Genomic DNA, 72,089 nt, shown 5'->3' with positions numbered 1-72,089 from the left:
CGAGGCCTGGAAAGGAAGGACCCCACCAGGCCTGGTCGAGCACCAACGTTCAAACAGCTGCCAAGCCGTGTTGTACCGGCGTCTGGTGGAGACTGCTCTAGCACTCAGAATAGTCTCTATGACATTCTGTGGCAGATCTGCTACTGCGAGCGGCGCCCCCTCACAGGCCAAACCCAAAGGTCCAAGTCCTGGGGGCGCGGGTGGAAAATCTCGCCGTTGGCCTGCGTTAGCAGGTCGACCCTCAGAGGGAGTTGCCAAGGGTCGCGATAGAGGAGGGAAGCGATGTCCTGTCTCCAGGACCCCCAGGCCGGAGCCACCAGCAGTAGCTCCGAGCCCAGAACTCTCACCCTGGCTAGAACTTGTGGGATCAGTTCCAGCGGTGGGAAGGCGTAAAGTAGGCCCTGAGGCCACCGATGCGCGAAGGCATCCAGACCCAGAGGCGGCCTGCCTGTGAGGGAGAAGAACAGAGGGGACTTCGTGTTCTCCCCCGTGGCAAATAGGTCCGCCACCGGAACTCCAAATCTGCGCCACATTTGGCCCACCACCCATGGATGGAGGGACCATTCGCTGTAGCGGAGTGGGCCTCTCGACAGGAGGTCCGCAGCTGAGTTCTGGAGTCCTGGGACGTGACAGGCCGTGAGGGAGAGGAACCGGCTGTCGCACCAGACCAGCAGTCTGTGAGCCAGTGAGCACAGACGCAGGGATTTGATCCCCCCTTGTCTGTTGATGTAGGCCATCGTCGTGGTGTTGTCCGTACGGACCAACACGTGATGTCCCCCGAGGAACGGCTCGAACTCCTTCAAGGCGAGGAAAACCGCCAGAAGTTCTAGATAGTTGATGTGAGCGGATCCCTTCAGGGAACCGTCCCACACCCCTCTGGCCGTCCTGCCCTCGTGAGTGGCTCCCCAGCCCGAAAGACTGGCGTCCGTGGTGACCACTTTTCTGGACAGGGGCAACCCCAGCGGTACCCCTTCCGTCAGGTTGCGTCTGTCGGACCACCATTTCAAGGCCAATACACAGCCCGGGGAGACCCTCACCCGGCGTCGTGTGAACCTGGGAGGCAGGTGTAAAGACTTCAACCATCGTTGGAAAGGTCTCATGTACAGCCTGCCCAGGCGTGCCAGAGATATGGCTGAGGCCATGAGGCCTGCCATGCGCAGGCACACCCCGAGTTGAAGTGTGTGGCCTGTCCTGAACTGTGCGGTACATTTCAGTAGGTCGTCCACCCGGTCGGAGCTCAGTTTCGCGGTGTATGCGACTGAGTCCAACGTGATGCCTATGAAGTCCGTGGACTGCGTCGGCGTCAACATGCTCTTGGTATGGTTCACGTTGAAACCTAGGGAGGTCACGTGGGACAATACCCTGGCTGTGTTCTGTGCCGCTTCCTGCTCCGAGGCCGCGCTCAGAAGCCAGTCGTCGATGTAGCTCGCAACTCTGAGACCCTGTTGTCGTAACGGGGCGAGAGCAGTTTCCGTACATCGAACAAAAACCCTGGGACTCAGGGACATCCCAAAGGGGAGAACCGTATACTCGTACACTCTCCCCTGAAACCCGAACCTCAGGAACTTCCTGTGGGGTGGGTAGATAGGGATGTGAAAATAGGCGTCTTTTAGATCTATGGACGTGAACCAATCGCCTGGGCGTATGGACCGTGCCAGAGACTTGGCCGTCAGCATTTTGAACTTGAAAGTTTTGAGGTGTCTGTTGAGTGCTCGAAGGTCCAGGATAGGACGGAGCCCCCCCCCCTTTTTCTTGACCAGGAAGTAGCGGGAGTAGAAACCGCTGCGGCTCTGGCTGAGGGGCACCTCTCTGACGGCCTTCTTCTCCACTAGAGTCATTATCTCCTGTTGGAGTATATGGCCAGCCTGACCCCGCGCTTCGGTGAAGATGACCTCGCCGAACGTGGGGGGTCTCATAGCGAACTGGAGTCTGTAACCCTTCGCTAGTGTGCGCAGAACCCATGGTGACGCGCCGTGGCGTTCCCACTGTGCAATGCGCCTGGTCAAGGGGTGGTCCACCCCCAGACCAGAGAAATTTTCGGCATGACCCGTCTCCCCAGTGGCGTTTGAGCACGCCACCGGCTTCATGCCCCACCGCTCTGCAGTGGGCAGCCCGTGGGTTGCCCCTGACAGAGGGTTCATGGTCCCCCGACATTGGTATTTTTGTTGTTTTTTTGTTTTGGGCAGTGCCTTTATTACAGAACATACAAAAACATGTGCATTTAGTGCAAACTTGTGTGGCCTGGTCACGGGCCCGTCCGTGGCGGGAACCCGTGCCATGAGCCTCGACCTCTTGTGGGGCGGCCCGGGAGTGCAGTCCGGGACTACAACACCCAGTGCAAGCCCTGAGGTGGGGGGGATGGGGGAAGGCGTCAGGGCGCGTCTCCCCCGGGAGGCAGGAAGCGTCACTTCTTCTGCTGGGCCTTGCCGGCCTTGGGGTGGGGACCCTTCTTAGCGCCGGCTGCGGCTGCTGGAGGGCGGCGGCGTTGGTCAGCGGCGCGTGGGGGACGTCTGTCCCTTGCGTCCGCGGATGGAGCTCTTGGAGGAGCTCGTTGTCCGTCGTCCCTATCCTGGCGTGGGCGTTGAGGCTGGCGGCCGCCCCCGCCTGGGCGCTGGTTCTGGCGCTGGTTCTGACGTTGGCCCTGGCGCATAGGCTGGCGTTGAACCTGGCGCGGAACGAAGTCCTTGGACTGGGCGCGTGGAGGGCGGGTAGGGGCAAAGGTGACGAGTGCCTCGTGGCCTGGTCGTTGCTCCTCGACCGCTAGGGCCATTCTTTCCAAGGCTCCTTTAAAAAGGCCCCCTGGAAGGATGGGACCTTCCAGGAGATCTTTGCGTATGGTGACGTCCAGGGCTGGGTTGGTGTCAACCCACCTGGATCGTTCAGCCACGAGGACGGAGGTGGCGATGCGTCCTGCCAGCGCCGTGGTCGCCCAGACGAACTTAATCATCTCCTCGTGAATGCGTTTCATCTCCGCCACCTCATCGCGGGAGGGGACAGCCCCCATACCCGCGAAGATGGCTGTGAGAGATCCTTGGAGCAGTGAGGCGGCGTTGAGATGTTTGCCCTGTGCAGCTGCAAGGGCATACATCTTCTTGGCGGCCAGGCTGGCGTCCCTTTCCTCCTTCGATGGAAGGAGAGGCTCTCTGGCCAGTGGTCTTATGCGGGGGGCAGTGGGGTCGAGAAGATATGCGCCCACGGTGGGGCCCACGGTAGCCATAGCGTCGAGGCCGACCGATGGCATGAGGTCGGTGTCAAAGGTGGCCTTTGAGTGGGTGGGCGGGACTGTAGGCTTCATCCATGGAGCCGTGAAGGTCGCCTTAAACCCCTGCGCCAGCGGCAAGACAACCTTGCGCGCTTGCGCTGGTGCCGGTGCTCCAGGCCATTTGTCCTCCGGGTTTGGAGGAGGTGCGGTCTCAGGCCATGGCCTGTTGCACCGAATGGAGGCCTGCCTGAGCAGTTCGACGAGGTCCCACTCCTCCGCTGGGGGGTGGAGGGGAGGATCGTCGTCTTCTCCGTCGGGGGGAGGAAGCTCCGCCCCCCTGGCGAGTTGTGGCATGTCGTGGTCATCTCCGGCGGCCATGTTGTCGTCCACGTCCTCGTATCCGACCTGGTCCAGGACCCTGAACTCATCTGGAGCCTCCTGGTAGGAGGGCAGGTCATCGTCGAGGGGCTGCTCGCGGTCCATGACGTCGGCCCAGCTCCGATTCGGGCTGGGACGATAGGAACGGGCGTCCTCACCGTAGTCATTAGGGCTGTAGGTCAGGTCGTCTCGGGAGAAGGAGAGGAGGCTGCCCTCATTGTAGCTTCGTTCTGCTCTAAAAGAGGAGAAGGAGAAAGAGGCGGCTGGCTGGCGGCGTTGAGCCGCTGCTGGTGGCGCCCCCTGGGCTCCGAGCCCAAAACTCTGGTGGTACCCCGGTCCACCCCTGGGAGCCTTCCTGGTTGGGGAGGCGGGATCAGGCTCCCCGTCGCGTTGCTGGGACGTCGCTGTCGGGAAGCGAGGTCTAGCGCCTGAAGCAGAGTGATCAAAATCACTGCGCCCGGCTGGTGGGGGGAGGGGGGGCCATGGTTCGGCCGCCCTGGACAGACGGTCCCTGAGATCGAAATTATCAAGGAGAGCTCTATCTTCATAGGCCTTGACTCTGGCCAGTCTTCGACCCTTCTCTCTGTCTGTCAGCTTGGAACATGCTGGGCACCAACCTGGCTTCTCAAAGGCATCTCTGATGTGTGGAAGACCAAGACAAAACATGCACAGTGCATGTGTGTCTGTCGGGGAGAGGAGGTAGAGACAGCCACGTCTGAAGCAACTCTTTGGTTCCATGGGGGAGGGGTCGAAGTCACTGTCGTCACCGCCGGTGGCCATGGTGTGCTATGGAGTTGATTTAATAAAAATTAAAAAAAAAAAATAAACTCCAAAAACCAGGGTTACTAAACAGGACTTACGTAACTTACGTAACTTACGTTACTAACTTACGTGCCTACGCAACTCTCGTAACCAACGTACGCTCGGAGAACGCTAGTTGACGGCGCCGTTCGGCTGGACGTCAAGCTAGCGTTGTAATATACGATGGTGAAGCACAATCAACGCCTAACGGCTGAAGATAGCTCGGAGGTTAGCGAGGCTGTAGCTAATTAGCGCGACGCCGGAAGGCTGAAGGCTAAGAGCGGGACGTAGCGTAAGCTGCGGGCCGTAAACTACGTAACTTACGCAACTTACGCCCGGAGAATGCTAGTTGACGGCGCCGTTCGGCTGGACGTCAAGCTAGTGTTGTAAGATATGATGGTGACGCTAAATCAACGCCTAACGGCTGAAGATAGCTCGGAAGTTAGCGAGGCTGTGGCTAGTTAGCGCGACGCCGGAAGGCTGAAGGCTAAAAAGCGGGACGTAGCGTGTAGCTGCGGGCCGTGGGTCTGGCTAATAGCTGGTTAGCACCTCGCCGTTAGGCCCAGGGCTAACGGCTGGACGTAGCTAGTGTATAGCTACGCAGCTAGCGTAGACGAAGCGTGTAGCTATGGGCCGCGGGTCTAGCTAGTAGCTGGTTAGCACCACGCCGGTAGGCCGAGGGCTAACAGCGGGACGTAGTTAGCGTAGACGATGGGGAAAACGTGCCTGACGGCTACGATTCAAGCAGCGGGCTCGCTAGTGAGAAAACCGAAGGCTAGTAGCACTAAGGCAGCTAACTGTAGACCGAGGTCACCGAGAGAAGCAGTAAGCTAGCTGGGTGCTAAAGCGCGAAGCTAGTAAAGAGAAGGACTAAACAACAAGCCGCGTGACTGCCCACTTGTGTTTTATTGTCCGTGTAGAAGACTTACTGCTTGGAGAACTTTTCTGCAACGTTCGTGAGTGAAGAAAACACCTTGCAGGGGGCTGCGAATTTCCAGGTACAAGTGTGCAACTCGTCCGTTCTTAGGGAAAACAGTTTCAACAGCCGGTGGTGAATTCTTTGTCAGAGCGATGTGGCATCTGCGGCAGAAAGGTAGAGGAATGACGCTCACGGAACCAACCCCCGGTTTTATACCGAGTGGGTGGGGTTGGGAACGTCACCGTGAGCTTCACTTTCACGATCCAATGGAATTGTTCGTGAGTACATGCAGAGTTTCTGTGCTTTTGCGCCACCAGGTGGCGGCACCCCATATGACTCTCTTCGAGAGAGGAACTTAAGACAACGAGCGGTCTCTCTCTCAACGTGACGGACGGAGGCTGGTTAAGTGGGGACATCTAGTGGACACTACGGAGAAGACAGGCGGTTCCGTGGCAGAGATGTACGGGGCATCAGGGATCCCTGAGCTCATACCACCCAGTGGTCCGCGGCCCAGACTGGCCGGTCCGACCCACCCAGGACACCCTCAGGTCAACGGACAGCCCAACCCTCAAAGACTGGGGCAGAGGGCACCCAAACTCGGCCAGATTGGTCGGTCCAAGAAAGGTGAGCAAAGTGAACGAATGGTTGCTTTCGTTTGTTTTATGCATTTTTTTTAATTATTTATTTTAGCCTGCACGTAAACATTCCAGTGTCATATATAACTATAACTATAACTGTGGTTCTGAAACTTTCAAGCTAAAATTGAGTGTACGACTGGTTCCATTCGTACATCCTTGCAGACAGTATGCTTTGTAAACAAGCCAAGGCATACAAACATAACTGACAGACCAATTTCTAAATATGATTGGTTTCTTTTTTCTTTTTTCTACTTTTTACTAAACGGTAAAGGGGGTGTAATTTATATTTTATTAAAATAGGTATTATATTCTGAGAGTAATCATGGCTGGATGTTTGTTCGATATCATCTCTCCAGGTCTTTAGTAAAAAGATAGGAGAGAGACCTCATACAGGTCAGGATAGAGCACTGGTATTCCCTCATCTACAAAGCCATCCTTGGAAACCTGCCCTCTTTTATCTGCTATGAGTTTGTTTTGACTCTTTGACTGTCTGGAACGCTAAATTGAAGCTTACAAGAGGATCTTAACCCATTCTGACCGGGCACCCATTTTGGTGTTAGCATCATGTTATGCTTTAGCTATTGAAAAATAGCAGATCTACAAGCTCATATCGCGCCACCGAGTGGCGCGATACGAGCTTGTAGGTCTGCTATTTTTGAATAATCGAAGAACGACTGACATTTTTAGAATCTGATCTCAGGTCAGAATGGGTTCATCAGACCAGTGTGTGTCCAGTGGAAACCTTGTATGAATCTGATCTCAGGTCAGAATGGGTTTTGGGCTGAATTACCATTGGCGTCCCAACCTGAAAATGTGTTGCGTTTTCTTTCTCTAAAGAGTTGGAGAGATTGATCATGCCTCCGTTACCTCTGTTACTGTACAAACACTCTATAGCAATGATTACGCTATATTATTGGAATATACAGCTTTAACCCATTCTGACCTGAGATCAGATTCATACGAGGTTTCCGCCGGACACACACTGGTCCTGATGAACCCATTCTGACCTGAGATCAGATTCTAAAAATGTCAGTCGTTCTTCGATTTTTTTCAAAAATAGCAGACCTACAAGCTCGTATCGCGCCACTCGGTGGCGCGATATGAGCTTGTAGATCTGCTATTTTTCAATAGCTAAAGCACAACATGATGCTGACACCAAAATGGGTGCCCGGTCAGAATGGGTTAACCTTTGACAAAAGCATATCACTTACACCCACTTTTAATTAAAGGCCTACTCTATCAGTAAAACAACCCACATATGATTAGGCCTTCAGAGAGGTACTGTTTTCACCATGGTGCTAGAGACATGATTTTTGTTCCTATTATCAGAAGCACTGACAACCCCTTGCCCTTTTCCCCTCCGCAGTGGATTTGGAGGACGAGGACTTGGAGGACATCATGAACAACAATGGACAATGTCAAGTATCCCTCGCACCCTGCTCCTAAAGATCACCAAGAAGTGCCAAGAAAAAACAAAAAGTCTCCCGGGTCGCCAAACTCCATATCAGATCAGATATATGGCCTTGATCGTTTCAAGTGACCTACTGCAGCTTTCTACATGGCTGAACATGGCACAAATATGGCAAGTCTGTTGCCATGAGAAAAGCCCAGACCTTGCGTGTATATAGTGTTTATTTAACCTAACTTTGGTCAGAGACTGTGAATGAATTGTATCGTGTTGCTCTCTACTGTACTGTATACCTCGGTAGGCGCTCGGCATCGGGGATGATACTACAGAGTGTGTATGTTCTTCTGAGCTTCTGAAATAAGGGCTACCTTTCTTAAAAGTTGCACTGAGTAGATTATAAGATGAAAAGCACCCCTCCCCCATCACCAGCCTTCTGCCCCCTCCTCCCTCCCTCCCTATTTTTGGTGAAAGTTACTGATTTTACGAGGGACGGGACGCGTCCGGTCAAAACGACAGCCTGTAAATGTGTGACATGCAGGTGAAACCTTAAGCTTTGTGCCGTGACTATCGTTCTTTCCTCTCTCTCACTTTACACAAGTGGTGTATCATAATCCTTTGGATGAATGCTAGCTATTTTGAAACTGTTTAATTAATAACAACTGCTAATTATTTATTGCTCAAAAGAAGAAGAAAGACACGAGATATGCTACTGTGTGTTACTATGGCTTATTATACTTGTTTTGTATTTTGTTTCTCAATGGATATTGTTTAAGATCACCTCTTGATTCAGATCTATTACGTTTTCAATGAATACTGGTGCACTTTGTCGGAATGCCTGTTATGTGCCGTGACATGTTGCAGAATTCTATGCATGGAGTCTGTCAAAGCATTGGAAAACATGTAACCGGTATCCCGTTATTAAGGGCTTACCTTACACTCTAGTATTTAAAACACATTGTGGTTTTTGTGGCTCTTTTAGGTCATGTGGACTAAAATGTTTATTCACCTCACCACCGGTAGCTCTAAAAGGCAGTCTCAGCAACGTAATGCCATCATGGACAGTTACAGACTACGGCCTCAAGCTGTTGGTGTTTACAGTTGACTGAACAACCGTGGAAATATAAGGATTTGTCAAACTAGACTTCAGCATGGGTTCTCATGGATGTCTCAATCAAGCTACATCAAGCTGTCTCCTTTCACTTTAAACAACACATGAGGTTATTCAAGGTCTTAGGCTGGCGGAATGAGTAATTATGCTTCTGACCCCCCCCCCACACACACACACAGTTTTTGGTTTTGAAAACTCTGTCGACTTCAGCTCCTGACTTTGCAGTAATGTGAATGATGTTATCAAAACAAGTGATGGCTACTGGCTAGTAATGATGCCTTTTTGCTGAGGCTGTCTTTCCAATTTTTTGTATGGCATACGCTTTTTGATGATCGCCGACCACAGAAGGACCTGGGTGTATGACACGATGTCATATTACGTTGTTGGGTCTGTAATCTGGTTGCTGGTTTATTTTGTCCTGAGGGTTGGGCATTATAGTGATATGACACTATACCATCTGGGATTTTGGATATCGTAATATCGTGACATGACATGTTGTCTTTCCTTTGGTTTTAATCACTTTAAACTCTTAATTTTTGGAACATATTTGAATGAAGAAAACTGATTATATCGTCACAATGCGATGTTATCGTCACAATATTGATATTGAGTATTTGGCTGAACATAGTGATATTTGGTTTTGTCCATATCACCGAGCCCTACTAATGGATGCACAGTCAACGAGTTGTGCATTCTTATGATTTGCATGAAAATGGAAGATTTTTCGTATTGCATCTTGGGGAAATAAAAGATGATCCTTTGTGGAACCTTTTGGATTTTATAGTCACTGATTTTGAAAGTCAATAAGTTTGCATTTGTCACTGTACAATATTTGCATGTACAATATTTGTCTTCTGCATTTACCCATCCTAACTATTAGGATACATACAGTACATTGAATCACTTCAGCCATATTTGAACTTCGGTTATTTGAAAATAGCCGATCTACGAGCTCACTACACGTCGAGACGGGACACGTTGTGAGCTTGTGGATCTGCTATTTTCAAAAGACTTGAAACCTGTGAAATGTGACATTCTGCATAATGACTACTTTTGGTACTTTAAGTATACTTGCATGCCAATACTTTTTACTCAAGTACATTTTTAATTCCGGACCGTTACTTGTAACAGAGTATTTCTACATTGCATTATTGATACTTTTGATATTGATACTTTTCTCTCCAGCTGTCCCCATGTATGGCCAGATCTATTCACATCTGCATACAGGCAGGTCACGGTGCCAGGTGTTTCGTGGTCTGCCCCTCTTCCTTCTCCTTGTGGGTTCCAGAACGGGGCATATCTTGTGATATTTGATATTTGAAGAGTGGCCAATCAGTCTTTGGAGGATTTCTTCCTGTTTACTTGCCACGGTTTGACTTGCCACGGTACCGATTGTGTTTGGCCAGCGGATTCTGAGGATTCCTCTGAGGCAGATGTTGATGAATGTCTAGATTATTTTCATGGTGTTAACCCATTTTGAACCGAGAGCTGATACTACAAATGTCTTCTAAATCATGAAAGTTTTCAGAAAAAAACTATTTTTCATGTCAAGGACCCCCAAGAATATATGTATTTGGCCTCCGACCCCTATCTGAAAATATGTTGTTCCAGGGACCTCCCAGAAGCAAAGATTTGAGTTAAAAACATTCGCTCTGAAAGAATATAGATTAAAACAATTGTGCCACATTCACGATTTTTCAAAAATAGCAGACCTACAAGCTCATAAGCTATGAGCTTGTAGATCTGCTATTTTCAATAGCTAAAGTATAACATAATGCTTTAAACACCAAAAGGGGTCCCCGCCTAGAGTGAGTTAACAGTTGCTCACCAGGTTTCCGCTCCATACAGCTTCACCGTGGAATCAAAGATCCTGATCTTTGTGTTTATGGGAAGATCTGAGGATCCGCAGACATTCTTCAGCTGATGGAAAAACTGCTCTTGCCTTAAGTAAAACATGCGAGTACTTTTTCCACCACTGAGCAGGTCCTGAACTGAAAACGCATAATGACACCTTCAGACGTTTACAGTTACAGTTTACAGTTTACACGAAAATGTAAACGCCTAGGCTAACCTAACAAGACTACAACTCGAAATTATTATGGAGAAATGTTTGTCCCGCTGCTTGTCATCGTTTCTGCTTGAGAGATGCCAGATGCAGACAGGAGGAGGGAACTGGTGAACTCAATACTGCCGCAATCTGGCGAAGTCAGGTTAGTTCATACCTGCTGCTGAGCCAATCAAACGGTGCTATGGGACAATGAACCGGAAGAGGAAACAGGTGTGAGAACCTGGGAGTACACTAAGTACAGTCATGCACAGAGCCTATTGGGCCCTATATCTTACCCGTCATGCCTAAACGTTTTAGGCATGTTTTACTATTTTGAAAAAACATTTTAAATTGGTGAAAATTGCTGATCCACATCGACACGTTGTGAGCTTCTGGATCGTCTATTTGAACTATTTTGAAATGTTTTTGAAAATGGTAAAGAAATGACAAAAGTTTAGGCATAAGGCAGCAAGAAAGGGCCCTAAAGGATTCAGTTAGGGGTTAAAAAGTGTCTTGCTCAGGCACACTAGACTGGACAGCCTGGGGGGTGAACCATGGACCCTTTGTTTCCAAGAAGGCCATATAGGATGTTATAACTTGCTATGACCATCATACTATTATTGCAATAATATTTATTATAAGTATTGTTGCACAATGGGAAATGTGTTAAAACAAGGTTTTACAAACTGTTGTCCTGTGAAAAAGTCATTTGTCATCACGATACTAGATAAATGCAATGTATAAAACGTACTATCAAGGCATTAAAAAAAGATATCTTCGTCTCAAAAATATTTACTTGGATTTAAAATCGTTCAGAGGTTGTGTTGGATCACATCACACTATAATTTGTGCTAATCTACATTTTTATCCTAAATGCAACAATGAATGACATGCCCAACATAAATAGATAAAAGTTCCAACAATTTGAATCTTGCACAGAAACTGTGTTTCGAGTCTTATTTATGTTGATAACGGCAGCCATAATAATACTAATAATAACCAAGGCACCTGTTGGTGGAATGATGACTGCGTTAAAAAGTATTTCATATCTGTGCAGGGTTTGTAACAGGCGGGTATGAAGAAGTCCATGCGGATGAGCGTGGTAGAATGCTTTGTCATACAGTCACCGTACTGTACTCAGCCCTGGTGCAAAGCCGCACCCCGGATTATGGTAAGGACTATATTTATAACCATGCCACAGTTAATATAAACACTATTTGCACACAGTATGCACATAGTATGACTCCCTTTTTGTTGTACAGAACCCCCGAGTAGACCAGGATCCCAAGCACCACACTTTCAATTACATAGGAAATGCTAACACCATGGACGTGTGACTGTTGGCCATACCCCCCTAGTATGGCTCCGATTCAAGAGGGCACGCTCTAAGTCTAAAGGGACCGTCCATTAATTCATGGATCCAATTATAATGTATTTGCGAAGGCTGCTTGTAAACAACTGTGGAATGTTTGGATGGGGTGAGAGTCATCGTTCAAGAAACAATTAGGATTACAGCATGATAACCAGGGGGTCTCAAGGGCCTATACACAGTATCCGGAGAACAACAAAAAAAATCTCTTTGTGTAATTCCCTCTGTTTGATTCACAACTTTTCCTCTGTGACAAAAACAAAACACAGAAATTCCTTCGTTATCCGGTTCAGTCGGGTCCCATGCAGACAGCAGGGGGCGCTCTCTCTCTCTCACACATACTCTTTTGTGCTACTGGAGGACCCCTGGCGGACAGCGGTGGCGGCGACCATGGACGGGTACTTGGACACGTGCACATGCTTTTTCCTGGGACAAGAAGCGGCCAGCATGGCCCCGCCTAGGACGTCCAGCAGGGAGCCGCCCCACGCAACGAAGATGGCCACGCCAAACTCAAACCTAGCAGAGAGAGAGAGGAGAGGAACGGAAGTGACCCAGCCGACTTCACCAGGAGAAAGAGAGCCTCTACGAAGGCTCTGTTTCCGTGCAGCGCCATGAAACATATTTCACAGGTTTCTGGATTTGTTACGCTATACCAGGGGTGTCCAAAGTGAGGCCCCAAATGCGCCCCCGGGGAAGAATGTTATGCGGCCCACGGCTTCATACCAGAATTTAATTATGAACGACTTGCCCAAAAGTATGGGACATGTTTAAATTGACGTTTTCTTATTCACCTGGGCATTTCTCAGAGTATAATTTGTCAGGGTTCCTTGTTCCTTGTTGTCTCATTCTGAACGGGCCAAAGAAAGGCTATTTTATTTAATTTTTTACCTTGCAAGTCTCGTCATTAGTATAGTAGTTGGCCCTTGTTGTTTTAATATTTTCTAATATGGCCCCCTTTGAAAATGTTTGGACACCGCTGCACTATACGGTTCTGTTTCAGATAGGGTTCATTTGTGCCCTGCTCGGGATGTGGCACTAACCACGAGGGTTCTTATGCTTACGAAATGTTACGAAAATAGCCGATTTACAAGCTCACAACTTGTCACTATGTGACGCGTTGAGCTTGTAGTTTGGCTACAGCCCTTCAGGGCTGGTTCTGGTTGCAATGGAAACATGAACAACAAACAATCACACAACTTCACAGGTTCTGGGGTAACGTTCTGGGTTACCTTTTGTAGACAAAAATAAATAAGTGTGCAGGCACGGATCCCTTGGCAGACATTATCACAGTTACTGTCGGGTCATGAATATTTTAGTATATTGTTTTTACCGGCATTTGTTTTGCCTCAGAATCAATATCAGATCGCCTTGATATACAATCTCAATATGAAACCATTGGAAGACATATGCTGGAGCAGAAACAGTGAGTGTGTCAAAGTGTTAAACTCTGAAAGTGTAAAGGTTTACCCATTGGGAGAAGAATTGCAATTTGGTCACATTCAAATCTTACTTAATGTATTTGTTCTGACTGGATCAGGGCAGGCAGCGAACATTGGGGGGCGTCCAAAGCCTGATTTATACTTGTCGTACACCGGTGTGAAACCGCTCCGAGTATAAATCACCCTAAAACGAGGGAACAGAATGGAATGTGGGAACTCACTTGGTATTGACGGGCGTGTAAGGATTGTAGAAGGCCCGAATGACGTTGTGAGCGAACCAGGAACATGCCACGATGGCACACAGGCCTGTGTGGGAGAGATGTGGGCAATAAAAAGAGCACAACGATCCATTAGTACATTCACACACAGCCAAGGACTGATCCCTTTGAAGACGTTAGCTCCTGGCTCCATCACAATTAGCTTTTAGTACTATCACCCCCTCTTATGTAAGGATCGGCGCCGGCTGATAGTGCTTCCATTCACTCTAATGGCCTCTGGAGTGAACCCTCTTACACACACATACACACTCTCTCACATCTAGGCAAGTGATTTATTGGCACTGACTCGGGTGAGCTTTTGATGAGATATTGTGCAACTATGCTTTGTTGGGCAACTATGCTTTTTGGAGCTGGGGGAGCGGGGAGCATTTTCTGCTGCCCAGGGGGGACTTTTACTGCTTTCACCAACCCGTTCTCATTCCCATCTTGTCTCATGTTGCAGCTCTGTCAGTAGCGCTGGCAACATTGCATGTTGACCAACCGACCCTAACCTTACTACAAACTCTGCCTAACCCTAACACACACACGCACTGCTATCTTTTGCACCATATGTCGAACCTCATGTACAGTAGCCTACATACCTGCTGCTATGGGGACCTACAGATGCGATGCCAATCTTTTTGCACCGTACAGTACTTCAAATCTAATCTCATGTACATATCTGCTGTTTATTATGTTCTGTGTGTACTGTGTAGACAGTATGTATAGATATCTTAGATGTCCTGCCCCCCCCTTTCTGGCAAGTTCCAAAACGAAATGTTGAAACAAATATCACTGACTGATTTACATCTGTAAACCTGTTTTTGAACGTCTTAACACAGTACTGTTTTGGACGTTATTTGAAGTGCTGTCAAATGATAGCGTGTACTGGATTCCGGGTCCATTCGGTTCTTCTCAGAGTTACAGACCTCACAGTCCCATTCCCAACCATCTCTAGTCTCTACCCACTCAGCTATTTTTGAATAGGAGAAGTATAGAAAAGAGGTTTTGTATTAATAATACAAATCTGCAAAGTACTAGTAACTAGTAGATCACGTTTTCAAGAAATTGCAATGGAGTACAAAGTACAATATTTGCCTGTAGATGTAGAGGAATGTATTTAAAAACAGAAATACTCAGGTAATGTAAAAGTACCTCAAACGTATAAGCACAGTACTTAGGTTGAAACCTTATATTATGTCCAAAACTGTTACTTTCAGGATTAAACAAGCTTGTGTTGCGTTTTAAGCGAGCTCGCAGATCTGCTATTTTTGATGGCCTACTTTCGTGTGATGCTGTAACAGCATGATCAAGCAGTGCATTAATTTACAACAAAAAAAAAACACAAAAAGGTAAATCATAGATAGAGATAGGTTTCCGCGCGACAGCAACCACATGCTCACCTCCCACCAGCAGGATGATGCCACCGACCATGGCCACGCGAGACTTGCGTAGTTTGTCATTGGCTCCGCAGGTGGTGCACTTCATCCCCATGCAGGCCACGCCCAGTCCCGCAACGGACACAATGATGCCGACGATCATTAGGGCACGGGTGGCCTGAAGGGCACCTGCATATGAGAGAGAGAGAGAGAGAGAGAGAGAGAGAGAGGTCAAATTAGTTAGCTAGTTCAGTGGTTTTGAACCAGTGGTGCTTGAGGGGGTTCCAGGTAGTCCCCAGCTAAATAATGGAGAGTTGGTAACCAAATGGACCCTTATTATCTCTCCTAATGGTACAACATCAACACAGCATGGAATTGTGGACAAAATCTTATATCCAACGACAAAATAGTCTTTCGTTTTGGCTTGGGTCTGAGAGGCTAAATGTCGTCTGTGGCTCAAACGCTGAATAAAAAAGTTACCTTGATATGAAAAGGGTTGAAAACCAGTTAGCTTGTTAGTTAACCCTTTAAGACTGATTCAACAAATGCCTTCAAAATCAGTATAGTTCTCAAACGACCCCCATCTGACCCCCATCTGAAAATGTTTTGTGTTCTGTGCCCAGAAGAGAAGATATCATGCACGTATATTCTATACTCATCTAAAGACAATGTTGTTAGCAGTAGTTCAGTGAATCATTATCATCATCATTAAAGCTCCACATTAAACGTGTAAATGGCTGTCCACACACACACTCTCTCTCTCTCTCTCGCTCTCTCTCTCTCTCTCTCTCTCTATCCACTGCTGTTTGAGGGAAAGGGTTGCATTGAAAAGCTGCTGTCAGTAGGCTACCCCCCCTCATCTGTTGGAGCCCTTATAAAACTATCACAGGACAGGATGCCCCCCCCCTCCCTCCACCTAGAACCAGTCTGTGCCAGTCTAGGCCATCCCTGCCCTGCCCAAACAAACAAAACCACCCAACAAGGCAGGCGGGAGATGGGAGGGGAGTAGTGATGATATTGATGATGATGCGTTTGGGCTGAAGAGGAGAGGGCATAAAAGAAAAAGTTGGGGTAGGAGGAAATGCAGAGAATGTGATGTGTAAAAGAGAATACTGATTTGCAGCTGTGTTCCAGATAACAAAAGGTCCTTATTCACCACACACTTCCTATAGTACCTACTACCCTCCTGCACATAACTCCCTTCATTAAAACCACACAAACCATGGGTACTGTGACTGTTCCAACACACATCACAGACCCCTCAATGGGTCAATTTTTTTATTGACATGATTTTGTAGTTTTGTTTCAACCAAACAAAACCTGTTACTCTGAACACATTCTTTCTAGCAAGTGATAGAATAGAAAGAGTGATAAATGGGTACTAACTAGATAAGTCACGGGGGGGGGGGGGTGGGGGGGCAGAGAGACCATGTTGTTTCCACTATTACTCTCCTCAAAACATTTATACCGTATATATGTTCCATAATTTGGATGTTGATAAGATGTCACAGCACATCTCTCCTTCTTTCGGTAACAGTTCTAGTTTAACTTTCATGTAAACTGACTGTTCTCTTTCACCTGAAAACACATGTCAACTGTTTTACACTTTCAGGTGCCTTAGCACTCTGAATAACTCTCTAAGATTGGTGGAGTTCCTGTGTGCTCTATAGAGTCACCAGATCTATCCCCTCTCAATCAGTCCACCTGTAATGTTGGAAAAGGTAACCTGCGACGATTCATCATCAGTGCCCTGACTGACATAGTCCCAATCCAGTCCAGGGTCATGCCTGCTCCAGTGCCAAATAAACAATGTGTGTGTGTGTGTGTGTGTGTGTGTGTGTGTGTGTGTGTGTGTGTGTGTGTGTGTGTGTGTGAGAATGGTGTTAGGGAGGCTGGGGGTACAGTAGATGTGACATTAAGAGGAGAAATGCAGGCCTAATACCATAGGGTGAGGTTGCTAAGCAAAACTGTTAGGAATGAGGATTACAATGCAGGCCTATAGCCTACTCTATATGTGGTGGCTTTACTGGCCAGAGCAACTGAATTACACTATCAATTATGTTGAGGTCCTTTCATTCCAGTTTCTATTCCACACAGCCTTATGTGGGAGAGGGCACTATCCCACAGTTAAAGCACAATGGACAATATGACTGCCTGGTCTGAAATGAATAACATAGAGTAAAATAAAGTCAAATCCTTTAACTCAGTGTAGGCCTAACAGAAAAATAAATATTATAACACCAGAGGGAGCTCAACAAACCATGTGCAACCCAGATTTGGCACAAACAAGGGACTAAATTAATTTGGCTCCTATGCCACCAAAATGTGGAACACCCTATACCAACGGTCATTAAGACATGCAAATCCCTTGACTCCTTCAAAACCGCCCTCAAAGGGCACCTCAAATTGGCTGCAATTCGAAACTGCATGGCCCCGTAAAATCTGAATCCCCCACCCACCCCTTTCCCCCCCTCACTGTATTCTTTTCCCTTTTTACCTCCTTTATGATGATGATTTTCTGTTTTTTCGCTATATAGAAGTGTATATTTGTATACATGTCTCTAAATGTTCTGATGAATTGAACAAGGTGGACCCTCTTCTTGTAAACAAGTCTAGTGCTTTATTGGTCGTCCACTCACAGTTTTGTTTTTGTATAGAGTTGTGCTTGTGCTTGAAATGTACTGTAATTCTGCAAACTGTCAAATACTGTTTACTCTCAGAGTTACACATGGATGAGATATATGCCTACTGAGGATATAACTGTGTAGAAAGGATGCAAATAGACCAACAAAATAAATAAATAAGTGAGTCAGCGTGTCGACCACCGCTATTTCCTACCCGCGATGGCAATTGATGTCAAGTAGGCCTAGCATGCATGCGTAATGGTGCGTAATTGTGGCCGCGTGATACACGAGGCGTCAAATTAATTTAGCGAGTTGTGAATAAAAATCATGGCAGGCAGTGACCGTGTGTGACTGTGTGTGTGATCATTGCCAGGGATACTCACTGTCAAGCTGCAGGATAGAGTCGTATATCTTGCACTGTAGCTGTCCGGTGCTTTGGAAAGCGCATGACATCCAGAGCCCCTGGTACATTGCCACCGCCGTTATGATGTTATCGCCGATGTAAGCCGACATCTTCCACTGGGGCAAGATGGTCCCTATAATGAGTGCAAGGATACCGACGAGCGACAGGGCGAATCCTAACAGCTGGATACCCGTGTTGGCCATCTTTTGTTAAAATGGCAGAGATCAGTCCACGATGAGTGTAATACCAAGAAGTAATTGTTTTGACAACGAATGTCCGCTATCGCATTCTACTTGTTTTTAAACTGCTGACTGAAAATTTTGCCCGGTTTTACAATAAACCAGAAATATATATAAAAAAATATATATATAAGAAACCAGAATAAACCGTTATTTATTTAATTTTTTTGCGCAATTGAAGTATATCCACCAATTAATGCTGTTCCACCTGTTGGGTTTTTGCCGCGCCTTAGAAGTTCTGTGGCGATGATCTTGTCGCTCCCGAGTCCTTGGTGATGTGAGGTGGGGTCGGGTGGGTGGCCGTGGGACCGTCGCCGTGTGTGTGTGTGTGTGTGTGTGTGTGTGTATTATGCCTGCTGCCGAGTTAAATGAAGAGGTATCCTGGACAGTCACAGACCCGCCTATGTGTCACGGTCGGGAAGGTCTCCCCTCCCGCCCGGCAATGGGGTCTGTGCCAGAGAAACTGTTGCTTGCCTTGAACTATAACAGGTTGTTCTCGAAGCTCCTTAATTACTGGATATATAGTCTGAGTCTGATCAAATTAGCCCCCATACAAGATTTGTGTCATTCAAAATGTTTCAAAAGTATTCAAATATTTTCACATATATTTTCGAAACAATTATAACAGGTTATTCTCTGGCTCAGAAACCATTGGCTCGATAAGAAATGGGGGGCTCCCAAATGATTGGATTTATAGACTAGTCTGAGTCTGATCAAATTAGGCTCTCTAGGTATAGGTTACTAGAGTCTAAGACTAACTCAGCCTAAGACCCCCATCTGGTTCTAGGGACCCCCCTACAAGATTTGTGTTAGTAAAAATATTCAAATATTTTGCATCTGACAAACACAAGGACCCCTAGGGGTCCCCAGACCCCTACTTTGAGGACCACTGCCTTGGAAGATGGATCCTAACAATTTGAGTGACGGTCTGCAGTGACCCCCCTGACCTTTCCTGTAATTCCAACCTCAGGCCAAAATAGACATTTTTCACATGTGCATTGTGTCATAATGTAATTTCAGATAATTTGCACCACCCGATCAGGCCAAAATATGTCCTACAGTAGATCTTTGGTGAGCCCATCTTTCCTCTTGGCACCAAATTCCCATTTGGGTCTAAGGAGCAGCATGACCTCTATAGGGGAGCGGCCAGAGGCTCTTTGATACTTGTTTATGAAACACATGAACCCCAACTTCCCTATTCTGGGCATGTCATAATAACATTTGGCAAACATTCTGCGAAAACAGGAGGGTTGGTGTAGACGGGTAGTTCCCTGGGGGACCCTAGCCTCGGTCCCATGCAGCCATATACTCATCTGTGAAGAGAAAAGCCTGGTCACGACCTACAGCAGAGAGTGTATCGGCGGAAGTGTCGGGCCGGAACATCATCCGATATTTTTTCAACCAATCACAACACTTGTTTAATTCACAGAGAATGTAAACAGATTTGTTGAGTGGTACTTCCGCCAAAATCCCGCAACTTCCGCCCCCCAAAAATGATACACTCTACAGCGTATAGGTCTTGCCCAGTGTGGGGGGGACCCTGCAGGTCGAAGTAGGGATTAAGAGATTAGGGCACATGCCTCAGTGTGAGTGTACACTATGGTGTACAATCTATAGTAGGAGCCTGACAGGGGCCATTGTGTAGGCACTAGGCAGGCATACAGTGAGTCCAGTTCCATCAAAGTTATAAGTAGCCTCAGTGTTTCTCCACACAATAGACTGTGACTGTCCCAAGTCCACAGATCATGGATCTTCAGAAGACTGTTGATCTCTGTTGACTGTCTCTCTCACAGACCGGGGCTGTAAATCATCTGGATTCTCAGCTCCCCTTCTGTCTCCAATACAAGTTGCAGACACATACAGTACAAAAAACAGTCAGATCTCAGATGTGTGCACCGCATGGTATAAGTAGACGTGACTGTATTGTTTAGTGCAGTGCACTCCTACCTAAGGTGACAACAACAACCTGCACTTTCACATGAACTGTCACAGTGGATTGAATCATCGCCCTCCTTTGTGACCACTTCCTGGGGTGATTTGGCACAAACAAGAGACAATAGCAGCCATTGTCGTGAGCGCCACAGCTTGGCACCACTCAGCATCTGACTTCACACTGTGGGGCTCAACTGCTGCGGAAGAGGAAGTAATAAGCCATAAGCCTGGAGGAAATCATTGCCCACTGCCAGGTAAATAGGAATATGCACACCTGCTGGTCTTGGGGCTCTCAGTTGACTTGCGTAGGTAGCTTTATGACGGGTTCTGCATGGATGGATGGTTCTCGCAGTACGCAGTACCTTCCAGCCGTCTCCCTCCATCCTTCGTATCTCTTTGAGTGCGGCAATAGGCTACTTAGTGGTGGATAAAATTGAATAATAGACTGTGTTATTTTTGTTAGATAATAACAATTAACATACTGTTGGTGTCTGGCAACAACAATGAGGCTCATTTGAAAAATGTAGGGTGGCATTTCTCCCTTGGCCTAGTGAGTGAAGTTTCACGGCAATCGCACACTTTCTCAAAAAGGAGCACTCCTACAAACTTGCCAATCAGAATATGAAAAAGTGGACAAATCCGCCTTGATCACATGACTATAGAGATGTTGTGTACAGATTTGCATCATGTTTGGATTAAAATAAACTGGCCTCCTGATGGTGCTATAACAGGCCGATCTGTAAAAAGTAATCTCGGGAGTTGGTGTGCAGAGTATCACACTGATCTGGCCAACGGTGCCGGAGATTAGCTATTCACAGACAGACAAACGGCTGGACAGACAGAAAGAGTGCAAAACATGACCCCAGCCGGGCCATGCTTTCGGCCTGGCGGAGACAACAACACAAAGTCAAGTTGAGGCGGGGGCTCGTCTGCATTCGATTCATACAAAATAATGCACATTACTTTCTGTGAATTTGCAGTGAGATTCCTCCATCCTTCTACCATATTTGGACTTTGACGTCCGTCTTAACAATGCAGTAGCCTACATGTACAAAACATACATGTTGTAGGCTCCGCTTTTATCAGAAGGATACAAATGCAATAAAGCCAATTAACAGCTTATTTCGTTTGCGCTCCTTGAAAATGTGTGTGTGAACGATGTACTGATGAATGATGTGCGAGTGTGAGTGTTATGTGTGTGTGAGTGATAAAGTGCATGTGAGTGTTATGTGTGTGTGAGTGATAAAGTGCATGCGAGTGTGCAGGGGTCTCTGCAATTCAAGGTCTCTGTGGGGCTGCGTGGGTGTGCCTACCATGCCAGGGGAGAAGGCAGACAAGGAAAAAATGAAACAATACATTATCACAAAATACCATACATAATTACATTTAGATAAACATAACTCAAAACCTAACAATATAAATGCCTGGATAGAGGTACTTCTGGAGCAAACCAACTGCACAAACAGTAATTAATCCCAGCTTTGACCCCTTCTAATCCAGCTCTTTAGAAAGAATATAAACAAAAGTACAGTATTTGCCTCTCTCCTTCCATCTCTCTCCGCCCTAGAAGCTGGTATGCACTGTGCCCCAGGGCCAGGGGAGAGGGTCATTATTTCATTTTAAACTCTGATGTCCAACAAAGAAATCATTGTTGCCAGGGACGACAACCCCATAGCTCCAGGAATCTATATCACTTTGATGTGGAGGGCGCAGAGCAAGGAAGCGCGCGAGAAAGTATGGATTTGAGGGAAGAAAAATAAATAGGAGATCACAAAGACTGGGAGGACAAAGGGTTGGAAGTGACGTGTTGGGTGAAGATAAGTGAAGATGATAAGACAAGGAAGAGGTGAGAGAGAGAGAGATACATTATACTTCATTATACAGTTTCAGGCTGCACCAGAAGTGTTGCTACTAGTAACCTGATTTATTTGATGTCCTCTTGGCTGCCGTTCCAACTGGGGGCCCCCCCAAGTCACTGAGCACACAAAAAGAAACATCACTTTCTTTCTTTCTTTATCTCTCTGCTTTTACCATCTACTTTCCCGTAAAAGCACATTTGTCCAGTTTGGTTGTTGCCGTTGCACAATGGGAATCAGGGGGAAAACAGCTAAATCAGCCCCCTGACACCACCACCACCTCCCTCTGGGGTATTCTCCCTCCTGAGCCCCCGCCCCCCCCCCCGGATCTGGGGCAGGCGAGTGGAATGAAAATCCAATGATTAAAGTACTTTAAGGCTCCGTTGGAAGTCACTGAGGCGTTAGCAATAAAACATGCTGGGCCCACGGCTTTTCCCTGAAAAGCTCAGTCTGCAAATGAGGGGAATGGCGCCCTTCTCTCCATGCCCTCTCACTTTTTCTCTTATGCAACGCCATTGGGCTTTTGTGCCACGGCAGCAGGACAGTACACACACATTGTGTCCTTTGGTCCTGTGGGTTCATTTCTCTCTGTTCTTTACTAAAGGTAATTGGAAGGTGTTCCCTTCTCACAGACCAGCGATTCTGTGGAGGCAGGCTACGCAAGCATTGTATGACATTTTGGCCACAGAATGCTACGGTACATGCATCTCAGATGCTCTGTGCTGTAATGTGTTTTGAGGGATACATACGTGTTGTGTTGTCCCGTAGCACCGAAGAGAAGGCAGTATCAAGGATTGGCAGAATATGTTTTGGTTGCGTGTGAACAAGCGTCAAGCGCATGTACTCGGTTTATGTTGAAATCCATTCCACCTTTTACTTCACACAGTTACCCTAATCTGAATCTCTAATCTAATTATTTACTTTGTCCTTCTGGGTCATTAGCAGCATCAGTATCTTGAGCAGGCCATAAAATATCGTTGCAGTTAGAGGTGACCGAGAAGGTGAACTTGGTGAAAAGGTTTTTCCTTAGTAAAAAAAAAATGACTTGTTGCTGCCATGTTTTTATCTGTGTTGGATTATATGGGGTTGTTTTACATATCGTCGCTGTCATGCGGAAACCTCATGTCCAAAACTGTACATTTTTGCTACTTTGGTGTGTCTATGTCAGGGGTTCTCAACGTTTTTGGTTGGAAATGCAAATGACCCCCGTAATGCTTTGGCAATGTCTCGTGACATTGCCAAAGCATCCACAAGCTGCTGTGACCACAGCCTCTTAAAAGGACACTGTTTAAGTATATATAAGAGGAGAGCCTATTGGAGGCCTCTGCCCGGGCTCTGGACCGGGCCCCTGCCCATGCAGCGGCCATATATGGAGCTGGCCTGTTCTGACCTCAACAACACTCCATATTTATTTAGGCATGCCTGACACAGAACTCCACAAGCTGGCCTGTTCTGACATCCCAACACTCCATATTTGGGCATGGCTGACACGGAACTCCATAGTTATAAAAGGGACACAGAGAGAGTCGACACATACAGAAATCTGACAACGTGTTCCCTCCACGCGCTACGTCCAACCAGGGAAACTCCCCCCTGTCAGGTGTAAAGGAGCAACTCGGACACTCATCTGGGTGGGGCATGCATTTCCAAATTGCATCATTCCAAGTAGGCCAGTGTCCAACGTGCACCACCGTAGACTATAGGCCCCACTGGCACCTCTCTAGTAACCTTAAAAACCAGACCTGTGTGAACAACTGCATTTATGTGATTTCCCGTCATCGTCAGTGGCATTTAATGTTTGTGTTGCCACAAATCTACGTCATATTGGAGGCACATATGACCTAATTTCTCCTGTGTGGGGACAAAAGCTAAAGGGGCTAGCGCCGCTCAAAAACCAGTCGGACCCACGGTTGTCCATGCCGGCCCCTGTCCATTGGAGCTGGCCTGTTCCGAGTCTCTGACATAATTCTGTCGTCTGCATAGACTCCATATTTGGGCATGCCCGACAAAGAACTCCATATATTGACATAAAAGAGACACAGACGTAACAACTGGGTGGAGCATGCATTTCCAACTTGCATCGTTCCAAGTAGGCCAGTGCCCAACGGGGAGGGCACCACTGTAGAGGCTCCAACGGGCACCGCTGTAGAGGCTCCAACGGGCACCACTGTAGAGGCTCCAACGGGCACCACTGTAGAGGCTCCAACGGGCACCACTGTAGAGGCTCCAACGGGCACCACTGTAGAGGCTCCAACGGGCACCACTGTAGAGGCTCCAACGGGCACCGCTGTAGAGGCTCCAACGGGCACCACTGTAGAGGCTCCAACGGGCACCACTGTAGAGGCTCCAACGGGCACCACTGTAGAGGCTCCAACGGGCACCGCTGTAGAGGCTCCAACGGGCACCACTGTAGAGGCTCCAACGGGCACCACTGTAGAGGCTCCAACGGGCACCACTGTAGAGGCTCCAACGGGCACCGCTGTAGAGGCTCCAACGGGCACCACTGTAGAGGCTCCAACGGGCACCACTGTAGAGGCTCCAACGGGCACCACTGTAGAGGCTCCAACGGGCACCACTGTAGAGGCTCCAACGGGCACCACTGTAGAGGCTCCAACGGGCACCGCTGTAGAGGCTCCAACGGGCACCGCTGTAGAGGCTCCAACGGGCACCACTGTAGAGGCTCCAACGGGCACCACTGTAGAGGCTCCAACGGGCACCGCTGTAGAGGCTCCAACGGGCACCGCTGTAGAGGCTCCAACGGGCACCACTGTAGAGGCTCCAACGGGCACCACTGTAGAGGCTCCAACGGGCACCACTGTAGAGGCTCCAACGGGCACCACTGTAGAGGCTCCAACGGGCACCGCTCTAGTATCTATAAATGCGGCAAGTCTCTGTGTGTATACGTACTGTACGTGTGTACAGTATGTACGTCTGTAATTCACGTAACTCGAGAACCGTTCGCCCCACCGACTTCAAATTCGACACACGCGTTCCACACCTCCACAGGGAGTGCAGTGCCCGGTGTTCGTCGTTGGCATCCAGGGAGTGTGTGTGCACAGTTTGGCATGGATCGGAGATTAGCTGGTAGCGGACGCACGGAAGGACGGACACACACACGCACACACACACACACGGACGGAGTGCAAAACATACTCTCTCCCCATGCCTTCGGCCTGGTGGAGACAACAACTGGGTGGGGCATGCATTTCCAACTTGCATCGTCCCAGTCCAGTGCTCAACGGGCACCGCTCTAGTAACCAGTAAATCTGGACTAAATTGCATATAGGCTCATTTTCTTGAGCTTATATTGATCCCAAATGACTGGCCATGGGGTCTAGCGGTATTTGCAGAATTGCCCTGTCATACATTAGTTACACACGCATCCATGCCTTGGTTGACTACTACAGACTACAGTACAGCATTTAATTATACTTTCAAAGGAAGTGTAATTCAAAACTTTAGTTTAAATAAAGATCACAATATATTACATAATATGAATTAAGCAAAAGTAATTCAGAACTGTGACAGTGTAACCATATGTCTGAATAGCTATTGTACACAGTACAATCCGTAGTGTTTTGTAACAAATTCATACACTTTCAGAGTTAAATGAAAACTCTGGATTTTACTGTGCAGCTATAATACTTATGTTGTGGATTCTATTATTACATACTAATACATATAGGGAGTGGAACAGATATTATCTGTATGGTGCTATACCTATACTGTACACACATCTCTAAATACTACCATGGACTTACAAAACCATTTTTTTCTCCTTTTTTTCTGAGGTTGGCAGTAGAAATATGGAATTTGAAAACATGGAAAGTCAGTTTGGGTAATCTCTTTCGGCACACACACAGAGAGAACGAAGCACACAATGCACCAAGGTGTGTGTGCATGTGCGTGTGTGCGTGTCAGAACTGACTCAAAATGTATTTGCTAGTCATTTTCATGTAGATATTCATATGATTTTCCACAGGGGGGCGACATACTGTAACAAGTGTCAGAAATCCCAGCCAGTGAGTGAGTGTGTGCGTGCGCGTTCGTGCGTGGTGCGTGTCTAGGGGAATGGATCCTCTGGAGTGTAGTTGAAGGAGGCATCCAGAAACATAGCCAGAGTTCCCAGGGTCGTGATGACCACAAACAGCCACAGGAAGAGACGGTCCACCACCAACGCTATGTACTGCCAGTCTCCTGTCATCTGCACAAACGCACGCGCGCACACGCGCGCACACACACACACACACACACACACACACACACACACACACACACACACACACACCCACACACACACACACACACACACACAAACAAGCAGTTAACAACACACCTCGAGTCACTTTCCTCTGGTTTTCATTCCAAACAGACCAGTGTGAGCCGGTCCAGGCCACGCATTTGTTCTCCACGTGAATACTGAATCGAGTAAAGTATGCCTATAATAAATAATTGAAACTGAACGATGATACCAAACAAAACTAATTATGACGCCTCTGGCATTTTGCCATGGTTTCCTCTGGCTGAAGGGGATCATTTTAACATGGTTTCCTCTGGCTGAAGGGGATCATTTTAACATGGTTTCCTCTGAAGGGAATCATTTTAACATGGTTTCCTCTGGCTGAAGGGAATCATTTTAACATGGTTTCCTCTGGCTGAAGGGAATCATTTTAACATGGTTTCCTATGGCTGAAGGGAATCATTTTAACATGGTTTCCTCTGAAGGGAATCATTTTAACATGGTTTCCTCTGGCTGAAAGGAATCATTTTAACATGGTTTCCTCTGAAGGGAATCATTTTAACATGGTTTCCTCTGGCTGAAGGGAATCATTTTAACATGGTTTCCTCTGGCTGAAGGGAATCATTTTAACATGGTTTCCTCTGGCTGAAGGGAATCATTTTAACATGGTTTCCTCTGGCTGAAGGGAATCATTTTAACATGGTTTCTTCTGAAGGGAATCATTTTAACATGGTTTCCTCTGGCTGAAGGGAATCATTTTAACATGGTTTCCTCTGGCTGAAGGGAATCATTTTAACATGGTTTCCTCTGGCTGAAGGGGATCATTTTAACATGGTTTCCTCTGGCTGAAGGGAATCATTTTAACATGGTTTCTTCTGAAGGGAATCATTTTAACATGGTTTCCTCTGGCTGAAGGGAATCATTTTAACATGGTTTCCTCTGGCTGAAGGGGATCATTTTAACATGGTTTCCTCTGGCTGAAGGGAATCATTTTAACATGGTTTCCTCTGGCTGAAGGGAATCATTTTAACATGGTTTCCTCTGGCTGAAGGGAATCATTTTAACATGGTTTCCTCTGGCTGAAGGGAGTCATTTTAACATGGTTTCCTCTGGCTGAAGGGAATCATTTTAACATGGTTTCCTCTGGCTGAAGGGAGTCATTTTAACATGGTTTCCTCTGGCTGAAGGGAATCATTTTAACATGGTTTCCTCTGGCTGAAGGGAGTCATTTTAACATGGTTTCCTCTGGCTGAAGGGAGTCATTTTAACATGGTTTCCTCTGGCTGAAGGGAATCATTTTAACATGGTTTCCTCTGGCTGAAGGGAATCATTTTAACATGGTTTCCTCTGGCTGAAGGGAATCATTTTAACATGGTTTCCTCTGGCTGAAGGGAATCATTTTAACACGGTTTCCTCTGGCTGAAGGGAATCATTTTAACATGGTTTCCTCTGGCTGAAGGGAATCATTTTAACATGGTTTCCTCTGGCTGAAGGGAATCATTTTAACATGGTTTCCTCTGGCTGAAGGGAATCATTTTAACATGGTTTCCTCTGGCTGAAGGGAATCATTTTAACATGTTTCCTCTAGCTGAAGGGAATCATTTTAACATGGTTTCCTCTGAAGGGAATCATTTTAACATGTTTCCTCTGGCTGAAGGGAATCATTTTAACATGTTTCCTCTGGCTGAAGGGAATCATTTTAACATGTTTTCCTCTGAAGGGAATCATTTTAACATGGTTTCCTCTGGCTGAAGGGAATCATTTTAACATGGTTTCCTCTAGCTGAAGGGAGTCATTTTAACATGGTTTCCTCTGGCTGAAGGGAATCATTTTAACACGGTTTCCTCTAGCTGAAGGGAGTCATTTTAACATGGTTTCCTCTGGCTGAAGGGAATCATTTTAACATGGTTTCCTCTGGCTGAAGGGAATCATTTTAACATGTTTCCTCTAGCTGAAGGGAGTCATTTTAACATGGTTTCCTCTGGCTGAAGGGAATCATTTTAACATGGTTTCCTCTGGCTGAAGGGAATCATTTTAACATGTTTCCTCTAGCTGAAGGGAGTCATTTTAACATGTTTCCTCTAGCTGAAGGGAGTCATTTTAACATGGTTTCCTCTGGCTGAAGGGAATCATTTTAACATGGTTTCCTCTGGCTGAAGGGAATCATTTTAACATGTTTCCTCTAGCTGAAGGGAGTCATTTTAACATGGTTTCCTCTGGCTGAAGGGAATCATTTTAACATGGTTTCCTCTGGCTGAAGGGAATCATTTTAACATGGTTTCCTCTGGCTGAAGGGAATCATTTTAACATGTTTCCTCTAGCTCAGGGGTCCCCAAACCTTTTCCTGTGAGGGCCACATAACTTTTCCCTTCTCTGATGGGGGCCGGGGTCAGTTTGTAACAGAAAAAGTGTGACGACGTAAACATTTATTTTTTTCCAGAAAGCCACACATAACCAAATATTAATAACCAGTGCACGTACTGTACATGCAGCACTACAGGGCTGCATAGTGCCAGGGTTTCCTGCACAATGTTGTTGGCATGGCGCTGCGCCATGCTTGAAATAAATCGCGCCATGCCAAGTTTTTTTTTTTTTGAGGGGCCTAGTGAATCATGGTGTGTGTGTGATATGAAATGTCCAGTACCTCCCCAGTGCCTCCCCAGTGTCTCCCCAGTGCCTCCCAGTGTCCCACTGAGTGCCTCCCCAGTGTCCCCCTGAGTGTCTCCCCAGTGCCTCCCCAGTGCCTCCACAGTGTCCCCCTGAGTGTCTCCCCAGTGTCCCCCTGAGTGTCTCCCCAGTGCCTCCCAGTGTCCCCCTGAGTGTCTCCCCAGTGTCCCCCTGAGTGTCTCCCCAGTGCCTCCCCAGTGTCTCCCCAGTGCCTCCCAGTGTCCCCCTGAGTGCCTCCCCAGTGTCTCCCCAGTGCCTCCCAGTGTCCCCCTGAGTGCCTCCCCAGTGCCTCCCTCCCTGAATGCCTCCCCAGTGTCTCCCCAGTGTCCCCCCGAGTGCCTCCCCAGTGCCTCCCCAGTGTCCCCCTGAGTGTCTCCCCAGTGCCTCCCCAGTGCCTCCCAGTGTCCCCCTGAGTGCCTCCCCAGTGCCTCCCCAGTGTCTCCCAGTGTCTCAGTGCCTCCCAGTGTCCCCCTGAGTGCCTCCCCAGTGCCTCCCCAGTGCCTCCCTGAGTGCCTCCCCAGTGTCTCCCCAGTGCCTCCCCAGTGCCTCCCCAGTGTCTCCCCAGTGCCTCCCCAGTGCCTCCCCAGTGCCTCCCCAGTGCCTCCCCAGTGTCCCCTCAGTGTCTCCCCAGTGTCCCCCCAGTGCCTCCGCAGTGTCTCCAATAGCAATACAAGAGCAATAATACAAATTCATCTTAATTTATTATTCTAATTATTTGCTCTCATCCAGTGCTAATGAAAAATAAAAAATAAAATCCTATATATATATATATAAATTTTTTGAGGCAGGCGGGCCACATAAAATGACATGGCGGGCCGTATACGGCCCGCGGGCCGTAGTTTGGGGACCCCTGCTCTAGCTGAAGGGAGTCATTTTATCATGGTTTCCTCTGGCTGAAGGGAGTCATTTTAACATGTTTCCTCTGGCTGAAGGGAGTCATTTTAACATGGTTTCCTCTGGCTGAAGGGAATCATTTTAACATGGTTTCCTCTGGCTGAAGGGAATCATTTTAACATGTTTCCTCTAGCTGAAGGGAATCATTTTAACATGGTTTCCTCTGGCTGAAGGGAATCATTTTAACATGGTTTCCTCTGGCTGAAGGGAATCATTTTAACATGGTTTCCTCTGAAGGGAATCATTTTAACATGGTTACCTACGGTATGGCTGAAGGGAATCATTTTAACATGGTTTCCTCTGGCTGAAGGGAATCATTTTAACACGGTTTCCTCTGGCTGAAGGGAATCATTTTAACATGGTTTCCTCTGGCTGAAGGGAATCATTTTAACATGGTTTCCTCTGGCTGAAGGGAATCATTTTAACATGGTTTCCTCTGGCTGAAGGGAATCATTTTAACACGGTTTCCTCTGAAGGGAATAATTTTAACACGGTTTCCTCTGGTTGAAGTGAATCATTTTAACATGGTTTCCTCTGGCTGAAGGGAATCATTTTAACATGGTTTCCTCTAGCTGAAGGGAGTCATTTTAACATGGTTTCCTCTGGCTGAAGGGGATCATTTTAACATGGTTTCCTCTGGCTGAAGGGAATCATTTTAACACGGTTTCCTCTGGCTGGAAGGGAATCATTTTAACATGGTTTCCTCTGGCTGAAGGGAATCATTTTAACATGGTTTCCTCTGGCTGAAGGGAATCATTTTAACATGGTTTCCTCTGGCTGAAGGGAATCATTTTAACATGGTTTCCTCTGGCTGAAGGGAATCATTTTAACATGGTTTCCTCTGGCTGAAGGGAATCATTTGTGACCAGTGCCAACAAAACATGCCTCATGTCGCCTTTTCCATTTTTCAGATTTTTACAGATTATTAAAGTACAGAATGTAAGCTTTCATATGATGTATCATTCAATGAAATTGGACAATAATTGAAGGAGATATAACCATTTTAAAATGACTGGGGCCTTTCACCCAAAGCTGAGAAAAGCCCTTTTCAATATTCACAACATTTTATCACCTTAGAGCTGGACAGAAGTGGGTGTGACAATGGGAGGGACAAGAGACAATAGGACGTTTTAGCTGTCAACAGTGCAACACTAGAAACACTGACATGTTTAAGCCAGTAGAACAAACAATGCAATTTGTAAGGTGCCCCAATAAACCCTTTTGAAAGTACTAAGTATTAAATACTAAGTATAAGTATTCAAGTATTAAATATTAAGTTAAGTGTTCAATTTAACTTATACACTACCTGGTTGTAAATAGCTGCAGTACACCATTTTATGCAGGTCTACTTTAAGCAATCAAAGTCAGACAATTGACCCAGTATTTTAAATAAATAAAATCGACGCATCAGGCTATGATGTTGTGCGCTTGTAGATTTGCTATTTTAATAAACAGATCTGTCCACATGCAGTCACAATGCCTGGTTTCATTTATAGTAATTCCTGTGCATTCGATGGGTGGATTCATACTACATCGGGTGTCTATTTAGTGTGCAAGGCTTACATCCGGTCTAAAGCCCACCCACTGTATGCCCTGATTTATATACACAATACATACACGATCCGTATCCTCCCCTCACCGGATGTTGAATTAACAGTACTAACAGCCGTATTTGAAAAGACGTAGCTCTTTGCTGGGTGCGCGAGGAAAAAAATTAAGCGATTTCCTTTTCAATTGATACCGTTTCTTAGAGACGGCCTACACAAACGTTCTATATACCAAATGAAAGCCTGCATTTCATAGTTTACATAGTATATAACCTTTTTTTAAATGAGCAAGAAATGAGCGAGTTGTGATTAAAAGAAAAGACGTGTGATCTCTTTGCTCTTTAACACACGACACAAACGGCTAACTAGGCTAGCTAGCTTCTAGCCTGTTGTTTGTTGGTGAAAGACTCCAAGCTGGGAAGTGTATTTCAGCGAGTAGCTATACGTGGTTTTGTTTATTTTCTGTAAAGTCTAACCCAAATGCCCAGAATACTTCTGTGTTTACAAACACAAGCACGCTAATGGGCGGTGATCAGAGCGTGAAACCTGAGGACAAAGAGATTACAGGACCAATCGTAACCAACATGCAAATCTCGGAACTGCGCTCTTCTGCCTCCAGAAACTTGTTAAAAAACAAGCCCACTTTGACGTATAAATGTATACATTTCATTTGCCCAAATGAACAATCTGTTTGAATGAAAACCTTCTTCAACATTCAAACTGTATTAATATGAAAAAAAAAGAAAATCACATAAAAAAAAAAAACGAGTTTATTTATTGATTTAAGGCATGTTCATTCTGGCGACATGAGGCATATTCTGCTGGCACTGGTCACATTTTAACATGGTTTCCTCTGGCTGAAGGGAATCATTTTAACATGGTTTCCTCTGGCTGAAGGGAATCATTTTAACATGGTTTCCTCTGGCTGGAAGGGAATCATTTTAACATGGTTTCCTCTGAAGGGAATCATTTTAACACGTTTCCTCTGGCTGGAAGGGAGTCATTTTAACATGGTTTCCTCTGAAGGGAATCATTTTAACACGTTTCCTCTGGCTGAAGGGAATCATTTTGGCCATGGTCCAGATCAAAACACTGCAAAACAACTTGAACCCAGTTGAGCCTAGTTAACAACAGTAGCCTTAGTGTCTCTATAATGGGCATGTCAAAGGTGAACATTCGGTATAAAATAGCCGATCTATAAGATCACATCACAATAAAGTGTGTGTGTGTGTGTGTGTGTGTGTGTGTGTGTGTGTGTGTGTGTGCAGGGGCGGCCTTATGGATCTGGAGGCCCGTTTCAAGACCAAATATGAGCCCCATCACTCTCGACAATTACGCCAGCAACAACAACGCTCCTCATCCTCTCGTCCCTTTACAATCTCCTCCCCTTTAACTCCCAATGCCGCACATTTTTACCAGGGTTATTAACAGGGAATGCGTGCGCGAGTCTCACCGAGTCGCTTGTGTCCTGCTGCTTCAGCTGCTCAGCCATGTAGGTGACGGCGGCGATGGCCGACTTGAGGTTGGGTGGCAGGATGAGACAGTAGTTGTCGGTGTCCATGTATCTGTGCAGCTGCACCGTGCTCTCCGTCCTACGGGGGGGAGGGGGGGGGGGGGAGGCACTGACGTTATGTTTTTTTCAAGCTACATGTATCTTGACCCATTTTGACCTGAGATCAGATTCTAAAAATGTCTTCTACATCCTGACAGTTTTCTGAAATAGCTATGTTTCTATAAGTCAGTCGTTCTTCGACTTTTCAAAAATAGCAGACCTACAAGCTCATAGCGCGCCACTCGGTGGCGCGCTATGAGCTTGTAGATCTGCTATTTTTCAATAGCTAAAGCACAACATAATGCTAACACCAAAAGGGGTTCGTCTCTGTCGGGTGGAAACCTCATTATGCAAAAGTGGTAGATCGACAAGCTCGGGCTTGTACATCTGCTACTTTTGAGTGACGCTAGTGTGCAGTGTGTTCAAGTAGGGCGTAATTTGCGGAAAAGGGGCAGAATTTACACGAAAAAAAAGAAGAAAATAAACACAAAAAATGTGGAGACAAGAGGTTTCTGCCCGACAGCAACAATATAAAAGGTCCTCACTATAATGCTCTTTATGTGGCACCATTTATGTCTACGTGGTCTGTATCTCAGAGGGCGGCTGTGGACACAGTGACATCATCAGTAGGCAGGTTTGGTCATTTCAAAATCTTAAACCAATAAAAATCACACCCGTGTGAAGTGACATCGTACATCATCATGGATCATCTCATACTGGCCAATCAGAATGCCTGTTGCCACAAATTTGGTCATATTTGGCTGACATTTGACCTAATTTCACCTTTGAATGGCATTTAATGTTTGTGTTGCGGACATTTTGTGGGTACAAAAGCTGTATATAGGAGGGGAAAAAAGTTGGTGAAGTCAGTATAAACATTATTTGTTGTAAGTAAAAAAAGATCACACCCGTGTGAAGTGAGGGCGCTCTTATCATCATGCATCATCTCATACTGGCCACTATCAGAATGCCTGTTGCCTGTTTCCACAAATTCACAGGTGAAGTTCCGACACATGTTTTGGTCCGACGGTCATTAGACCGACAACCTACCTCTATCCTTAACCTAACCATAACCAACCTACCTCTACCTCTACCTCTATCCCTAACCTAACCATAACCAACCTACCTCTACCTCTATCCCTAACCTAACCATAACCAACCTATACCTCTATCCCTAACCTAACCATAACCAACCTACCTCTACCTCTATCCCTAACCTAACCATAACCAACCTATACCTCTATCCTTAACCTAACCATAACCAACCTACCTCTACCTCTATCCCTAACCTAACCATAACCAACCTATACCTCTATCCCTAACCTAACCATAACCAACCTACCTCTACCTCTATCCCGAACCTAACCATAACCAACCTATACCTCTATCCCTAACCTAACCATAACCAACCTACCTCTATCCCTAACCTAACCATAACCAACCTACCTCTATCCCTAACCTAACCATAACCAACCTATACCTCTACCCCTAACCTAACCATAACCAACCTACCTCTACCTCTATCCCTAACCTAACCATAACCAACCTATACCTCTATCCCTAACCTAACCATAACCAACCTACCTCTATCCCTAACCTAACCATAACCAACCTACCTCTATCCCTAACCTAACCATAACCAACCTATACATCTATCCCTAACCTAACCATAACCAACCTACCTCTATCCCTAACCTAACCATAACCAACCTACACCTCTATCCCTAACCTAACCATAACCAACCTACCTCTATCCCTAACCTAACCATAACCAACCTACACCTCTATCCCTAAACTAACCATAACCAACCTATACCTCTATCCCTAACCTAACCATAACCAACCTACCTCTATCCCTAACCTAACCATAACCAACCTACACCTCTATCCCTAACCTAACCATAACCAACCTACCTCTATCCCTAACCTAACCATAACCAACCTATACCTCTATCCCTAACCTAACCATAACCAACCTATACCTCTATCCCTAACCTAACCATAACCAACCTATACCTCTATCCCTAACCTAACCATAACCAACCTACCTCTATCCCTAACCTAACCATAACCAACCTACCTCTATCCCTAACCTAACCATAACCAACCTATACCTCTATCCCTAACCTAACCATAACCAACCTACCTCTATCCCTAACCTAACCATAACCAACCTACACCTCTATCCCTAACCTAACCATAACCAACCTATACCTCTATCCCTAACCTAACCATAACCAACCTACCTCTATCCCTAACCTAACCATAACCAACCTATACCTCTATCCCTAACCTAACCATAACAAATCTATACCTCTATCCCTAACCTAACCATAACCAACCTACCTGAGCTACCTCTATCCCTAACCTAACCATAACCAACCTATACCTCTATCCCTAACCTAACCATAACAAACCTATACCTCTATCCCTAACCTAACCATAACCAACCTACCTGAGCTACCTCTATCCCTAACCTAACCATAACCAACCTATACCTCTATCCCTAACCTAACCATAACCAACGTACCTCTATCCCTAACCTAACCATAACCAACCTACCTCTATCCCTAACCTAACCATAACCAACCTATACCTCTATCCCTAACCTAACCATAACCAACCTATACCTCTATCCCTAACCTAACCATAACGTATATAGGTACATCATCATACATCACATTCTGTGCTCAACCAATCAAATCAACACAAATGTAATTCCGGAAAATCACAGGAGTATAATATATGAACAGAGTCAGACTACCCATTGGTTCTCGGTACTCAGTGCAGTAGTATATCCCTTATCATACCACTCGAAGGCCAGTCGGTGATGTCATTACCCGTCGATATAAAACCCGTAATGCGTTATCTGTGATGTCAGCCTGGTGCTCGGGTCACCCTATAAGGTGTCGAGCAGATGTCCATTGGCTGTCGGGTTCCTTCGGATGTCGAGCAGAGCTAAGAGAGTCTGACTGACTAAGGAGGGTAAAGCTACAAACAGCTCTGGCATAAACAGAATAATTATGGCTCAAGAAGAGGTGACTGAAACAGGTTCATCGAATGGTCAGGCGGTCATCCCAGATGGCACCGCTGTCTCAGACGGGACCGTCACAGACGGGACCGTCACAGACGGCAAAGGCTCAGATGTCATTAAGGTCGCGGGGAAGAATGAGCCGAGGAACAGTTTGTCTATACGCGAGAAACTGTGCTATGCTGTCGGTGGAGCGCCTTACCAGATCACGGCATCCGCCCTGGGCTTCTTCCTGCAGATCTTTCTGCTGGACGTGGCCGAGCTGAACCCCTTCCACGCGTCCATAATTGTGTTCGCCGGTCGAGCGTGGGACGCGATAACGGACCCCACGGTGGGCTTCCTGGTGTCCCGCAGCCCGTGGACGCGATTCGGACGCATGCTGACCTGGGTCGTGCTGTCGACTCCTCTCGCCGTGGTGGCATACTTCTTCGTGTGGTACGTCCCCCCTTTCGAGAATGGCAAGGTCGTCTGGTACCTGGTGTTCTACTGCCTCTTTATGACACTACAGACCTGCTTCCACGTGCCCTACTCTGCCCTCACCATGTTCATCAGCACGGAGCAGAAGGAGAGAGACTCGTGCAGCGCTTACAGGATGACCGTGGAGGTTCTGGGCATGTTGATCGGCACAGCCGTCCAGGGGCAAATAGTGGGCATGGCCAGCGCGCCGTGCATCCCTGTGTCCCATGGCGAGGAACGCAACAATTCTACCTCTATGTTTGCCATCAATGGCACCGCTCTTCCCATGATCCTGGAAGACACGAAACTTGACACGAAATTTGCCTACATGATGGCCTCGCTTGCCATCAGCGGCATCTACATTTTATGTGCCGTCGTCCTCTTCTTTGGAATCAAAGAGAAAAAAGAATCCCTGCGCACCCGGTCGGAGCCCATGTCTTTCGTCCAGGCAATAAGGATGGTCATGGGGTATGGACCCTATGCCATACTGAACATGGCCTGCCTCTTCACGGCGACGGGCTTTTATCTCCTGGAGGGGAACTTTGCGGTGTTCTGCACCTATACGCTGGGCTTCAGAAATCAGTTCCAGAACGTTCTGCTGGTCAGCATGATCTCCGCTACCCTCAGCGTTCCCTTCTGGCATTGGCTACTGACTAAGTTTGGGAAGAAAACGGCTTTTTATGCTGGAAACCTGCTCGCCGTTCCCTTCCTGATTCTGATAGCGTTAGTGCAGAGCAACCTGATCCTCACCTACATCATCGCCTTTGTTTGTGGAGCGAGCATAGGCGCAGCCCTACTGATCCCGTGGTCGATGCTTCCCGACGTGGTCGATGACTTCAAGGTGCACAATCCTGACTCCATTGGCCACGAGGCCATCTTCTACTCATTCTACGTCTTCTTTGGCAAATTTGCAGCTGGCATTTCCCTGGGCATTTCCACACTGAGCTTATATTTTGCGGGCTACATTACCCGAGGCTGTTCACAACCAGATGCGGTTAATTGGACCCTACAAATGCTGGTCTCCGTTGTTCCCGTGCTCCTAATTATGATTGGCTTGGTTATTTTCTACTATTATCCAATCAATGAGGAAACGAGGCAAGGGAACAGCAAACTGCTCCAGGAACTGCAGGACAGCAAACCAATACTGACCAATACTTGGTCTCAAGAGATTCAAGAGGACTCGACAGGGATGTCCAACATGGTCTAGAATATCTTTGAAACATGGACCCCAGAGCTGACCCTGACCAATTTGGTGCTCGAGTTTAGCTCTTGCTTTGCAGACAATTCCACCATAAATTGTTGTGTTCATAAACTCACAAATGACTGCATGGTTTTATGTCTTTGAAACATTATTGTAGTTCTATAAGGCTACCCATTTCAATGTGTTGGAAGTCAATGAGGCTTGTGGCTGAAACCGTGCCCAGATTTGGAGATTCTAATTACAGCATCGATACACCAGACAGCAGAGCTTCTGCTGGGAGTGTGCCTTTATTGTCATTATGGCAAGGCTCTGAAATCATGCAAAGCACAAAATAAAATAAAAATTACAATACAAACGAATGATGGTAAAACAACTAATACAAACTATACAAATACAGGAACTGTTCCTGTAGAAAGGTGTCATTCAATACTCAAGAAAGAGGGTACATTTGTCACTCACCCCTACCAGGTACAGGCAGTGTCACATGTTCTGCAGGACAGCAATACAAAATATTACGATAAGTGACTAGCAGATTAATGTATATTACTGTGTATGCATTGGTGTAACAGTGTGAGCACAAAAACTACAAGAGAGTATTTACACTTTATTTTTTTCTTTCGTCCTTGTCCATGGTTCTGACAGCCACAGAAAAACAAATCTTCCTGAGCCTCAAGCCCTGGGATTTGAGAACGTGGCCACCTTCCAGGACCAAGGCATATACACCACAGTGTTCTATTCCAGGTCAACCAGTTTGCTAGCCTGGCCCGATGAGGACTGTAGTGTTAAAGGAGCTGAGCTGTAGCCAATAAAGAACATATGGCCCTTCCATGCTGAGATGGGAGAGGGTGACATGCAGAACCTGGGAAATTGCTAAATCAGTGGATCTGCTTGGAAAGTATAGGCAAGCAAACTGCAGTGGCTCCAATGTGCTAGGGAAGAGAGAAGCTGTGGTATTTTACTAGCCCCTCAAAGCACAAGTTGTTGACTCGTTAACACTAGCATGTCGGAGAGGTAATTGTGTTGACCGTTTAAAGTTGACTATCTTTGCCCATGAAGCTTTCAGAAGGTTCCCCTTCAATGACCATCACCATTCTATCATCTCAGAAATTGTTGACATCTGGGGAGGCATTCTTGGGTATGGGGGACAATGGTAGACCTTCTGAAGCATATGGTGGTGAACACTGGTACCCCTTTTTTGTGGGTTCAATCTTTGGAGATAACCCAGTTCTGTTATAAATGTGCGAATTCTGTCCACGTGTAAGTCGCCAACAACCCGAGATGGTGCTGTGACTGACCTTGAGATAGGCAGTTTAGCTGATCCGACAAATAAGTCCATAAAAATAGGCATGAGATGATCTGAACCAATGATCTGAACAATATGCCCATATAAAACTCGCCACACACATCAGCAAGGACCTGAGGGAGCTCAGTCGGATAGGCGCTCGTCCAGAACCACCGATCTGAACTAAACGCCCAAATGGGCATATGCTGATCACATCAGCGATCTCCATATATGGGCATAGAAAGGACACAGGCAGGAAGACGAGACAGATGCAGAGATATCCATACGAGCCTTAAAAAGGTACACAGACAGACTGCCTGTGCACTTTTAGTAGCTGGGTTACTAATTGACACTGGCTGTTACTGTCCAGTGGAGGACATGCTGACCTAGAGTGCCATTTACTTCTTCTCTAATCCATCATGCCTCATGCCAATGCCGCTGCTGTGGGTGGGTGTCCTTGTGTCCCCTCGAGCCAATCGCCAGGAGCACTGGCCATATTTCTTTGGTGCACCCCCCCCACCAAACCCAACCCAACACAAACCCACCACCGCCTGAGTGACCATGGCACGCTCCTAACATGAGGGGGTGACATTGTGACAGGGTTGGATCAATGCTTTTTGACACCGAACTCTGGGAAGAACCACTGTGTGGGCATCTTTATGTCAGAGGTTTTCAAGTTTAAAATCAGTTTAACCACTTTAGCAATCTACAAGCTATAGTCTATTTTCAAGGAATCTTGATTTTTTTTTAAACATAAAAAGAAACACCACAAATCTTGTAATTTTGGTCTGCAGCCAAATGCATATTCATTTGGAGGTCCTTGACATTGTGGAAGAAGGGACAGCCGCACACTGCCACTTGCTAGTTCAGAGCAATTTTATTAATTGAGCAACGTTTCGGTCTTGCGACCTTCCTCAGGCTTAATTCAAGAATGGGCTGACATTGTCACTAAATACATTTCAGGAAGTGTAAACAACCAATCAAAATGCATGTAATTTATCCAAATAGATAACAGCTGTGAAGAACCTTGTCACGTGACTTGAAGGTGCAGTGTTTATGTGAACATTCCTCATATATATCATTGAAAATAACAGTTTACAATAATACAGGGGAAAAGAATTATACATAAATGTCATGCCATACAACATACAAGGAAGACATACAGTAAAATAAGCAAATAAATGTCAAATGTAAGATCCTACTCTGTCCGAAAGAGTGGAAAAGAATAAGAAAAAAATATAATAAAAATTGCACCTAAAGTGCCTATAGTACCGGCTGGACAAGAAGTTCAGATCAACATTTTCTATAGCATAACATTCAATAGTAGTTGAATAGTAGTCATTAAGCCCTTTGGGGTGTAAGGTTTGTAGAGTGTGGATCCAGTAGGCCTCACGTTGACTTGTTTTAAAAGGGCATCGTGGTTGCCTGCCGGGTGTGCGGAAGTCTTCTCTCTATGAGGTCCTTGACATGAAAAGGTTTGAGAACCAACTGCTGCTGTTTTATGTACTAATTTTCACTCCAGTCCACATGAGATGCTGTGGTTTCAAGATTCCTGTTACAGACATACATACAGATTTGGTGCATTTACATAGAGTGGTGTCCTTTGGGCAATGGCCTGTCTTGGAACGACGCAAGTTGGAAATGCATGCCCCACCCAGTTATTATGTCTGTCTCTCTCATGCCCATATATGGAGTTCTTTGTCAGGCATGCCCAAATATGGAGGCTATGCGGATGTCAGAACATATTGTGATGTCATTACAGACGTATGTACAGAGTACAGAGACTTGGTGCATTTATAGATGCAGACTGGTGCAGACTATAGATAGAGCTAAAAAGGATGACGCTGGCCAGGTCTGTCTACAATCTGCTCTTCAGGAGAACGTCGACCTTCGCTGTGACCATCATGGTCGGCGCCATCTTCTTCGAGCGGGTGTTTGACCAAGGAGGAGACGCAATTTTTGAGCAAATGAACCGGGGGAAACTCTGGAAACACATCAAACACAATTATGAGCAGAAGGAGGACGGTGGCGACGACGACGAATAATGGGATGTGGCCTCGTTTTTCGGCAAAGATGGAGCAGGTTGTCACCTGGAGATGTCCAGTTTTTCCTGGATTCCACACCAGAATCGTTTGGGGAACACATGGACAATGTTCTAATATAAAAACATGCTGCCAGACGTCCCATGGGAGTTAGAGACTGGTCAGAATATCATGGACATGGAGTGATGATCCCTGTTTTTCTCCGTGCCCATGCTCCATGTTTGTCATGCACAACTCTCCCCATACCTTGTAAATGTACTGGCCTACTTGGAACGATGCAAGTTGGAAATGAATGCCCCACCTTTTATGCCCATATATGGAGTTATTTGTCAGGCATGCTCCAAATGTCTATGCAGACGTCGGAATGATGTCAGAACAGGCCAGCTCCATATATGGACACTGGACAGGGGCCCTGTCCAGAGCCCGGGCAGAGGTCTTTTGGGGGCGGTTCTGGACAACGTGGACGCGACCGACTTGACACCGGGCACTGCGCCCCCTGTGGTGGGGCTCCCAGATTTTGGGGGGCATGTTGATGTTCTCATGTCCGTGAAAAATGAAACAAATGCATTACAAGATATATAGAATATAGATATATTAATTTATATCAGCAGGATGACGTCTAACGTTGTCATTTACTGCCCTAAACAAACCCATTCTTGGCTGGCAAAAGATTACATATTTAAAAAAGTTTTACATAAATTACAATACCCTAAACAAACATTGAAGTCAATAGACTTGGCTGGCGTATATTAAGCTATATATGGGTTTCTGTTCCCACCTGCACTTATTTTTGTGCCTTTTAACAATATTGTTAGCTACCGTTTTTATTGGGCAAATAAAAATAAAATAATACATTAAAAAAGGCTTTACTGTGTAGGCCTATAACCTGACATGTGCTTTGCCAATAATAAAGCTCTAAATAAACACACAACTGCCTGTGTGTCCTGCTGCCCAACATGCTAGCTAGTAGCACTGTGTGTGTGTGTGTGTGTGTGTGTGTGTGTGTGTGTGTGTGCGCGTGCGTGCATCTGCGTGTGTGTGTGCGCGCTCGCGTGCGTGCGTGTGAGTGTGTGTGCTACGCTATACAGTATGTGCTCACGACTGTCATCTAGCTGTAGAACATGATCAATCCATCACCATCGCTAACGAGGGTGTGGCCTCTGGGGACAGCTATAGCTAATAAGACTGCCATGCCACCAGCACACGGCTAGCATACAGCTGAATGTCAGGCTGTTAAACCTGTAACAACTTAGCTGGTCTCTCCTGCACAGTGCGGTGGACAGTGTGTGTCTCTACGAGACACAGGACTAGAGAGGGGGTCCACCACTGTCCTAACCGCGTTATGGAGCCACTCACACGGGACATTATGTCTTTTAACATACCTGTCCTGTTTTACAGCCGTTTGCAATGGACTAATGTAATGCTCTCTCTCTCTCTGTGTGTGTGTGTGTGTGTGTGTGTGCTCTCGTGTAGGTAAACATCTCAAACATTGAACAAATAAACTATTTATATCTGCTAATGTTGTTTCCACTTACAAGACTGCCTTCTCATTTCATTTCTATTCTTGACCATAAACCTTTCACATTGTGCCCTCTTGTTATCCGATTTAGTTCCCTTTTGTTTATTTCTATGACTATTTTTGAAACTTTGGGAGCTTGAACACATTTTCTTTTCACCCACTGTGACGTGACAATAGAGCTGAATTTGACTTCACCACATCTAATATCCATGCTATAGTTTAATCGTACCATTATTAGATTATAATGTCACGTGAGTAATGTGTTCTGGATTCCTTCAGGATTTTCTTTGGTTAAATTAAATTACATTTTGATTTTAAAAAGCAGCCATCACAAAAGAGAAAGAAAGCCAGACTGGAGGACGCGCACACGCACACGCACACATACACACACACACAATGTATAGATGTGTCACCTCCTAAAGACATCCGCCCTGGCACCGTCCGGGGGAAATACCAGCCAGATTGGCACCTCCTTGTCATGTATACAGTACATGTCTGTGTGTCTCATGTGTGCACTTTCAGAGCCGTGGCTGGTAACTCAAGAGGCCGATCTGGGTCGCGGGACACCACCGAACGACGACTCGCCCACCTCTTTTAGACAGTAAAACAAAATGAAGGAAGTCCAACAAAGAGCATGGGCATGGGCGAAGCATGCCTCTTCACGTGTGTACGTTTGTATATAAAGTGTAAATGTATTTCTGTTCGCGTATGCATGCATGTGTGGACGTGCAATAATTTCTGAATGCATATATATGTGGATGTGTGTGCGTGCATCAATACTATGTGTCTCAGGGCTGTGTGCCATGCTGCATTCCATTAGCATTCCATGGCTTCTATTCATTACCACAGGCTTATGCCACACACGCCGCACACACACACACACGCCGCACACACACACACACACACACACACACACAATAGCCAAACACCCACAGACCCAAAATAGCCGACCTGCAAGCTCACAACGGTCATGACACGACTGAGCTTGCAGATCTGCTATTTTGGGTGTACAATGGCCACACACGTGTAAATCAGACAACCCTAACCCCCAAGCTGAACCTTTTCCTGATTGTGTGACTAATTCTAGAAATATCTAAATTAAACAACAAGAACCACTTCAATTGTGACAATGAGGAAAATGGTATACTTGCGGGGACATTTGGCTCTCAAAAGTACACACACACACACACACACACACACACACACGCACACATGAACGCGCACGCGCGTCGTGAAGCATGGTCGCAGTATCCTAAACTAAAACAAGCCAGAATGGTCCTTTACCCCCTCCCCTCCATTTCTGGGATTACCCCCTAATGCCTAACCTAAACAGAGACTTAGGGCCTGGCGACTGTGGACGGGGGTCCTGGGGCTTAACTGGGACTGAGACTGATGCGCTTGGAACGGGATGACAGTTACCCAGCAGCACATGCAGTGAGTGGACCTGTTTATCATGGCGAGGCTGGTGGGCGATTGCCCCGTCGTCGTCGGCCTACCAAGTGGACCTGTTGTCAGAGCCATTCATCATCACTGAGAGGGTGATGGCAGGGCAAAGTGTGGCTTGGAAAACAATATTGAGATATTCAGGGGCCGTCAACTATAGCTGGTTGGGAAAAGAAAGTCTGCACAGCACACATCGACATCGTAAACATCGACTTCTCAACGGCATTGACCACATGGAGGCCATTTTGCTGTATTTGGGGAGCTGCATATTATGTTTTCTCATAAATGATTGCCCATATTCATGACAGTGTCATTCCAAAATAGTCGAGTTTTCTCCGACGGGTGGCTGGCATCTCCCTTGGAGATAGTGTGAGAAGTTCAGTCACGCGAGAGAGACTCTGAGAGTCGCTGCTTCTTCGCTTGGAAAGGAGCCAGCTTGGGTGGTTTGAGCATCTGGTTAGGATGCCTCTCGAGCGTCTCCCTAGGACCTCCCCAGGATGCACGTCCTACTGGGAGACCCTGGGGCAGACCAAGGATCAGATGGAGGGATTATATCTCCAAACTGGTCTTGGAACGCCTCGGGATCCCCAGGAGGAAGTTACTAATGTTGCTCTGGAGAGGGAAGTCTGGAGCTCTCTGGTGGAGCTGTTGACCCCGCGACCCGAGTACGGATAAGTCATGAAATAATAATGTCTGACTGTAATAGCATGCCAAAAATAGCTGCCAGGTTGAGTAGATTTGTCTGTTTGATAAATATTGAACCAATTAAAATGTGCAGTATTAACAGGAGCTTTGTGACCAAATAATAACTTGATTGGATCCATTGGAACACAAGTTGTTTTCCATTTCCTGACAGGTATAAGGGTTTTGGACATACAAGGAATCCACCCGACAGTGGCATGAGTGCACACTACATAGTCTATTTGTCAAGGTTGTTGTCCATGATAGCTACAGTAGCTATCTGCCTGCCTGGGGGCTGCATACCAAATGACATAAGACATACAGTACAGTCGGCTAACTGGGTTGATGTACAGTAGCTGTACAGCACTGTGAGCTTTACTGTAATAGCAAGTATTTCAGTGAAAAGAAGAAGAAAAAGTAGCAAAAATAGCCGAGCTTGTGGATAGGCTATTTGTTTTTTGAGGGGCTATGTCTAGCTTTTAGTGTGAGTGTAAAGTGTAAACACAAACTTTGTCCTAACACAAACATTAAATGCCATTGATAATGAATGGCCAGTTTTGAGTGTTAGTGTACTGTAAACACAAACATTAAAAGCTAGACATAGGATGTGATTGGCCGGAATGAGATGATGTATCATGTATGATGATAAGAGCGCCCCTCACTTCACACGGGTGTGATTTTTGTATTCATTTAAATATATATTATGTTAATCCAATATTAAACCATTTCCATAACAGTGTGTGGGTGGCACAGGAGAGCTAAATGGTCCAAGCTTTAATCTAATTTAATTTATATTTAATCTAAACTTTTACGACTCCTGCAATTGCCGGAGGAAAACCTAATTTTCCATTTGCAGTGCTTAATTATGGAAGCACCCGGGGGATGTATTGAAGAGTCATATTTTTTAGAGAACCCCGACTTCTGCATATAGCGAGATTAAATCGCACGAGGTGAAGTAGTGAGTAGAGAGCTACTTTTGGATCAGTTGAGTTGAGGGAGATTCATGCTACGAAAAGAGCATGCGTTTGGACAGGCTAAGCAAAGCAAAGTTACCATGTTTACCCAGGGTAACTGGACTAAGCTCAAGAACTTGTTTACAGCCAGGCCCTGCTCATAGAACATTTCATGGTAGGGGTTCAAATTAATGCCTTGCTCAAGGGCACTTCAACGGTGGTAATTTTAACGTGCCGGTCCGGGGATAGGAACTAGCGACTTTCCGATATCAAGACCGCTCCGCAAACCGCTCGGCCACCGCTGATGAATAGTTTTCAGTGTGTGCTGAACATGGCATGTGCTTGGACCAACACAATGGCCAGTGTTCAACACACAACCCCCATTCATTGTCTGTTCTACTGTCATGGAGGGACATTCGTTGTAGGATGTCTCAAGCGATACAGCAAAAGATGGGAGTTTTTGATTGCAATTTAACTTGTTTAATGTAAAAACTGACCCTTACAGCAGTGATTCTCCACCTATTTCAATTTCAAGGACGCCCAGTTTGATATGCATTACACCAGTCCTCCATTTGATAAATTATGCTAAATCTTTAATCGACAGTGTAAAGGGGGAATTAGTACACGGAAAGGGACCATTTGGTCCAGTTCTATACATAACATCATAAGGGTCCATTTGGCTCCTAACCACCAGTCATTTAGCTGGGGACCACCTGCAACCCCCTCAAGGCCACCCCATGATGAAAATCCCATTACCGCTCCAGACATCCGTGTTTTTGGCAATCATGGTCAAATCCACCAGTAGAAACCGATTAGGAGAGCAACCCCATGTTTCTTAACCCATTTTGGTGTTAGCATTATGTTATGCTTTAAAAAATTAGCAGATCTACACGCTCAATCTACAAGCTGCTAAAAATAGCAGATCTACAAGCTCGTAGCGTGCTACTCGGTGGCGCGCTACGAGCTTGTAGGTCTGCTATTTTTGAAAAATCGATATAGATCTTTCAGAAAACTGTCAGGATGTAGAAGAATTTTTTTAGAATCTGATCTCAGGTCAGAATGGGTTAACTTCAGGGCAGTGCGTATAGGTGTGGAGGGTGAGCCTCACCTGCCTCTCCAGGGAATGACCAGGTCAGGGTTGATCTTCCTGAAGACGTACTCTCCTCCTCTTCCGGGCCTCCAGCCCAGGCCCGGGGCCTCCTCCTCCCTGCAGGGCTCCTCCTCCCCCGGGGGCAAAGCGTCCTCGGCGTTGGGTCTCTCCATGCCTATGTACTTGGGCAGGATGTGGATGAACACCTAGCACGCCACACGGGGGACATTCACACGTCAGAGCGGCGCCGTGGCATTGTTACTGTAATATTCTGGGACTCTAAATAAACACACTTGGAGAGCATTCAAACACAGGTCTTTACTTGGTGACTCTCAATGCAGAACGACACACACAGCACACTCAGAGGCTACAACAGGCTGCAGGGAATCTTGCTAATCAGCACAGGTGGAAATAATGTTCTCAATCAGTGACATGATCTTTCACCTATAGAAGACACTATTACAGTTACCACTCTCCCCATTACTAACCCTAACCGCATGTGAAGCCACGTAGTCGAAGTAATGGGATGTCTGGGCAGTCCCCATCAGAGCTATGTGTGAAACATACTGTAGGCATGTAACGATATATATCATATATCGATATATATCGAGAGGGGGGGGGGGTCTAGTGTGTGATGTGAAATGTGAGCTTTAGTCATATTCCATCATATTCAAGTGCTTTTGGAGAGAAATGATAGTCACTTTCAGTAGTAGAGCACTGTAGAGGGGAGCTGTGTGTGTCTGTGACTGTGCCCAGGTGGTGATGATGGTCGTTGATGCTCATCAAGGAAGGCAATTATGTTTCTTTCTTTTTTAATAGATTTTTTATCCCACGATTTTGTAACCAATTTTTCACCCCTGTGTCAATCATCTAATGTGATCCTGGGCTCTACACACCCTCCACCAACCTAGTCCCCATATATGGGGGACAAGGGGAGAGCAACGGACTTGAACTCATGCTTCCTTCATGCCTGAATGTCCAAGTTGCTCCTTTACACCTGACGGGGGGGAGTTTCCCTGGTAGAACGTAGCGCGTGGAAGGAACACGTTATTCCAACCAGTTCCTTTCCACTCCATCAGGCGCCCCGGCTGGCCAGGGGGAGGCAGTTTAGAGACCAGGATTACTGCATGTTTTTTGTGAGGGTACCTACCCTAGGGGACACGGGGAGAACATGCAAATTATGTTTCTGCACTGTCAAAAGTAATGCTACTTATTTTGCAATGTAGTTAAATATAAAATCTCAGGGGGGAAGATAAATTATATAAAATTAAAAAAACGGTAATTTTTCTTTAAAATATATATTTTTTTTAATATCGTGAAGAATCGTATCGTGAACCTCATATCGTGATACGAATCGTATCGTGAGTTGAGTGAATCGTTACATGGCTAGTGAAAGAGCTAATCGAACTAATCAATTTAATAATACCAATTATTACAAAATAACAATTGATAGTCTAATTCGATCAAATAATAACGTTATTTTGGACATGTTGGTAAAAACTTTCAAGAAATGTAGGAAAATAGTCAAAAATAGTGAAGGTTGCCAGCCTACAAGCTCCCAACACGCCACATCGTGTGAGCTTGTAGATTGGTTAGTTTTGGGTCCATTTGTTTTTTAACTATCCCTAATTTAGCTGGGGACTGCGACTCTGCGAGTCCCCGGGCTGCGAGTCCCCGGACCCCACCCCACCCACTTTGAGAACCACTGAAAGAGAGTTAAATGGACTGCCCATTACTCTCAACTAAATGGTAAATGGTGTATTTATATAGCGCTTTTATTTAAAGTGCTTTACATAGATAGATCATGCATTACATTCACCCATTCACACACACATTCATACACCGATGGCGGAGGAAACCCACGCGAGGCACCGACCTGCACATCGGGAGCAATTAGGGGTTCAGGGTCTTGCTCAAGGACACTTCGACACCGACTCTGGGGGAGCCGGGGATCGAACCTGGAACCTCATTGGTTGCCATCCATCCAGCCTCTCTACCCCTGAGCTCACTGCCGCCCCCAGTAACCACGGCCATGCAGTGAAGTCCTCACCTTGCGGACCCACAGGGGCATGATGTGCGTGCTGGGCGTGCGGTGGTGCAGGTTGAGCACCACCACGCTGAGGATGACGGAGAAGGTGACCAGGATCATGGTGAACATGACGTAGTTGACGATCATGGGGATGCCCAGGGACGTCTCGGGCACCCTGTCGGCCAGCAGGAGCATGAAGACGGTGAGAGCGATGAGGACGGAGATGGACAGGGTCATCTTCTCCCCTGCAGAGAGAGGCCACACGGGAATGCTCTGGGATTACAGTGGTTCTCACACTTTCTAAATGCAGACTTGGGTCCATTTGGTTTCATTTTACACTCGAGAGTTCGATTATTGTTAAACATCTGCATTACTTAATTTACAAGAAGTCCACAGACCAGAAGCAGGACACAACTCTCTTAAGTTTTAACCCATTAAAACCGGGGAAAGCACCTGTGTCGTTTTAGGTTTTAGCTGAAAAGCATTATTTAATACTTTGCCTATTCAAAAATAGCAGATATACAAGCTCACTATGAGCTTCTAGATCAGCTATTTTTGAAAAATGTCATTGTGCAAATCTTTGGATATATAAAGCTAACATTTTGAACTCAAATCTTTTTGCTTCTATGCGTACGGGAAACAAAATATTTTGTGATGGCAGCCGACCGCCAAATACATAATTTTCACATGAAAAGGTTTGAGAACCACTTATACATTTATAGAATCTGCCTCATGGGTCTTAATGGGGTTCATTCTATATATTCTAATGCTAAACAACTGACTGACCCGCTCCGGGGGGCAGGTAGAAGACAAAGATGGCCAACACGCTGGTGAGGATGCAGGGGACGATGATGTTGATGATGTAGAAGAGAGGCTTGCGCTCGATGATGAGGTAGAAGGTGATGTCCTCGTACATGTCCTCCTCCTTGACGTTCTTCCTGCTGCGCCGGTGGCAGATGTTCCACTCGCCGTTCTCTGTGGAGAAGACACACGTTGGAGGGGTTGACCAGCAAAGGGGAAAAGGGCCAAAGTGGAACGCGTTGCGGGTGGCCAGAACGAAAAGTGGATGAGAAGTGATCTTTCTTTCGTTCTCTCTCCCTAATTCGTGAACTTAACTTTTTTGGCTGCCATCTAACGTTTATAAACGTAGCTACAGTAGGCTATCGGTACCTACTGGTGCTATATACGCGTATGTTCGTAGACAACCGTATACTCCATATATGAAAGCAGCGACCGTCTATTTACCTTTTAGCATTGCTCCGGTTAGTATGGAGAGCCACCGTCCCCACCAGCTATGGGATTTTTAAATCCAGCTCCATCGAGTCTCCATTATTACAACAGGATTTTCAAAGCGCTGTATCTCAAAAGGTTAGACTGAGCCGCCGCACGCCCGACGATCGTAAATCATTTGCGAGTTTGTACCGCATCGCTGAGCACACGTAACTGGTTGTAATGCTAGCTAAGGGGTCTGAGCTAATGCAAATTCTTCACTGTGCTCCCAATAAAAGCCCTCACCTTCCTGAATAACCCGGAAAGGAAACAATATTAAGGAGCATAGAGTTAGAGTGGATGCATGGCATTCCTGTGTGCGTATGCTACCACCTATCGGCACAGAAATAGTTAAACATTAACCACTTAAAGGTTTCATGACATTCATTTTCATTTATTTCTATCGTTTTTCGTTTAGATTTTATGACCTCAATTACACCCAAACTTGAACATTCAGTGGATTTTCTGTGATCTGTGTCTTTTGACCTGCTATGAAGGCAGGCAAAATCCCTCAACAGTGACATCGGCTGGCTAATTCTTTATTGTGTTTTTGTTATGTCATATGGGATTCGTGGACTGTTATGTAACTAACAGTCCACTGGCAAATCAGAGCACTTGTTTGAGCCTAATTATAAAAATAAAAAAAACAGACCACAGAAAATCTACTGATCTAATTCAAGCACTTCTTTACACCAAAGGTGTGGTATCAAAAGGCACTGAACAACACGGAAATCAGCTTGGTTTGACAGAGAAAGGTATTGCTGTGCAGAGATGGCTTTGGCCAGCCACAGAGGAAGACTTCCTCAATCTGCCAGAATAATTGACCAGATTGAATCCGATGAATATCTGGTGAAAATAGGAGTAGGACTAAGTATAGAGCCCTGGGGGACTCCGGTAAACGTATATAAGGATTCAAGTGGTTAACCGGTTAAAACCGAGAAAGCATCTGTGTCATTTTAGATTTTGTTTTATACTTTGGCTATTAAAAAATCGCATAGTATGTCACTTCGTGCCACGATATGAGTTTGTAGATAAGTAGATATGAACATTTGCTTCTGGGCGTTTCTGGAACAAAACATTTTGAGATGGGGGTCCACGGCCAAACACATTTTCCGAAAACTGTTAGGATGGGATATAAGGGGACAATGAGAGATCATGCGAAGCAAACTCATGCATTTCTTTCTACGAGCAATTTTCAACAAAGATGCAGGTGCTGGACGAGGACGTGAAGTGAGTATGAGGCAGACGGGGGGGCACCAGCCTGTGAACGCGTTCTCGTCGATAACAATCTCGTGGATCTCGTTGTTCTCTTCGTCCAGGTAGTACTGCAGCTCCACCTCGGACGAGTCGTAGTTGTAGGAGCGGAACACCATGCTGCAATTCTGCCAGTCAAACGGGAAGTACTGCACCTGTGGTATACGTGGAGGAGTACTGCAGTTAACGTTTCAGCCTCTGTGTAGGCCGCAGGTGGCCCACAACATATTCAAGTGCAAGCAAAACAACAGACAGACAGAAGGACAGACAGACAGGTATCGTTTGATGTATGGTGTCTTTCCTTTTACTTGTCGAGTTGTTGTTTTTGACACTATACCGTTGCACATGAAATGTGTCCTCTTGCATTTTACCCATCCTAACTAGTAATGGTGGGTGCTAGTAGCCTGTGATACATTAGACAGCAGCTACTGTACCTGTAGCACTTTTGGATGTTATCAGTTGATTTAATCTCAGTCATCAGTTCTTATGACCATGCATAGTGGAGCCAGTATGGACATTTCCTACATAGGCCTATTGATGTTGTCAGCCATTGTCCAACGTCGCTTTTGGCGCGTTGTTCAGACTACTAACCCTATAAATCTCACCCTAACCCTATAAATCTCACCCTAACAAAGTTATTGTATCGCGCAGTTTCACTATGTTTTGGTGGCCCACTCGCGGTAGGCACAGTATGTGGAAATGTCCATATTGCCTCCATCGCATGGTCTTGATAAGAACATGTTGGTGATTATGGGTCGATGCCATTGGAAGTGGGTGGGTAGCGTGGTCTACCTCTATGGAGCAGCTACTGCGGTAGATGGCCGGAGGAAGCCATTCCACGAATCCGCTGCTGTGAACCAGGACATTGACATAAAGAGCCACGTCAAATTGTCCATCATTACTGCAGAGATACAGAAAAGGGGACAAACATGTCGGAGTTACATTGACACGTGATTCCGCCGTTGATGTCTCATGTGTGACCTTCTTCTTGAAAGGTGCTTAATAAATAAAGCTTTATTATTATTATTATTATTATGTACAGTAAACATCCATTTAATTTAACTCTGTGTCAAGACAGTTCGGCGGTAAATGGTGGGCATTACACTAAGGATTGATGCTTGATAGTTAACCCATTCTGGACGGGAACCCGTTTTGGTGTTTTAACGAAGCATCATTTAGCTATTGAAAAATAGCAGATCTACAAGCTCATAGCGCGCCACCGAGTGGCGCGCTATGAGCTTGTAGGTCTGCTATTTTTGAAAAATCGTGAAAATGTGGCACAAATCTTTGAATATATATTCTTTCAGAAGACTTTTGATTTATTTCGACGTCAGGCCTAAATGACATGGATGGATGGATGGATGGATGGATGGATGGATGACACAGGAAGCTCACTTGTTGATGAGGTAGATGTCAGGACGCCACACCTTGTTCGGGGGGATCCTCAACACTTGAATGTCGTCATACTCCTCTGGTTTCCACGACAACCTGTAGTCTGTCCATGCCTGGATGGAAAGAGAGAGGAAGAGAAAAGAGAAAAGAATAAAGAATAATCGATGAAAGGAAGAATAATAAAATATATAGAATAACTGAATAACCAACGGAAAAAAGAAAGAATAAACAAAGAAAGAAGGAAGGAAAGAAGGAAATAAAATCGTTTGTGAGGCACTGCTGTTACTCTCATTTACAACCTTGTTTCACCTACCTTTGATAAATAATTCAAATCCCAGTGATCACACACACACACACACACACACACACACACACACACACACACACACACACACACACACACACACACACACACACACACACACACACACACACACACACACACACACACACACACACACACACACACACACACACACACACACACACACACACACACACACACACACACACACAGGCCGTGCAGAGTTCTAATTAGAAGAACAGAGCAGAGGGAACTGTGACTGTCCCCATTTGACACAGGACAGGACAGGACAGGACAGGACAGGACAGGACAGGACAGGACAGGACAGGACAGGACAGGACAGGACAGGGACACTCAAGAGATAGGGTGGGACATGACATTTGTTAGGCGATATAACTAATGTATTGCACGATTAACGGTTTTGCCTCGATTACGATTACGATTATTGAATGATTATTAAACATGACAAACCAACATGAGCTAGATTAAGTCGGGTTATTGGTTCTAAATATTGGTTTTTCAGGATTCTTAAAATTGAAAAAAGTATCAGATCGACGAGCTCAAAGCGTGTTGCTTTGTGCCGTGCTTCGAGCCGCGCTTCGAGCTTGTGGAACTGCTACTTTTGATGCTTCTGTGTGACGCTGTAGTGTGATTTAGGAAGAAATCCAAAAAGTTAAAACATGGAGAAGATATAGAAGGTTTCTGCCCGACAGAGACGATACATTTCTGGTTAATTAATCGCGCATGCCTAACATTTAGCATTGTCTACCAGATTCATGAACACGTTGGTCGTCATCTCGCCATTCTTCTCATTCTGTAACAGAGAGAGAGAGAGAGAGAGAGAGAGAGAGAGAGAGATGGAGACATGAGGAATGCCACTATATCTTGTTGTGCGTGACAGCCCTGTTACTTTCAATCCTATTCCATGGAAACTAATTGGTATGCATGATTGGTATAGCCATACAGCGCCACTGGGCTAAGCACCCGTCGGCTAGCTGGCTGCCACTGATACCAGGGGAACGGGAACACGTGTGTGTGTGTGTGTGTGTGTGTGTGTCTGTGCACGCGAGAGTGTACAACTATTCATTACTATACTTGTGAGGGACAAATGTGCCCACAACTTCCACAAGTATAGCATAATTTGAAAAATAGACATTGTGAGGACAACTTTCCTGGTCCTCACAGAAATGGAGGCATTACTGTAACTGATTTGCATATGAAAAGAGTTAGGATTGGGAATTTAGAGCTTACACTTGGAATTATGCCTGATTCATACCAGTGGTTCTCAAAGTGGGGTCCGGGGACCCCCAGGGGTCCCTGAGGGAGTTCCAGAGGGTCCCCAGCTAAAGGATAGTTAGGAATAGGAGCCAAATGGACTAGTATGGATCTCTAACTCTGAGGGTTAAATTAACATTGATTTTACTATATAAATTGCGGGGTCCCAGAGATAGAAATGCCATTAAATAGGGGTCTGTAGTCTAACGCATGTCAAACTGGGGGTCCTTGAAATTAAAATGGTTGAAAATCACTGCTAAAGCAGTGAAAGTCTTCTCTTATGGGGTCCCTGGCATATGTTTTCAAATGGGGGGTCCGTGAGCTAATAAGTGTCAATTTGGGGGTCCTTGACATGAAAAAGTTTGAGAACTACTGATTTATACAATTACTTACCGGTAGTTGCACCAAAACAAACATATTTTATGTGTTGATTAGCATTTCTTTTAGAAATGGAAACAACAACAAAACAAAATAAAACACATGTGACATAGCCTCACAATTATATAATTATATACCGGTATATATATTTTTAAATATATTTAACCATGCAAAGTTATTAAAGAGTTAGTTAGACTTAAAGCTGTAGGAAGGGTAGTAATTCATTCCAAGGGTATTCATTGATTGCCTGAGTCCCATGGTGGGAGTTCTGGTCTGGTTTTGGTGAATATTGGTGCTGGTCATTTGGTGGGGGTCTGGGGGCCACTCATTAAAAATACATTAATCCACAAAACTAAAAATAAATAAATAAATTATAGTGTTATATTATATATACACACATGAAATAGGGCATATACTGCACATTTATGCATGACTTGTATGTACGTATGTATGTGTGTGCGTAATCTGCATACCGGTATATGAGTTCATGCACACAGTATACGTACGCGCGCGCGTGTGCGTGTGTGTGTGTGTGTGTTCGTTCCGTACCAGGCTTACGAGCTGTGAGAGCGTCATCCCCACTCGGACCATCACTCGCTCCTCCCATGAGCGCGCCGGTCGGACCTTGTGGTTGTAATTCTTGAAGATCTTCTGATGGAGTCTCCTCTCTGTCTCGGACGCTCCTGAGCAGACCAAACCACCGTTAATAAGCACTCGTGTAAGAAAAAAGCCCACAGCATCATCAAAGACACCAGCCATCACGACAAATACCCTGTTCCAACTACTCCTTCCAAAAACCACTACCAGAGCATCAAATCTGTCTCGGTAACAGTTTTTCCCCCAGGCAGTCAGGCTTGCACTGTAATGTAATGTCACTTTATTCTACTATGCACTTTTTTTCTCTCCTTTTGTTTGTTTTACTTCTGTAATAGTTGTTGGTTTTTTGTCTACATTAGTGTATATCCTGTGTAGCCACATAGCCATGTAGGTCCACACCATGTAGTTGTGACCACTGCCCATATTGAATGTTTGTCACAGTCAGACTTTTGTCATTCATTGTACAGTCTAGGTCTTGTATTTCTATGTATTGTTCCCTGCTCTAGTTTTCATGGTTCTATGTTTGTTTGCTCCAGCTGTGTCTCATTTTCTAATCAACCCTCATGTGTATATCAGTCTTGTTCCCCAGTCAGTCCTTGTTGAGTCATTGTATCTTGTCCTGTTTCAGTCTGTTTTAAGTTGTTCATGTTCACCTGTCTTCTGAATTAAAACACCAATTAATGGTTTTGAACACAACATGCCTGGCTGTCCTGCGTTTGGGTCCTTACTTCACCTACACATGACAATGTTGTCTTAAGACTGAGAGTGCTCAGCACAATTAATGTCATTGTATTTATACATTGCATTTTGTATTGCAATGGGAAGTTTATTCCATAGTTAGTTGGAGCCAGACGGGAGAAGAGTCAAACGTTCTGCCAGCCTCCCTGTGTTGGCTGGTCTGAGCATGCGGGACGGGTTGTATAGGACTTTGAAGATATCGGGGTACCATATTGGTTGTTTTGAAGGCCAGAGTTTTCTACTCTGTGCGGGCAACAACCGGGAGTCAATGGAGGGAGCGGAGAAGGGGGAGACATGTGAGAGTTTTTGGCTGGTTGAAGACCAATGACACAACAACACCCTAATCTAGAAAACTACTGTAGATTAACATTGAAAAAAATGCATTAATTATGAATTGCCAAAAATGTCAAGAGTTCTAAATGTTCAAAAGTTGTGAAAATAGCAGAATAATGAAGCTCTCCCCGTTCATTAGGACAATATCAGTGTTTTCAGTCTAACAATTTGAAGTTGAATGGGGTTCATTTGATCAAATGAATACATTTACAAACAAAATATTGATTCAAGCAACCAAAAAAGATCTGTGGTGCACAGACAGAGACGTGAAAACGACCCCACATGCGTATTCAAGTAGAAATCCCCTTGTTTAACTAAATTAGATTATTACTGTGTGATTAAAAGGGGTGGAGAGTTACACCGACACACTGCCTGTGTTAGAGCTTCAAGAAGTCTGTCTGGGACCACATTATGCTAAAGATATGTGCACTACCCGACCGTACTGGTTGTATCTCCACAGTTCGACGTATTTTATGATTATTATTGTTTTTAGCATAGGTTGCAAAAATAGACAAGCTTCTATGTTTTAGGGGGTTTTAAGTGAAAATCAGTCTGGATTTTATATAAATATTTAATCAAGGAAAGGTATTAACAGGACTAGGACTAATTCATAACTACATTGGATCTGTCGGCTCAACACAGGCTCAAATTAATAAAGATTACTCGTTATTGTTACTCTGGTAACTCAATGAAAAAACAGGTCTACTTTTGGGTGTGACCATGATTTGGGTTTTCTCCGCTACTTCTGTAATGAAAAGGACAAAAGCGTAATCATTTACCAGTAGTCAACAGAATGGCATGCACCTGTCGCCAGCATTGACAGGTGACACACTGAAGCCTAGTTTATTCTGTCTCTTGACGGAAATAACGCAGTTGTACGACGAAGCATAGATTGGCCGTGACTTTTTTCCTCCCATGTAGGGGAACCGACATGCGAGGAGGAGCGAAGGACTCACAGTCAGACCGAATTCAACAGTATTTAAGTCAAAGTATGCTGTGGATACTAGTATACTAACCGGTCAAATTTTACTCAACTACAAGAGAAAGTTGCTCTGTCAAATGTGTACTTAAGTAGTCAAATGTCAATATTTAATATAAATAAAAATAAAAACCCAAATTTGAATACATAAATAGGAACTCTCAGCGCGTAACATCGCGACCAGATCTGAGATTGTAGATCTGTTATTTCCATCACGCTATACTTGCTACGTTGCACCACGGATCAGACCGATATGTCGGAGTCATAGTGTCAGGGGTTTTGTCAGAGTACCCGAGTTTGAAGTCGGTCGCTCCCATATATATATGCACATGGGCCGCTATAGGACGTAATATCTGTGGCTCTGGACAACCAGCTCTCCATGTATGCCCATAAATGGGCATATGGGGTTTGTTTATGGTTATGTCTGAGTCAGAGTGATGTGGCTATATGGTCCGCCAGCCAGCCGGTCTAGGGTTGAAATAAGGCTTAAGGCAAAGTGTACTTAACCCCCGGCCCCTTCCTAGAAATGTAGTGGAGTCAAAAGTACAACATTTGTCTTTGAACCAATGAACTCTAGTGTTGTTAAAGTCATCAGTCAAAACTCAAGTAAACGTAATTTGTTTAGTGCCCCCTGATGCAGATAATAGACGCAGGGGAGCACGAGCAAGGGACCAGGTGGTGATCGTTGTCGTTGTTTGGTACTTGGTAGTGAAAGGTGACTGCAGCCATTGTAATCGATACGCTGCTTGGGAATGGGTTCAAAGGCATAGCTGGCATGCCGCCTCCATCAAGGACAAAAATAGCCTCTGATTAACCAACAATGAACTGTTAATAATATCATTCATTATTTGTTCCACAGGGGGAAAAGAGCTTTGTGGGACTTTTTTTGGACTTGGGTTTTCTTTTCTAACACCCATGAGTTTGCTGCACTAGGAAATAGTAAAGGAAACACCCTGCCTCCCCAGCGAGCAAACGCATGCGCACACGCACACACGCGCGCACACACACACAACACACAACACACACACACACACACACACACACACACACACACACACACACACACACACACACACACACACACACACACACACACACACACACACACACACACACACCTGTGGACACCCTCCGAGGGGGACACCAACCTCATCACCCCACACCACACACCACACCACCAGGCCTGCAGGTTCACAGGCTGAAGGTCAAAGGCAGTCACACTTGTTTATCTTTCACTTCTATTCTCCCTCTCTCTCTCTCTCCAACAACAAACATCTCAGATATGGAGAGAAAAATCTAATAAATCAAACAATTTTACATTGAAAAGGCACATGCAGGAACTCGGCCTGCATCGGACCATAAGTCTGTGCTTTGGGTGTCAAGCATTGTGCATTTTTTTCCTTCATCATTTACAGGCGAAGACAACAGAGAGGAAGGCAACTCATCTCGATTTAAATCCTAGCCAATGAATGGCCCCACACTGTTTACGTTAGTTTAAAATCACCATTACACCATCTCTGCACACAGTCCAATCAAGTCACAAACAACTCACAAAATGTAAATGTACAAATAAAAACCAGAACGTCTGTCACACCTGCATGGCTTACCAGTGGAAGTGAGACAGAGGCATCCACATAAGATGATAAGAACAGTGTCTATCCTCATTGTCATATCCGTCACTGTCCTCTTCGCCCGTCAATAATCCACTCAAAGATCACCTTGGCAGGCTGTTGCCCTTTCCCTCCGGCCGGCCGGCGGAGCCACAGCTTCCCCACTGCGTCCGCTCCGGTGGGGTGGGTTGGTGGGTGGGGCCCTTGATCCTCTGTCACCAAGGTACCCAGATGGAGGGTCATGCCCAAAAAGAACACCACTCGACCGAAGTATATACAGCTACAGCTACAACTAGCAACGTCTGCAGATGTCAAATGCTAATCGCCCCACCGCGGTTAAGCCGACCCTGCTTCCTCCTACGCCTCATCTACGACCACAGCTCCCGGGGTGAAAAACCATGGGCTCATTGGGCGCGTGTGGAGAGGGGTGGGGGGGGGGGAGGGAGTGTGTTTGTGCATGGGACCACAGGCACCTGTCTGCTCCAAAACTGAGGTTAAGGGGAGGGGGGATGACCATGGGTTATGACAACGGGTTATATTTGTTTGTGTGCGGGACAAGGGGGTTGAGCAAAAGGTGATGACCCCCCCCCCCCCCCCCCACCCGCCCCAGGGGCTGAAGCTCGATTCATAATTCCCCACACAACAACAGTGGCCACCCGTTGAAAATGTGCAGCCTTATAAAAGCTCACAACGAGTTGCATCCCGAGCAACACATTTGTGAGCTTGGAGGTCAGCTATTTTGGCGACGCAGCATAAATTAAGCTCTGCGAGGAGGAGCTGCAGGGGGATGGCGCTCATCTCCTGCAGAGGGTGTGGGCATCTCGCCAGCCAAGCAATCTCAGATCTGGGACAATACTGCTCGTCGCTGTCGGGTGGAAACCTCATATGTCCAAAACTAATACACACACACACACACACACACACACACACACACACACACACACACACACACACACACACACACACACACACACACACACACACACACACACACACACACACACACACACACACACACACACTGTACAGTATAGCAAATGTAGCAGACAAAGGGCTCTATTTTCGTCCATGCTTTCGTCCCTTATACCTAAACTTCTTAGCCTTTTTTTTTAAATAGTTAAAATAGCCAATCTACAAGTTCACAACGTGGTAAATGGTGCATTTATATAGCGCCTTTATCCAAAGCGCTTTACATAGATTGTGCATTACATTCACCCATTCACACACACATTCATACACCGATTGCGGCAGAAGCCATGCAAGGTACCAACCAGCACATCGGGAGCAATTTGGGGTTCAGTGTCTTGCCCAAGGACACTTCGACATGTAGACAGGAGGAGCCGGGATTCGAACCGCCGACCCATGGATCATTGGACGACCTGCTCTACCTCTTGAGCCACAGTCGCCCGACTTGTCGATGTAGATCGGCTAGTTGTACTATTCAACTAGTAAAATAAAAAATCAGACCCGTGTGAACTGAGTGGTGCAACATTAGCAAGCAACAGTGCAGCACTAATACTATCTCTCTCTCTCTCTCTGTTTCTGGCACAACAGCGCCCCTACTGGTAGTCAGTCATACTGGCGCTCATGAACACATACATAGGCCAACACATGGGTGAACACAGACATTGCTGTTCCTTGGAGTGGTTGCAACACTCAAAAAGGCAAAGTAGTTTAGGGATAAGGGGTTTAGCATGGACGAAAATAGAGGCCCTAATGTTGAAGTTTCAAGCTTGTGGATCTGCTACTTTTTATGCTTTTGTGTGACGCTTTTGATGATCAAGCAGGCTGTCAATTAAAAAAAACAAAACACACAAATATGGGAGGTTTCTGCCCGACAGCAAAGTAATTCACCTTTACCTCCGTTCTCCGTCTCTGTGCGGCAGCGCACCACTTTCTTCTCCCAAGTTCAGGTTCAAGTTCAACATTTAAAAATAATACAATGGCATATTTGTGCTCTGGCACTCTCCCCGCCTCAACACAGAGGACATGTTGTCGTCACACAAATCACACACAAAACAAGACCGGCTCGCATGACGACGTCCATCGTGACAGAATAATGGTCACTAAATAACTATAGTGTCGCGAGTTATATTTGCCTCTCCTGGGGGGCGCCCGCTGGCCTAGCGGAGCGGTCCAGGCGCATACCACCAGTGGTGGAAAAACAACTCAAATGTTTTACTTAAGTAAAAGTATAAATACTGCAATGCAGTGTATTCCCGTTACGAGTAGAAGGTCCCGTATTAAAAATGTACCCGAGTAAAAGTACAAAAGAATCGGCATTAAAATGTAGCCTACTTAAAGTACTAAAAGTACTCATATTGCAGAATGTCCCATTTTCACAAAATGTATACAAAATATTTTGAAAAATGTACTAGTTGCAACTAGTAACTAGTTGTTTTCAAATAATTGTAGTGGAGTAAAAAGTAGAAATATTGGCTCTGAGATGCAGTGGAGTAGAAGAAAAAGTGTTGGAAATTGGAAATACTCAAGTACAAAGTACATTTTACAGTACAGAGTAAATGTACTTCCACCACTGCATACCACATACACCGTACAGTAGGCTCCAAAATGCAGCATGGCATGGGTTCAATGAACCCATGCTGCTGTCACTCTCCGTCTCTCTCTCCCTATCTCCTGTCAATCTCTGCTATCAATAAAGGCGACAGACAGACAGACGCGCATGTACGTACACACCAGGGGGGCACTGAAGCCAGTAGGAAATCCAAGTTCATATAATGGCCTGTTGTGGCGCTGTCATTGGGCCCAAAAAACCCCATAGCTCCATAGAGGTCCATGTATTTGGGCCCAACTTCACCTAGACTGTATTACCTTAATAAACATGGTCATGAATATTTTATGCTTCCAGTCACTAGTTTAAAGTCTCATTTCTCATGTCATAATATTCTTTTTTGGAAAATTATGGTCCCATTTATTAAATAAATGACCATAAAGTCGAGTATGTTCTGAGGGGGCGTGGCTACAGTCTATGTGGACTGTAAAGGTGGATCCACCCCCCGCTCGCGTCAAAATAAAAACCAACGAAGAAGAAGGGGGTGGGGGGGAAGTCCCACTTCGTTGTCTGGGCCAGCCAATGGCCAGCTGGGCCCAAACGGATCTAGAAAGATGGCGATTTACAATTCAAGGACTGACAGGCTTCATCTTACGTCCATATCATACCCGGAGAACGTTTTGTCCATCTTTTTTTTTACAGTCTATGGTACGCACGCATGCACCCGGTCTTTACACAGGCACCACAGACACTGTGAAATACTACAGACAAACCTACATAAACTACTGTATACACACAATGCACTCATATTCATAAATGTACATAATCTGTGTGTGTGTGTGTGTGTGTGTGTGTGTGTCTTTCCTCCGCATAACCCAAATCAACTTCAAACTTGGCGTGTGTAACGCTGAGGACCCAAGGGTGTGTTGTGCACGTGGAAAGTGGACTGGTTGTCCAACCCAACACTGTGATACAGCTTGTCAGAACGTGCACTGGAGTGCCGTGTGTGGTCGGGGTTCGATCCCCGGCCCGGGTCATACCAAAAACGGTAAAAATGCTTGGCACTCAGCATCAATGGGTTGGATTGGGGGGTCAAATCAACTAATCAAATGATTCCCGAGCGCGGCACGGCTGCGGCTCACCGCTCCTTGGCTGCGGCTCACCGCTCCAAGAGATGGGTCAAATGCCCAAAACAAAATAATTTCACTGCGGTAACGTGTGTGACAAATCTTACGACTTTGAGTTTGATTACAGTAGATTGCCTAGACCATTTATTCCAAAACTTTTCAACTCCCGACCCCAAAATATAATGCTGCCATTGACTCGTGACCTCAACCTAACCCCGGAGGTACTTTTATGCACACAAATGTGAGTGTTTGGTGAGCATTTGTCCACACATGTAATGTATTAAGCCTCGGGCTATAGGGGTTTTGTAACAATAACGGTTAACATGTATCTGTATTTCACATTCTATTCAGGTGTGTAAAATAATTTCGATAACATAATTTCGTGAGCCCACCGTCAGTGTCGGACAGGTCAGCATAAAAGTCTAAATCCCATCAAATGGTGGTCCGTGGCTCAAATGCTGAAAAAAAATCACACCCGTGTGAACTGAGTGGTGCTACTCCCCTCTCTCTCTCCCCCACTCTCTCTCATTAGCAGGCAACAGTGCAGCACTATCTCTCTCTCTCCGTTTCTGGCACAACAGCGCCCCTACTGGTACTCAGTCATACTGGTGCTCATAGTCAAATAGGTTAACACGGACATATAGTCACATAGGTGAACACAGACATTGCTGTTCCTTGGAGTGGTTGCGCCACTCAATAATGGGCCTTGATGTGAAAAAGGTTGAAAACCACTGGTATATAATACAGACATAACAAAGAGGGAAGCCGTGCGGGGTATAGGACAGAGGTGCTACATGTCCTCCCAGTGGGGCCTCCTCACTGGCAGGTGTGCAACAGCAGTGGCAACACATCACTGTGTGGAGACTAGTATTAAAGACACGACTGCACTGGGAGACAAAAAGGGGTAAAACATCAATCTAATAATTTAGCTGACGCTCGCTCGCTGTCTAAATCGCTCGTCGCTGTCTGTCAGTCGGAGTACTTCCTTAGCATAGAGCAAGACAGCTGCTCGCTTTCTCCGCCATCTCACAACGCCACGACGCACTGACCGCCTCACGGAACCTAGCGCCGCACAGCCCTGTCCTCCAACCTCAATCTGCCCTGCATTACACACACCAAACATTCTGACAATCATCTTAATTAAATTAATGTGTCAAAAAAGAAATATCTCCCCGCAAATCACATGTCACCAGTGTCGGCAGTGAAATGCATGTTGGGACAGACACAGATTAATACTGGCGCAACAGACCCAACATCATTTGCTGTTCATATATTCAGAACGGGTAAGGACTAGTACTATACTAAAAATTTTAATCACACCTGTGTGAAGCAAGGCACTCTTATCATCATACATCATCTCATTCCGGCCAATGACAATTTGCGTTCTCACCTTCGTCTTCAATGTTTGTGTTTACAGATGCGCAGATATCCGCAATTGTAGGCATGTGTGCAACATGACAACTGTTTTAAAGTATTGTAGAGTGACAACTAAAGTCTCTGTATTGTTTATGTTAAAAGATGAAGTGATTTAAGATCATTAAAGCTGAGCTGTTGCATTTTATTCATTGAAGTGACTGAAAGGCAATATTCTCGCGTCCAGTATTCTCGCGATACTGCCCGTCTCAGAAACTGAGAGCCACTGCAATGCTGCAGCTGCAGCATTGCAGAAATTCTTATTGGGCTCTTCTTATTGGGCTCGTTTGCAAATCAGAAAATAAAGTATCCGAAAATAACCTGTAATATGTCTTCTTTCATTTGTCTGCATCGGACGGTCACAGTCATCTAAAATGTGTTCATGCCATGTCTACTAGACTGAGTCTGTGGAACGAACTAAAAGTGAGCAACTCCATAAGAACATTTAAAAGATTATATAAAGCTATGATAATTGACAAATATATAAAAATCACCTTAGTATGCATAGGCAGTAGATATTACAAAAATAATATAAATTAAAAAAATATATAAATAATGTACTATATATTTGAAGTAACCACTATATATTAGAAGTAACACAAATATACAAACGCATATGCAGTGAAAATAAACAATACAAATATACACTATATATTTGAAGCAACCACTTCAAATATATAAGCACGATTTAAAAAAGCTAAATGTATGTGTGCGTAACTACAGTATAACGCATACAAGTCCAAATTAAAAACTCATTTATTTAGGTTACATTTTATCTTGTAAACGTTTACTTTTAGTTTGACTATTACTGTTGTCAATTTATGTTTCTGCTCTTACTCTGTGTTGTTTGCTCCTTTGTGCCTGTTTTAACTTGATTGTTTATATTGTTGTTTTTACTGTACAGCACTTTGTAACTTTGTTTTGAAAAGTGCTATATAAATAAAATTTACTTACTTACTTACTTACTTACAAGACCAATGTGTCTTTTTCATTTTGTTTATCATTGATATTTAAGAAGCACAGCACAGCACTGTAGAAAACTAACTAACTAACTAAGGACGATTCATACTCATTACACCCCCCCGAACCTCAAATGACGTCACATTGTAGGCTCTACAGCGCCAATTTTACTTTTATTCGGCTCTAAAATAGGAGTATGAATCGGCCCTAAGTTGGCGCAACTCTCTCATCCTATAGGACTCTGAACCCTATATGGTTGAGCAGGGCTCTATGCTAGTGTATAATATGTTCCGTTTTCTGTTACTGCGGGGAAAGTTTTCACGTTGTGAACTCGTCGATTTACTATTTTCTGCAAAAACAACCACCACAATACGAATACGAATACGAATGCTGGGGATTAAGTGGTCAGTGTCCTGTCCCCCTCCCCCCCCCCCCCCACGGGAGGCATGCCCAGTGTGCTACTGCACTGTACCTTAGTGTCTGGTATGCAAGGCATTGGAAAAACACTGGTGGGACGCCAGCTGTCAAGCAACGGTAATATACCGACTAAAACCTGCCACTCGCAAGACACCTCTAATTCTGAAGAACAGCGAGAGTCCGCGGCGTCTGAATGAACAACCAATTAGATCACGCTCGACTGCGTTCGGTGAGTCATGCTGTTGGTTGGATGTTAAACAGCGGGTAATCTCATCTTTTGTCCGTGTCCTTTAGGAGCTAATCCTCAAACAGGAGTGCATTGTCGCGTCGGGGAGAGATTAATCTTGCATTTTCCTATTTTAAGTCCGCTATCATCATCAATGTTTCCCGGAAAAGAGCAAAGATCGTCAGCGTGCATTTCTAAAACGAGCTCATCGTCGCTGACCTTGTCCACCAAGTCGCACCATATGTCATTGTCAAGATACAGTATCGAGGTTGTGATCTGCAGTTTTTCATGTCCATATGTTGACATTTGATAATGATAAAGTATTTTATATACAGTATGTGTGCATGATAATATACACACAAAACATGGCACTTGGCACAGCATTATCAGCTTGCCTGCAGGGCCAAATTAGCCAGGCCCGGGGGCCCTTCAGGGAAACTGGACTGCGCATGCAGTACTGGGTTTGAGGCCCTGAAAAAGGTCCCCTGGGGACATTCATTGTCTCCACCAGTCAAAGGCATGGGGAGAGTATGTTTTGCACTCTGTCCGTGTGTGTGTCCATCCGTCCGTGTACAGCTAATCTCGTGCACCATGCACACACACTCCCTGGATGCCAACGACGAACCTCTGCCCCAATTTTTGGGGCGTTTCTACTGCAACAGCCTATTATAGCGCCACCATGAGGCTGATTATTGCAAAACACAGTTATGTACTAAACATTATGAATACACTGTAACATTATACATTTATTGCAGACAGATTATTGCAAAAGAAAATCCTGGTGGAGAGCTAAATCTAGGTCAAAAAGAAAAAAAAGTCATGCGCACACGCCCTATGTGGGCCCCCCAAAAATACTGTACCAGACAACGGCTATATCTCTCCTGTCCCGGCCCCTCCTCCTCCCCCCTTCCCCACTCAAACAGGAGACATACTAACCGCATGTTTCTTGTGCGTTTGGGGTGAGGAGCGCACGCATGCTTTCAACATCAGCATGCATACTTTCAAACGTTACTGGTTACAGTACTGGTGTATGCTTGTGTCAAATGAAAGATGTGTTCTGAGCAATACACCAATTCATCCACTCGATGGCAGTTGTTCAACATAGGCTATGTTTGCACTGCAACCACACTGTTGACTTTGGCAACGTACGTAATCGTATGTTTTCTCATGCCAATAAAAGCTTAAAGCTCGATCCTTCGAAATGAATCGAGTCCACACAGCTGGCCCAAATAAATAATTACATCACAGAGTCAGTGTGCATTGCACAAATCCATCAGATCAGTATGCCGTCACTCCAATGGAGCAGGTCTGACTGTCAAATCCCGACATATTTTCAGCATCATCAACAACATTTGATAGCGCGGTTAGACTGGGTGGTCTCCTCCTCCCAGCTGTTCTGTAGGTTTTTTGTTTGTTGTTCTTGTGGCAATCCATCTCCCGGTAGTCTAGTCTTAGCGCATTGAAACGGCAGTCTGCCACGTCCTCGGCTGACACAGACAATAACCCTAGTTATTTACTTATATTTTGCTTAGAATACAGCAAGAGAAATATCATAGCTGGCATATGATATGATGCTATGAATGATACTCTTTTTTTTTTGCCCACGATTTCGTAACCCATTTTTTCACCCAGTGTCAATTATCTAATGGGAGTTTCTGACCAGTTCCCTTCCCCTCCATCAGGGAGATCGATGACGAGAGGAGAGAACATGCTATTAGACAGGGATTTGGGTCAGGGATATTGCACTATTGTGATATGGCATAAAATGTTCTATAAGATATAAATATCGGATCGGGAAGAATCGGTATCGGCAGATGCTGAAAATCAAATCGGGACAAAACGTGATCGGGACATCCCCAATTACAATTAACACAACGAGTGCCTCCTGCTGGACGAAGCTGGTATGGCGCTTGGGTGCCGGGTGATTTCAGGCTATTCCACTATGACTCGCGTCTGGTTTTGGCTTCCATCTTGAATGCTAAAGTATTAGCGTTAATGCTACCGAGCTAAAATGATGTCCATACTAGCTCTAGACAGCGCCAAATCGGAAAAGACCTCCGAACATCGCGGCCCAAAACAGAGGCTAATGTCTATTGAGAAAGTTTTGCAGTGCGGGAGGGGCCCTGGCAACCGTGCATTGCAACTGGAGCGATTGAATGAATGAGAAACAGCCAGGCAATGTTACAGCGATATTAAACGCCTTATGACGAGCCTGCTCGGCATGTGTAATCAGCGCATGGCGTAAAGTTTATTAATCATGACGAGTATACCTGTCCTACGTATCGAAACGGTTAAGAGTTGCAATTATTCTAAATATTATTATTTTTTAATTATGGAATTATAAGTCCTGCAGCTTTGATGGCAATATGTTCAAATAATATGCAAATAATTATTTATTTCTATTTGATAACAGTTGTGCTGGTCAAATCGAGTTATCAGTTTAATTTGGTTTAACTCTTCTCAAATCAGCAGGTTTGCACAGTTTGTCATCATTAACCAATGATTAAGCAATCAAAGTGGATTCCGGGGACCTTCAGGCTCCATTGAGGGGGTTCTGACAGGTCTGTAACTCTTGAGTTATTATGAGGGTCCTTGAAGCCACTGATGTATTAGATAGGAGTGTGTATAGTAAACAAACCGCAACAATTTACATTCGGACATTGAAGTTATGCGATAGTCTACTACACGATTGTCACATTTCAGCAGGTCATCAAATTCCACCGTAACACCGCCATGCTGGAGTGGCCGAGATATTGCGTATTGGAATTTGGCTAGAGATGGAAGAGAGGAGAAACACTTGAGGCCCAGAGTCGCATTCAAAGCCCCCCCCATCCTCCCCTGTCCCCTGTCAGGTCATTTTCTCTGTGTATTCATCATGACAGACGGTCAGGGTTGACAGTAGCAAGAGGAAACACAAACATGCTGTAAATCGACAGGTTGAGAGCTGAGAGCAGGAAATAAACATGGCACAGAATCTGCTGTCACTCCGAATATACGTTGTTTGTTTGTGTGTGTGTGTGTGTGTGTGTGTGTGTGTGTGTGTGTGCGCGTGCCCCATCAGACAGAATGTGCGCCCTGTTTGGCCTGACGGGACAACTTGTCTTGTCAACTCCAAACGATTGTCAGAGAAACTAGGTCAGAGAGATGACAGTTGGCACCTGAGAACCCTGAGGACAAGTTATGTTTTATATACATTTAATGCCTGATGAAGGTCTGAACTACCGAAACGTTGCTCAATAAATCTAACTCAAGTGAAGACAGGTGTGCGGGATTCTCTTTTTTCCTCTACTTCTCAGTTCCAGTTATCCGACGCACCTGTCCATCGTAGTGTGTGCAGATACATACATTTAATAAAATAATGGAGGGCATACACTCATTTTTAAATGACATGTAAGTCCTAAAATTGCTACAATTTGAAAAGAAGAAGCCGGGTAAATTTGTAGGCCTGATAATGATGTACCGTGCCTATTCAAACTATTTATTTATATATTTATTCATACATTCATTTTCTTTTACATTCTGGAAATAAAATTGCCAATTGAACATTGCGCTGCCCACAGTCTTTGGGAGCCCAATGGACCACTTGAATGAGATGGTGACGTCAGTTATGAGGAGACCAACGATGGGCCAGTTTCTGCCATGGAATGTTTCTGCTGATGAGAATTAGGAGAATTTACGCCATAATGTGTCTGAGCAAATCGACATGTTACGTCACGACGCTGTACGATGATAAGAGTGCCCCTCAATTCACACAGGTGTGATTTTAATTAACCAATTGACTGCCACAAGGTGGCCGCCAGAGGCCAGTTAGATTCTGCCTCGCAGAACAGGGCAGATTACACAGTTTTCACATCTGGGTTACTCACTCGCAGACCTACATTGTAAGAAGCAGCTTGCGTTAGCAGTAGCTTACGCCTTGCGATGTTTATCTTTCGGCCAGAAACGGTAACATGTCTCCTTGTGCTGGGAGTGACGAAGGCGTTGCCTGGCAACCGGGTTCAGTGTTGAAAGTTGATTTTCAGTGCAACTGTTTCATATTGATAAAAAAAACATTTAATGAGGGAGTTTTTCCCCGTAAATTAACATCATTAACATATACTACAGTGTCACACAAAAGCACCGAAAATAGCAGATCCACAAGCTGAAAACGTGGCATGCGTGTGTGTGTGTGTTATAAATAGCAGAGGTGGCAGGTGACACTGACGAGGCCAGGGTTGCACTTCTCATGGCACGAGAACAACATTGTGACAACAGATGGAGTCTTTGATATGCCCTCCTCAGATCTTTATTTAAAAAAAACAAAAAACAACACAAGATCAGCTTAACAGAGGGGCAGAGGTGTGTGTGTGTGTGTGTGTACGAACATGAAATGCAGAGCGAGGGTGTGAAGGTAAATGTGGCATGTGGCGTTTGACAGCAAAAGGGAGAGCAGAGAAATGGAGATGGGGGGGTTGCACACAGGACAGGTCTCCTGTATAATGGGAATTCCACCATCTATTGCTACAGCTGGTGAATCAAGTTGGGGGGCTCTGTTGTACACAAGAATAGCTTCCTGCGTGTGCGCTGCGTGTGCCACACACACACACACACACACACACACACACACAGGGATTACCATGGCTCTAGAAGTATGAGTGAAGCACGGCGCCACTCCAGCACATTCTCGCAGTGAAATGAAAGGCACACACACACACACACACACACACACTCTCCCGTGTTAATTCGGCGCAAACACTGACCGAAGCGAACCCGTCAGATTCTCCACATATGCATATCCAAAACGCCCCGAGGTGTGCATAGTCCGGGCGCGTGGCTCGTTTTGTCGACCTTGACCTTCGACCTGTCACCGTTGCGCCACATGCCAGATGCTGAGTGAGAGGTCTATAATATATGACGTCTCAAGGCCTTGAAGTTCCCATCGTGCTCAGACCGCACGCGCTGGTGTCGCAACACTGAGAATAGCTCGTTTACAGCAGTGTCGAGTAGTGTTGATCAGTGTCGTTTTCGTCGACTAAAATTAAGACGAAAAAATTTCGTCGACTACCTATTTTCACTGACAAAAACAAATGGAAACTAAATGAAAACTAAGCTACAATGACTAAAACTAAGACTAAATATACTGACAATTTCGTCGACAAATAAAAACTAGACTAAAATGTTAGGAAGGGACTAGTGGACAAGAGATCCAGTATAAGTCATTTTACACTTGGTTGCATGCTGAAAATAGCTGATCTACAAGCTCACAACGCATCGCAACACAGCGCGTTATGAGCTTGTAGATCGGCTATTTTCAGCAAGTGTAAAAACACTCATTACGACGGCAGCAAGACCCGCTAAAATACATTTTAGTCGACTAAAACTACTAAACACTAAGACATTCCAGGTGACTAAAACAAAATGAAGTTTCAGTCCAAAGACTATGACTAAACTAAAATAGAATTTTGCTGCCAAAAACAACACTGGTGTTGATCGACTAATACTATAACGAAAAACTGTTCATCGACTTTACCTTTTTTCACTGACGAAATCTAAATGAAAACTAAGTAAAATGTGGACAAGTGATCCAGTAGAACAAAAAGACATAAGTCATTTTACACTTAGTTGCTTACTGAAAATAGCAATCTACAATAGATCTACAAGCTCACAGATCTGCAAGCTTGTAGATCGGCTATGTTCAGCAAGTGTAAAATCAGCCATTACGACAGGCCTACCAAAATACATTTTAGTCGACTAAATCATCTGTAGATTTAGTCGACTAAAATCTTATATTTAGTCGACTAAAACTAGACTAACAATAAAACATTCCAGGTGACTAAAATGTGACTAAAACTGAATGAAAACTATTCAAAAGACTAAAACTACAATAAAAAAAAAAAAAAAAAGAATTCTGTCAAAAACAACACATCCAGGGTTGCACAAGTTGTGAGCTTGTAGCTTGGCTTTCAACGGTGCGTAACTAAATATAAATCACCCCTCACGGTGTATTGGGTCACTTCGAGCAGAACACACACACACACACACACACACACACACACACACACACACGCGCAATCTCTTTGCGGCTCAACAAATTGAACTATTTACAAGCAAGCAATTATAAACAGAATTGAGTAGATTTCACAAAACAAAATGCTGACACTGCAATAAAACCGTAATATAGCCTGACGTTCTGTTTGTCTGTAAAGGTTCACTTGGGTAAATATATTTATTCATACTCTTAGAGTTATACATTAACAGCCTCGCTTGTCTGCTTTCTGCCCGTTTACACGTTTGTACCACACAAATATCCAACATTGGTTCCACACACACACACATGGGTTCAGAGTACCGAGGGTCCTAACTGGCACATTTGAGGTGCAAGTAGTTTTATATATTATTATTAATATATAAGATTATATACATATACGGTAGTATTACACTTAAAGGGCATTTGCAGAGAGGAAATGAAGGACAGGGAATGAAACACGGCAGGGGGCTAAGTGGAGTCTTTCTTATATTCTACAACAGGTCGTTAAGAGGAAGCAATCTGATTGGTTGAAACGGTTTCTAGCCGTTGATCAAACCACTACTGTTCACCACCTAATCAAAACAAAGAATTCAGCCGCTCTGTTTTCCCAGAGCGCTAGCAAACTCGGTGGCTAGGCTAGCTAGTTTCTTTGGACATTTGTGGTCGTAGTGA

The 72,089-nt window shown here is 45.4% G+C and overlaps 5 protein-coding genes across 5 annotated transcripts in view; 2 read left to right on the top strand and 3 right to left on the bottom strand.

Moving 5' to 3' along the window:
- LOC310875473 (uncharacterized protein) overlaps positions 1-9,190 on the top strand; it is an 11,469-nt gene extending 2,279 nt beyond the window's left edge. The window contains exons 3-4 of the mRNA XM_083788714.1: positions 5,661-5,924; positions 7,305-9,190. Coding sequence (XP_083644840.1) covers positions 5,759-5,924; positions 7,305-7,384 — 246 coding nt within the window. The 5' untranslated portion in view covers positions 5,661-5,758 and the 3' untranslated portion in view covers positions 7,385-9,190. The remainder of the gene's footprint in view (positions 1-5,660; positions 5,925-7,304) is intronic.
- A 2,654-nt stretch (positions 9,191-11,844) lies between these two features.
- cldn7a (claudin 7a) lies at positions 11,845-18,175 on the bottom strand (the record flags this gene model as incomplete). Its single annotated transcript, XM_083788829.1, has 4 exons — positions 11,845-12,386; positions 13,531-13,615; positions 14,970-15,134; positions 17,953-18,175. 4 exons carry the CDS (start codon positions 18,173-18,175, stop codon positions 12,203-12,205), a joined length of 657 nt encoding a protein of 218 aa, XP_083644955.1. The 3' UTR covers positions 11,845-12,202.
- Positions 18,176-26,014: 7,839 nt separating this feature from the next.
- On the bottom strand, positions 26,015-58,810 carry chrnb1l (cholinergic receptor, nicotinic, beta 1 (muscle) like; the record flags this gene model as incomplete). The annotated part of the gene is made up of 11 exons (XM_083789533.1): positions 26,015-26,203; positions 32,801-32,939; positions 46,616-46,803; positions 48,648-48,871; positions 49,413-49,601; positions 51,157-51,304; positions 51,942-52,050; positions 52,545-52,654; positions 53,615-53,659; positions 55,048-55,181; positions 58,753-58,810. The coding sequence occupies 11 exons, from the start codon at positions 58,808-58,810 to the stop codon at positions 26,063-26,065; spliced, it is 1,485 nt and encodes a 494-aa protein (XP_083645659.1). The 3' UTR covers positions 26,015-26,062.
- Positions 35,923-37,593, top strand: LOC310875616 (sodium-dependent lysophosphatidylcholine symporter 1-B-like; the record flags this gene model as incomplete). Its single annotated transcript, XM_083788904.1, has 1 exon — positions 35,923-37,593. The coding sequence occupies one exon, from the start codon at positions 35,923-35,925 to the stop codon at positions 37,591-37,593; it is 1,671 nt and encodes a 556-aa protein (XP_083645030.1).
- Positions 58,811-71,739: 12,929 nt separating the features above from the next.
- chrnb1 (cholinergic receptor, nicotinic, beta 1 (muscle)) overlaps positions 71,740-72,089 on the bottom strand; it is a 45,762-nt gene continuing 45,412 nt past the window's right edge. The window contains exon 11 of the mRNA XM_083789206.1: positions 71,740-72,089. This exon is cut by the window's right edge and continues 1,240 nt beyond it. The gene's annotated coding sequence lies outside the window, so the exon portion shown is untranslated.

The sequence above is a fragment of the Protomyctophum parallelum genome (assembly GCF_964188405.1).
Source record: "Protomyctophum parallelum genome assembly, chromosome: 18".
In the NCBI taxonomy this organism is placed as follows: domain Eukaryota; kingdom Metazoa; phylum Chordata; class Actinopteri; order Myctophiformes; family Myctophidae; genus Protomyctophum; species Protomyctophum parallelum.
The sequence above is the reverse complement of the archived record's forward strand: the minus strand, read 5'-3'. Positions and strand labels throughout refer to the sequence as shown.